Below are 62,735 nucleotides of genomic sequence, written 5' to 3'. Positions count from 1 at the left end.
GCACAGACACGGCACCTGGCCCACGGCGGGTACTTCATACAGCACAGGAATAATGGCTGTTGTTACACAGAGCCAAGAATAGGGAAGAATTCGTTTAGCTCTAAGTGCACCCTTCATGCCAAGCGTATTTAACTTCGATGAATAAGCAGCAAAAACAAACTTTGGGTTTTGTTCCTACAGCAAAAGAAAGGAGTGGCTGACTTGGCAGAGAAGAGATGAGATCATATTTGCACTTGACCAAGATGGCCCCAGGAGATAATGGGAGGAAGGGGGTGACCCTGGAGGCTGATCTGGGATGGTGAGCTGGCCCCCTCCACTGTTGAATGTTTAAAAAACGTTAAAAATGAGTCAAAAGGAGAACAGAGGAATCCGCCCCTGGCTGGTGATGCTTCTTTTTGTTAAATACAAGTGAAGAGAGTATAGAGAGTCATTCATTCATTCATGCAGCTCATCTGGACTGAGCATCCACTGTGTTAGACAGACCACGTATAAATACCCTTTTCAATGTTTATTCAGCCACGAAGATATTCCTGCCTCTGACTTCTCTATCCAGGTCTCGGAATCACCACCTCTCACACACACACCCAGGAATCATCTCTATACCAGCCTCCTTTTCTCTAACCTCGATCCCATCCCATCCGACCAATCAGAAACCAAATCCCACCAGCCCTCTCTCTGTGATCGAACTGAAGCTTCTTTCTTCTTCTCCACTGGGTCCATCTGCTGGCTCTCTAGCCGGAAGCTTCTCCACACCATCCTGCACCCACCTGCTGGCCCAGCAGCCGGGACTTTGGAACAGACCTGGCTGTGGATTCCCCCTGGGGGGCTTCCAAGCTGTGTGACCTTGGACATGTTATCTCGCCTTCCTAATGCTCATCTTCCCCATCAATAAGACAGGCATGAAGCTGCCTCGCTCACCAGGCTGTGGGAAGGATGGAAGGCCACAGCAGGAGGCGTGAAGCTCCTGCATGGTGCCCAACACAGGCTAGAGGGCAGGTAAGTTTTCCAGGGCCTACCTCATGCAAGTGTCGCCCAAGGCTACTTAGGAATAATTTCTGGCACTGGGGCTCCCCTATGTTCCCTCCACATACACATTTAATCACCTTCCATTCGCCATCCCCCAGACCTGTCCGCTAGATCCTCAGCCAGTGCTCTTTGCCACAGTTTCCCTTCCCTTGGGCTTCATCCTGCTGAAGACACTGCTGACCCGGCTGCCTGCAGTGACCTGCACGCCTGCACCTGCTGCTTCCTGAATTCTCCTTAGGTGCTGTCCAGAGACACCTCCTCTATCCTGTGGAATGTCATGGGGACCTGGATTGCTATTTCACATTTCATGTGTGTGCCTATCGCCCCGGCTGGACTCAGTTCCTTCAGGACTAGGACCAGGCCTTACGGTCCTTTGAATTCCTCCTCAAAAATCTGCAGGTTTTCCAGAAACATCTCTTGATTTCAATTAGAGGTTTGTAGCTCTAGCACCAAAGTTAAGTTGGATCTAGGGCTGCTGTTTGCAAGACGTACTTACTAATCCAGGTGTGCACAGGCCGTGCAGCAGCCAGACCCTCCAGTGCTGGGCTGGGGCTGCCCTGCTCCCTCCCCTCTCAGGGTCAGTCCTCATGTGGGGACCGGATGTCTTTCTGGGGTGCAGAAGCGACCACTCACTCCTTGGCTTTGAGGCTTCATGAGACCATAGGGAAGCGCTCAAGCCCCTCAGCCTGGAAAACAATGCCAGGCTTCCCTTCTCAGATAATCCCTCTGATCCCTGCAACCCTGACCCTCCACAGGCACATCCAGCCTCCTGCAGGGCTCCTCAGAACCCGACCTGCCCAGCTGTTGGCATCACCCCTACCATTTTCTGCCTGCAGATCCCCCTCCCCCCTCCCCTGAAAATCTCTCTCCTTCCTCCAAGAATCAGATCATGGTTACCCCTTAGCAGTGTGAGAAATAAACTCACCTGTCCAAGCCCAAAGAACAGACTCAGAGACCTAGAAAACAGCGAGAGTGAGACTTTTTATTTATTTATTTATTTATTTATTTATTTATTTATTTATTGAGACGGAGTCTTGCTCTGTCGCCCAGGCTGGAGTGCAATGGCGCGATCTCAGCTCACTGCAACCTCTGCCGCCCCAGTTCAAGTGATTCTCATGCCTCAGCCTCCCAAGAAGCTGGGATTACAGGCCTGCGCCACCACACCCTGCTAATTTTTTTGTATTTTTAGTAGAAACGGGTTTCAACATGTTGGCCAGGCTGGTCTCAAACTCCTGACCTCAGGTGATCTGCCCGCCTCAGCCTCCCAAAGTTCTGAGATTACAGGCATGAGCCACTGAGCCTGTGCCACTGGGCCTGAGAGTGAGACTCTTAATGATGATCTTGCAAAATCAAGTGTCTGATGGGCAGGTACACCCAGCACGGTTTTAACAAGTAATTTATCCCCTGGTGTGCAGATCCCTCCCCTGCTTCCTCATTGCTGCTAGTCACTAGCTTACCGGGGGTCACAATCTTCCCAGATGTTGCCTATCGGTTGTTGCGCAGGGACTTCAGGTTTTTTGTAGGACTGTCCTGCTGCGTTTTGTTGCAGCCCACAATGCATTGCAATCCTAGTTAGCTCAGGGGCTCTTCAAGTATTTATGACCAAAGTAGCCCGGCAGGCTGATAAGAACAGACAAAGTGAGCTATTTTGAAGGCTAGTAAACTTTCATCTCAGACTAAACTTTTTTGGTTCGGATGACAGCAACTGAGGGCAGAGGAAGCAGATAAGCAGGCGTTGATGATCCAAGCAGGGGCCTAGTGTATCCTGTTTCTTCTGTAGTTTGCTGACCTAAGCTGATTCAAGGCACTTTGTCTTGGAAACGGACACCGTAGACATGATCTCCTTCAGCAGGAAGTGTCACATATGGATTAACACCCCTGACTCCAGGTCTGACTGTTTGGGGTCAAATTCTAGCTGCTGTGATTTTAGGTAAATCATTTCACCTCGCTGCCCCTCAGTTTCCTCATCTGTAACATGGGAGGCATGAGACTGCCCACTTCTTACAGTCTCTGTGAGGACCAGATAACTAATAAGCACGTGTGCAAGCACAGGGCCTGGCACAAGGTCACTTCCGTCGGCTCCTGGTATACAGTAGATGGTCACCCCAAGATCAGGTCTGTCTCCTTCCCTCACTGTCTTGTTCCACTTTGTATCCCAGCATGGGATGGGGAACTGGTCAGATGGGGTAGCCTCAACAGATGGTTGTTAGGTAATTGAATGAATGGGTGAATGAATGAATGAGTGAGTGAATGAATGCAAGTGACAAAAACCAAGAAGCTGGTTTTCTTTTCTTTTTTTTTTTGAGATGGAGTCTTGCTGTGTCACCCAGGCTGGAGTGCAGTGGCACGATCTCAGCTCACTGCAAGCTCTGCCTCCCGGGCTCATGTCATTCTCCTGCCTCAGCCTCCTGAGTAGCTGGGACCACAGGCACGTGCCACTACACCTGGCTAATTTTTTTGTATTTTTAGTAGATACGGGGTTTCACCGTGTTAGCCAGGATGGTCTCAATCTCCTGACCTCGTGATTCTCCTGCCTCAGCCTCCCAAAGTGTTGGGATTACAGGTGTGAGCCACTGCACCTGGCCGGGTTTTCAAGTGCAATTTTGTTTGGAGTCCCAGAATTTAAGGTCATCCTGTTGGTGCAAAATATGAACTTCCTCTTGCATCTTACTCAGGGCGGGGAGTTAGTGGGACAAAAGCTGCTTTCAGTCTCCTGGCCAGTGCCTCTGAGTAACAGCCCTTTTGTGAAGGGCAGAAAGGAGAGTGTGCAGTTGTCAGGAATATTCAAGCAGAACCAAAGCTGTAAATATGCACGCCTGTAAATATGCATGCATGCCCACAGCTACCCTGGTATTGGCTGGCTCAGCCTGTGCAGTGATAACACACACACACGCGCACACACACACACACACACACACAGAGCTGGTTGTCCCTCACTGCTGCTAGTCACTAGCACACCGAGGGGGCCAGGGTCAACATCCTCATGACCGTTCCTCGTGGCTTCCACAGCGCGGGGACACAACAGCAAATCAGCGCTGGTGAGAGGTCTGCAGTGCAGAATTCCTCCTCCCCATGGAGCTGGGATGTTAGAATGTGTTCCCCAATTCAATATGCTTCTATTTAAAATAAATACAATCTTGGCTTCAAAATCATGGGTCATGGCACTGCTGTGTCTGGAGGTAGGAAGCCTCTTCATCAGAGCAGTTTCAGGCCGTTCATCTTGCTAGAGTGTGGATAACACACATCAAAGCAAAGTTCCACGTATTACATTTATTTTAAATCTATAAAGATGGAAAATGATTAGAATAAAGGTGCCAGCCTATAGTTGGCTGTTTCTAGATATTCTTTTGTCCTTGGCTTAGATGTACCACAGTAGGAATTGTTCTTTCTTCTTGCTCCCATTTCTTTTCTTGGAGTTAGGGGCTGTAGGTCTCCCACTCGTGACACCTGCTTCATGCCTTTTTGCACTGCACAGAGGTGGTGGTAGTAGCCTTGGAGGCTGCAGTCTCTTAGCTCTCATGACTGCTACCACATTTGTGTTCAGTTGCTCAGGCTGCTCACTGCACAAGGACACCTGGCAGAAGGAGCGGTGGGGCCAGTGTACCTCCTGGTGGAAGGCTGCATCTGCCTGGAGGAAGGGGTGTCTTTTTAATGCAGGCAGAGGCCTGTCCAGCCAGTGGCAGCCCTGGCTCCCTCGTCCTCCTGGGAGTACCATGGCACTGCACTCAGGGGCTTCTGAGGCTGCTGTGCTGGCTAGGAAGTCTGAGCCCCCCAGTGATGCACAAGAAACTGGGGCTGGGTGGTCTGTCAGCCGACTTCGGGGGAGCTGTGTTCAGGAGAGAAGGGCTTGGGAAAGCTGTGCTCTATTCCATGCTGGATAAAAGGAGCAGAGATAACCCGGTCAGGGTCACGGGTAGAGGCCATGGAGACAAACAAGACAGAGGAGATGAGCTGGAGCCGCCTCCAGCTGGAAACGCAGTGCAGAGGCGCCCAGGTCAAAGCAGCCTCTGTTCACAAAAAGTCTCCCCGAGGCCCTGCAAGGAGGAGCAGGAGCCAGTGCTCCCCTCTCCCCGCTGGGAGGAAGTGCCCGCCTGCTACCCAGGCAGGGGAGGGGCTTGCTGGCATTTTCCCAGGAGCAAATGCAGCACAGAACGGGGGTTCCTTAGGCCCTAGTCAATGAATTCCACCAGGAATGCGGTGAGACCTCAGGGGCAGAGGCCCACGGAAGACATCTGGCATCCAAGAGACGGACACACGGGGGACAAGGGAGTAGTCTCTGCACTTGCATGACGCTAGATGATGAGGAATAAAAACCCAAACCTTACTTCAGCACCGCATGGAAAGAATTTCCCTGAGCTGATATGAATGACATACCTTCTGCTTTTAATGAGGTCCAGTATAAAGACGATTTGTGTGAAGAATATTTTGGTCTTAAAAGACTTTGTTATTTTGGCCGGGCGCGGTGGCTCACGCCTGTAATCCCAGCACTTTGAAAGGCCGAGGCGGGCGGATCACGAGGTCAGGAGATCAAGACCATCCTGGTTAACACGATGAAACCCCGTCTCTACTAAAAATACAAAAAATTAGCCAGGGGTGGTGGCAGGTGCCTGTAGTCCCAGCTACTTGGGAGGCTGAGGTGGGAGAATGGCGTGAACCCGGGAGGCGGGGCTTGCACTGAGCCAAGATCGCGCCACTGCACTCTAGCCTGGGCAACAGAGTGAGACCCCGTCTCAAAAAAAAAAAAAAGACTCTGCTGTTTTACCAAGGCCCCTTTAAAGTGTATAATAAACTCTTCCTTTAATATTAGTTGGAGTTTGTCTCCCCAGTTTAACCTAAGAGGTTACTGTGACTGGGCGATCATGAGGCAGTTTCCCCAGATGCCTCTTGATCAACAGCTGTTCTGTTTCAAGGGCTTACTCCTGATTGGTTTTGATCAGCTCTTGATTTTTTATTTTTATTCATTTTTTTTGAAACAGGGTCTTGATCTGTTGCTTAGGCCGGAGTGCAATGGTGCCATCTTGGCTCACTGCAACCTCTGCCTCCTGAATTCAAGTGATTCTCCTGCCTCAGTCTCCTGAGTAGCTGGCATCACAGGCGTGTGCCACCATGCCCAGCTAATTTTTGTATTTTTAGTAGAGACAGGGTTTCACCATGTTGGACAGTGCGGTCTCGAACTCCTGGCCTCAAGTGATCCCCCGCCTCAGACTCCCAAACTGTTGGGATTACAGATGTGAGTCCCTGAGCCCAGCCAGTTCTTGGATTTTTAGTTGTTCTGGTTTATATTTGGTTGACTTTGATAAGGCTCCTTATAAAAGGACACGACCTATAAACCAAAGTGTCTAGATTATTACAGAAAATAAAATTCAGGTAAGAGCCAGACGTTGGCTGATAAAGGGAGTGCCAGGAACCCTCCGGCTCTATAGATTGTGCCAGGGCCTCAGGGATCACCGGCCAAGCTGGGGCTGCACCTTGCTGCTCAGTCTGTTCTTGTCGCCCTGGGAGAGGGAGATGGTGGGATTGGGCCGGGGGTTAGGAGACAGTGCCACAACAATGCTCTTCAAAATCAAACATGCGAGAAAGCAATGTTTAATTTTGTTTTTCATTTGGCATATTCACATTTCCATCTTTTGCTTTTGGTCCATGTTTGCTCTCCTTTCTGTGCTTGTCACGGGCATCTGGTCACTCCCGGCCTACTCATTCCTACTCTTTCTCCTCCCAGTTCAAGCGTGTTCCCCAGGCCAGCCTGCCCCTCGCATCTCTGCCAAGACATTGCTTCCCATGCACCTGGGAAGGTGTTTCACATGCCCGACCACGCTGAGGGGCAGATGGACTCCAGGGTCTCAGCCGGCCGACCCTAACTTCCCAGGCTGTGTGCAAAGCCATTGTGCAGAGTCTTTTCTGGAAGTACAGCCTCTTCTCCACTAAGTTATTTTTTCTTTTTAACTTAGGCCTTGCCCACGAGATACTTGATAGTCTTCCAGCTTTTATTTTATCTGCCACTTTGATCAACTTTGATCGGCATCAGCATGATTTCAAAGTCTTTGTCAAGAAACAGACGCTGGCATTGGATGAGGCATGGGAAAGATGAAGAGAGTTGGCTGAGAGGGACATGGTCCCCAGCCCTGTTCTTGAGGCTGGTTCTTTAGGGGGCCAGGGGGTGCGGAGCCGAACGCTTCCTGCATGAGGCTTCATCCGCCCGCCAGTGCATCAGGACTCCACTTGCAAAGCAATGAACATTCCCTGGGTTATCAGTCTGGAAGCTGCACCCACAAAGAACAGGAGGCTGTTTGTTTTTGCTCACGCGTTCATTCCTTCGTTCATTCGGCATTCCTTGGAGTACAACCAGCAGCCACGGGGCGCAGGTGCAGTCCGTTCTGGGCTACACCTGAGAAGAGCTGCAATCCTTGCCTCTTGTTGGAGGCGTTAGGCCCTACCTCGTGTCCTCCTGACCTATCTTTCTGCCTCAGCCCTGCTCTGGCACCTGGCAGTGCACAGGTGGGGCCTGGCAGCCCTGTGCCTACGCAGCCCCACGTATGTCCTGCTTCTTGCCTCGGGTTTCCCTACTGCCCCTGCGTGGGACTGGCATCACCATTCTGGGGGACAGGTAGATCTTGAAATGATGAAACATTAATTCCCTGGGGCCAACCTTGACCAGTGAGTGACAAGAGATGGAGGACGAAGGACAAACACTTGCCACTTGTATCTCCCTTCTCAGAGGCTTCTCTGTGGGTCTCCAGGGTCCCCAGCAGGAGGCAGCGAATCCCGGCTGCCCACAGCCTAGTAATCCAGTGTGGGTTCCCTTCTTCCCTGTTTTCCTCCTCCCAGCCTGGACCTGTTTCTGGAATCACTTCCCAGAACTCACCACTAGGCCACAAGCTCTTGTTATTTGAGGAAGGTAGCTAAGGCAGCCACAGGGAGCTCACAGTGTAGGGAGATGGAGGCAGGCACCCAGGAACCATCTCAACCCACGTGGTGAGGGCCATGAGGCATTTCCCAGAGCCTGTGGCACGGAAGAAAGCCAGCCCGGTCCCCTGGGGCAGGTCAGGGGAAGGCTGAACTGGATCTTGAAGAGGAAGCGGGGGAGGGAGGGACACTGTAGACCGCAGGAGCAGTGAGTTCAAAGGCCAGGAAATGCAAGGAGGCCGGGCTCCGTGGAGACTGGGCCCTGTGCTTCTGGTAGATCTGCCCGGATATCCAGCACGTTTGATTGGACCTGGTTGAGATGAGTTTGGAACTGAAGGCATTTCCTGGTCAAAGTGCAAAGTGACCTTGGAGAGAATTCAGTTTTACTCAGAGGGCATAAGGAACTCCCACCCTGGGATCAAGCGAGGAAGAACTGCCATCAAGTTTGTGTGTCCCCTACAGCCTCGCTAATTCCAGTGTGTGGGCCAGGACAGCAGCTTCCACACCACCTGGGAGCATGTTGGGAATGCAGAGTGTCAGGCCTCGCCCGGAACTGTGGAACCAAACCCTGCAGTTTCGTAAGAGCCTAGGGTTTTGAATGCATATTAAAATTTGGGAAGTCCCGTCCCAGGGCACTTTGCAGAGGATGCTTTTGACTGGGCTTGGGGCAGGGCAGCAGAGTTCTGTAAGGGAAAGGGTCTTTGGCGAGAGAGGAGAGGAAGGACTCACAGCACCTGCTGGGAACTGGGGAGGGTAAGGCAGAGGGAGGAGCCAGAAGATGCTGCCAGGTCTCATCCATGGGTGAGGGGTGACATGCTTCATGGAAATGCAGGGTGGGGGGAAAAGGGGAGGGGGCGATGGGCTCTGCCTGGGGCTGCCCCATCTAAGGTGTCCATGGAGATAGGAAACCAGAGACGTTCACCGGGAGTGATTTTAGTGAATCCTTGCTTCCCTTAAGTCTTCGCTATTTTCCAAATCTTTACAAACCATCTGCTTAATGATTAGGTCTAGAATGTTCTTAGAGATCACTGTCAACATTACCAGACTGAAATTCCTGGAGTCATCTTGTAGACAAGTGGGATATTTATGTTTTCCCTTTTCATTTGCAACTTATATTAAGGTCCCTGTATGGGGCCCCAGTAAATAGCACCCCTCTTCCTCACTTGGGTGCTGGAGACGTTAGATATTGGATAAGTTGAATAAGCTGAGTGAAGTAATGAGTACCCAGGGAGCAAACTGTCACCATTTGTCCTGTGAAGGTAAGTTGAGGATGCAGCCTGAGATCTCCTGGTCAAGTTGGATTGTGAATCGGGTAGATCTAGACACCCAAGCACTAGCAGGGCTGATGGGGCCGACGGGCTTTCTGCAGGCAGCAGATTCCTAACCATGCCCATCAAATATTCTTCCAGAACTCCCCCCAGGAGCAGGGTAGCCTGGAGTCACTGGAGGCCAGGAGATGGGCAATTAGAGCCCCTGTCCCGAGGAGATGTGGGGTTGGGGGATGCTTTTCCACTACTCACCTGACCCTAGGTGAAGGTCGGGTGTGTGGTGGGAAAGTTTGCCACACCTGCAAGCTCTGGCAGCATTTCCTGCAGGTCCACCTGGGCCCAAAGGCCTGGCCCTAGCAGCGTCTGAAGGCATCCTGGTTCTCTAGTCTCTGCCCCGCTCTGGTCCCTGCAGACTGATTTTACCTTGTGCGCCACTGTCTTTAGTGAGGAGATTACGAGCAAAGTCAGAATAGAGGATGGAAGCCCTGAGTTCCAAGGACGGCTGCCCCCAAGCTCCTGACCCTGAGGAGACACACGTGCTGTGTGCTGGGCACTGGATAGTCCTGGTCGTCTCTGGCTGGTCCTAGGATCTTGGACAAGTCTCCATCATCCTGGAGCCCTGTGGGGCCCTCCTGAGGCAATGAGGGCCCAGTTGCCCTTGGGACGCCTCCAGCCGCCGCTCTCCAGGGTCCTGTCCTCTGCTTCTCTCAGGCCAGCATGGGCAGCACCTACCAAGCCCTGCAGCTCTCGGCCACCTCCTAGCTAGGAACATGTGCTTGTTGATTTTTAAAAAATTAATTATTGATTTTAAAAATTTTTAAAAATTATTGATTTTAAAAAATTTTGCAAAAAATAATCAGGGACACCGAAGGGGAAGGACAGGGATGGTTGGTGGGGAGGACATTAGAGATTAACCAATCTAAAGACGATTAAGGGTCAGGAAACAAATGGAATAGAGAAAATAAAAACCCACATTGTCACATGTACCAAAACTAAATATGAAAAAAAAAATTATTGATTTTAAAAACTTTAAAAATTATTGATTTTAAACACCTTGATTTAAAAATTTTATTATTATTTTCTTTTTCTTTTTTTTTTTTTTTTTGTTTTGGAAACGATTTTTGTTCCACGATCTCAGCTCACTGCAACCTCTGCCTCCTGGGTTCACTCCATTCTCCTGCCTCAGCCTCCTGAGTAGCTGGGACTACAGGCGCCCGCCACCACACCTGGCTAATTTTTTGTATTTTTAGTAGAGACGGGGTTTCACCGTGTTAGCCAGGATGGTCTCGATCTCCTGACCTCGTGATCCACCCGCCTCGGCCTCCCAAAGTGCTGGGATTACAGGCATGAGCCACCGCCCCCAGCTGTAAAATTATTATTTTTTTAAAGCGGTTTGTGAAATCCCTGAAAAGTCAACTTTCTCACCTGAAGAAACACAGTGAATGTTATGGAACTCCTCAGCATCTGATGAGGCCATTTGGAACTTGATCAGTGTTTTTCAAATTTGCCTAACCAAGAATAACCAAGTCGTTGGTTAAAAAGGCAGTTCCCAGGCTCTCCTGGGGGAGGACAATGAATCGTTTAACACAGCTGCTCAGTGTGGGCCTGCTTCCAGCAGCCTGGGCTTGGCCTGGGCACTTGTTAGAAATGCAGACGCCAGGGCCCCGGCCAGGCCTGGGAGAGCCAAACTGCCCCGTAGCAAGCTCCCCGGGGGTTCCGGCCACTTGGAAGTTTAAGAACAGGCCTTGATTGATCAGCGGTTCTCAATCTTGGCTGCATATTAAAATTTATTGGAAACATCCAAAGAGTTAACAAAATTTTCTCATGTCTGGGGCTTACCCTGAGAAATTCTGGTTTGTCTGCAATGAGGCTGGGCACACAAACACCCTATATTTACTTTTAAGGTATTTTATTTAAGTATAATATATGTAAAGAAACGGGCACATATCATGTGTTCAGCTCAGTGAGTTTTCCCCAGTGGGTCAAACCTCTGTAGCCAGAACAGGAATGGGAAGGTGACCAGCACCCAGGACCCCTATACTGCCTCCAGTTGAGATCCCTGGCCCCCACCAAAGATAACCAGGTATTGACTCCTTATGGCATATGTGTTTCTGCCTGTTTTGTTCTTTACACAACAGAATCATGCAGTAAACACTCTTCTGTGTCTGTCTTTGGCTCACTAGGTGTGGGATACAGCATGTGGCTTATCCACACTCCCTGCCGAGCAGAAGTCATTGTGTGACACCCCTGTCTATCCCTCTGTACTGCTGTTGATGGGCACTGGATGGTTGGCACTGTGGGGCTATTATGCATATGGCAACTTGTGTCTCAACAGCTCCCCTAGGGACTTTATATAGAGCTAGGTTTGCCACGGGATGCCACCACACCTGCTGGACACAGCCTGTACTTTTGTGGTGACCTGGGGCCCTTTCCCGTCAGCTCCACCTTCAGAGACCACCGAGTTACTGTGGCAGCTACTGCTCTATCTTTGTGTCCTGCCACCCAAGAATGACAAATGGCCACATTCAGAAGCCCCTGCATTCTTCCAGGACAGCAGGAGCCATGGGGTATTTAAAGTTCTACCTCACTTTCTTTCAGTCACACTCAAGAGATTTGAAGAACACTGCCTTACGCACTGGCCCAAGAGTCGCCAGGCATCTGGCCAGGGAACGGGCTGCGGTGGGATACCCTGCCCAGGCTCCCTGCTCCCAGGAGGCTGACGCTTCCAAACAGAGATGGGTGAGGGGAGTGAGGTACCTGTCTGGGTGTAAAATGCAAGAGGATGCCAGAAACTCAGTCATCAAGATAAATATTTGAATGTAATATTAGAAAAAATCAAAATTAATGCAAAACATCCATTATGAACAAAAAACCCCATCATTTTAACTAAAGACCAGTGCTGAGCTGAGCCATGCTGGATCACAGGCAAAAGGAAAGATGTGCACCCCGATACGTATGTTTTATATTTTGAATGGTTTTGTTTTATTCTAGAACATGGAAGAAGTTGAAAAATCTTGAAAAATGGAAAAGTAGGTAACATTATCATAACATTGTTTCAAGTTTAAATATTTTACTAACACTGTAAACAAATTTATTATAATTTTGTTTTTCTGGCTTTAATGGAAACAAACTCATCAATGGCATTTTCAACATCTACTTCTTTGTGTATCTCATTTTCTTTTCTTTCTCTTTTTTTTTTTTTTTTTTTTTTTTGAGATGAGGCCTCATTCTGTCACCCGGGATGGAGTGCAATGGCCTGATCTCGACTCACTGCAACCTCTGCCTCCTGGGTTCAAGCGGTTCTCCTGCCTCAGCCTCCTGAGTAGCTGGGATTAAAGATGTGTGCCACCACACCAGACTAATTTTTGTATTTTTAGTAGAGACAGGGTTTCGCCTTATTGGCCAGGCTGGTCTCGAACTCCTGACTTCAGGTGATCTACCCACCTCAGCCTCCCAAAGTGCTGGGATTACAGGCGTGAGATAAACCCGGCCACGCTTACCTCATTTTCAATTCAGATAGCTGCTATATTTGATAATTTCTCTTGACCAAGTGATGATCTCAAATCATTTTAAGTTCATATATTATTTTCAATATTAATAACATTAAGTATGAAGTATTTTAATAGCATTAAAAATTAAAGTGTCACCTGATTAAGAGATATTACAAGTGGCAATCTCTCATTAACATTAAATATTATTATCAAATATTAATATTAAATAATACTAAATATTTACAGTTTTACTAACATTAAAATGATTTAACACTGGGAGGCTGAGGCAAGAGGGTCACTTGAACCCAAGAGTTCAAGGCTGAAATGCAGTAAGACTGCACCAGTGACTAGCCACTGCACTCCAGCTCAGGTGACATGGCGAGACCCTGTCTCTAAAAACAAACAAATAAATAAAATAATTTAAAAATGTCACTTTATTGCCTGGGGTCCTATTGCCTGGAGAACTATTGGTTTATATATTTTATCTGCTGTTTTAATTGTTTTAGGTATGAAGGCATATGCAGTCTTTGTTACTCTATCTTAGTCAGAGCAGAAATCCCCCATAACTCTGAATTTTTCCTTCATGTTTTCAATCCTGTCTCGGCTCATTCTGTGTAATTTTTTTCCTGATATATCTGCTTCTTCATTAGTTCTCTGCAGTCATATGCAATCTATTCTTTAACTCATTCATTGAGACTTTTTACTTAAAACCTCTTTTCTTTTTAGAAATTCCATTTGTTCCTTTCTCAAATCTGCCTGTTCAGTACTGATAATGTCCAATTACTTGTCATCTTATTGTTTCACGTTTCATTTATTTAAACATTTCATAAGTATCTGCTGTGTACCTGGCACATGACAGTGGTGATGTCAGCAGTCTCTGATGGTCTAGTTCTGTTGTGGGTTGTTTCTGCTGACTCTTACTCAAGGGGTTGCTTGCCTGCTCATGTGTTGAGTGTGAGCCCTTGGCTTGATCTGCTGGAATCATGAAAGTCTAAATTTGTGGTGCTTTCACAAATACAATTGTTGTTGGATTCACTGCAAGCCATGGGTGTCATGGACTTGAAACCATGAGTTGGGGAACCCCAAGACCAACCCTGCGTTCACTGATTGGCTAGGAGGACTCACAGGACTTGGTAGAGAGTTGCACTGATGGGTGTGACTGATGACAGTAAAAGGACACAAGGCAAAATCAGCAAAGGAAAAAAAGGGCATGAAATCTGGAAGAAACCAGGAGCAAGCTTCCAAGAGCCCTCTCATAGTGAAGTCATACAGGATGCATTTAATTCCTTCAGGAACTACTTGTGGCAACATGAATGAGACGTTGCCCCCAGGGAAGCCTGTCAGAGACTTGGTGCCAGGGTCATTACTGGGGGCTAGTCATGTAGGTGTCTTCTGCCCAGGACGCATCAACATTCCAGACTCTTGGAAGGACAGAGGCTGTTTAGCATGAAGTGTATGGTTTGTACACGTTTAGGTGCAGTAAGCCACTGGGTTTATCAGGGACAGTGAGAATCTCCCAAAACCCAAGTTCCTAGATGCCAGGCAAGACCTAACCTTGCCTCCTTTCCCAGGAGAGCTGTGGTTACTCTTCTCTGTACACCTTGTCAGCCTCCACCCACCCTGCAGGGTCCCAATTCAGTGTGGGTGTCACAGGCTCAACTCCTCTACTTTGTCAGTGTGCCCAGACAGTGACACTAGGAGTGTCCACCATCAGGCCACTGAGCTCTGCCTAGCTCAAGAGTTTTGTTGGCTTCTTGGAGGTAAGTTGAGGAAGGGCTTGGAAAACTCCTTACTCTTATAAGTCTGGCATTCATCAAAAAGTGTGTCTTGTCAAGAATCTGAGTGCTTCTCAGAGCACCTAATTCATCCTGTGTCAGCTATAAAAGCCTCTTATTTTTTAGAGGATAAAAAAATGTCAAAAAGAATTCATAGTCACAGTTACCCAGGCTAAAAAATACATATCAATGTTGGGAGGTTGTCATCCACTGGACAACTTTTCCAACAGAAACTTTAGAACCCCAAGTATCCATTTATCTGTATTGGAATCTGTTTCTCCCTGCTGGCTGCATGCCTGCTTCATTTCTTCCTTTAATCAGGGCCAACTTATTCATTAGGCACAGTAGACAAAGTGCTTAGAGCCCCTGGTACTTTTAGGGAGCCATAAATTTTTTTTAATGGACCACAACAATGTTTTAGTTTATTTTAAAATCAGAAGGAAAAAAATGAGTTGCTAGGGGTTGAAGAAAAGTTTATTTTTAATACAGCTTGGATTATATTTGCCCTCATATCAATGTAGTTGCAAAATATAATTTTGTATATATTTTGTGGAGGAAATGTGTCCCCAAAGTGTCTAGGGCCCACAAAAGTTATGATGCGACCCTGCCTTCAAGGTATTAAAAAAAAAAAAACTAAAACCACTTACTGGGGACATAATATGCTCCTAGACCTGTGTCCTAGCATTGGCAATGGAAATATGGTTATTCCAAATAACAGAAATAACAGAATTTCCAAATTGTATAAATTTTAATATTTTTCCTGAGCTCTGGTAACTCTTCAACTATAACTCTTTAGATCATCAAGTAAGTTTCCAGCGAAAGAGCTTTAGCTCTTCAATTATTGGTAGCCTTTTCTTAGTGACAGGCTAGAGAGTTTTCCAAACTATTCACTCTGACAAATCAGGAAAAGCTCCCACTCAATGTTTCTAAAATAATATGGCTGTGTAGGGGCTAGACATGAAGCCTAACACTTCTTAGAGGCCCAACAGCAGTTGATGTAAATCATTTTATTTAAAGGGCTAGTAGGTTACTTTGTACTTAATGCTTTCACCTAACAAAAAGACAGACGTTATTTTTATAACATCAAACTTATACATTATTCAGTAATCTATCTTTGGTCTTTGGTTTTGTGAACAGAAACTGGCTCTTTTGTTCCATGAACTCCACTTGGAAACCCAACTTTCATGCCCGTGAAAACCTACTTTTAAATAATAATGGGGACCCTCAGAACAAAATCTCTGCTTCCTTACACACCAATTTCTGTTTCAAGTGGTAGAAATCAAGTTTGCATCCTAACTTCCTGATGTCTTTATCACATGAAAGAAAAGATCTAGTGTTTCTGCCATTTTAACTACATATCATCTGTCACCAAAAACACTGAGAACCCAAAGCAACGGCTCTTCCTCCAGCCAGCAAGCTGGACACCAACCCAGCCTGGTTTTGTAGAGTCCATCCTTGCCACCCAGGTCATCTGAAGACCTGGCCGAGGGAAAGGGCTAATGGCAGATTGTGACCCATTATCAGCTTATAAAATCCACATACTGGATTGTGACCAAGGTTTTTCACTGTGAATGAATAAAATAGGCAGATTTACTGTGAAGCTGAAGTTCCAGGTGCCTCAGTTGTCAGGAAATTTCCAGGTCATAAATATCTCACTATCTTATAATTTGTAATATTTTATGGCTTTGTAAAACTGTGACCGTGCATATACCAAATGGGAGAGAGATGCCTGTCTCTTTCCATCCTGACCTTCTCTCCCATAATTTCTTTCATGATGGTTGCTGCTGAAGTGACCATAGGCTTTTTCAGACCTGACTAAAGGTGAGTTGAGGAGGAGATAAAGTTAGTCTGAATTCAGTGAGATGTGTGTAATTTTTTTTGTTAAGTTTGAGAAAACCTCTACTGAGTTCTTTCATAAATGAGCTGCTTAGAATTTGGGAGAATTTTCCACTGGCAAACTTCTGGCATAGCATCCCCAGACATACAGGGCTAGGTGCTTTAGACCATATTAGCTAACTTATCCATAACAAAATAACAAGTTCATTTCCACTTCTGGGCAAGATGAAACCATAGAGCCTTGGTTTTCCATCTTGCATGAAATGACTAAATTCCAGACAAAGCATATGAGTGATTTTCAAAACATTGAACATAAGGCAACAAAGAACAGTGATCACTGGGAGATGAGAAAGAGATGGGATAAACCAGCAGTGTTCCTGAGTTGAGGAGATGGAGCTGGAAGTCCAGGGAGGGAAAGGTGGCTAGGGTTCTAAGCATAGTGTGCTGGAGAAGAGAAAGCCTGAGAGAGAGCGAGCGAGCACGCAGATGAACAAGAAAGAACTCTGGAGGTCTGCAGAGAGGTCCCTTGACTCTTCAACCTGTAAGGAAACTTCTTGAAGATGGTTAAAAAAAAAAAAAGCAAACAAACAAAAAAACTCAACAAAACACATAAGCATTAGAAGGAACAATCCCTGGAGTTCATACAGTGCTTGAAGTAATTCAAGGGCATTGAGTACAGGGGGTATACTTGCCTCAGTAACGGAACAAAATTAGCCCTCATTTAAATTCTGCTCTGATCCCATTTAATACCATTTAAAAGCAAAACCTGGATAAAATGGTTTCCAAGTAAGTTAATTACATCCCCCCAATAAAGCTCCAGAATATTTATAGAAATACAAAAATAACCAGCACCCATGGGGTAAAGTTCATGACGTCTGCAATTCAACAAAACATTACCAGACATGCCAAGAGGAAACAAAAAGTTACCCAGAATGAGGAGAAAAATACATCAATTTAAAACAAACCCAGAATTTACGAGAAAAAAACAATCCCATCAAAAAGTGGGCAAAGGACATGAACAGACACTTCTCAAAAGAAGACATTTATGCAGCCAAAAAACATATGAAAAAATGCTCATCATCACTGGCCATCAGAGAAATGCAAATCAAAACCACAGTGAGATACCATCTCACACCAGTTAGAATGGCCATCATTAAAAAGTCAGGAAACAACAGGTGCTGGAGAGGATGTGGAGAAATAGGAACACTTTTACACTGTTGGTGGGACTGTAAACTAGTTCAACCATTGTGGAAGTCAGTGTGGCGATTCCTCAGGGATCTGGAACTAGAAATACCATTTGACCCAGCCATCCCATTACTGGGTATATACCCAAAGGACTATAAATCATGCTGCTATAAAGACACATGCACACATATGTTTATTGTGGCACTATTCACAATAGCAAAGCGTTGGAACCAACCCAAATGTCCAACAACGATAGACTGGATTAAGAAAATGTGGTACATATACACCATGGAATACTATGCAGCCATAAAAAATGATGAGTTCATGTCCTTTGTAGGGACATGGATGAAGCTGGAAACCATCATTCTCAGTAAACTATCACAAGGACAAAAAACCAAACACTGCATGTTCTCACTCATAGGTGGGAACTGAACAATGAGAACTCATGGACACAGGAAGGGGAACATCACACTCCGGGGACTGTTGTGGGGTGGGGGGAGAGGGGAGGGACAGCATTAGGAGATATACCTAATGCTAAATGACGAGTTAATGGGTGCAGCAAACCAATATGGCACATGGATACATATGTAACAAACCTGCACATTGTGCACATGTACCCTAAAACCTAAAGTATAATAAAAAAATAAATAAAAATAAAACAAACCCAGAAATGGAGTAGATGATAGAATTAGTAGTCAAGGACATTATAAAGGTGTTCTAACTGTATCCCATATGGTAAAGAAGCCAGAGAAAAGATGGAATGTGTTAAGTAGAGACATAGAATACATACCTAAGATTCAAATCAAACTTCTAGAGATGAAAACTACATGTCTGAAATGAAAAATACACCAGATGGGGTTAGTGGCAGATTAGACATTGCAGAAGGTTAGTGAACTAGAAGACATAACAATAGAAACTAACCAAAATGAAACACAGAGAGAAAAAAGAGAACAATGCAACAGAACAATAGTGATTTCTGAGACAATTTCAAATGGCCTAATATAAGGTCATGCATCATAATCAAATTGCATAAAACTGGTAATAAAGAGAACTTTAAAAAAGCAGCCAGAGCAAAGAAGACATACTGTATACAGAGGAACAAAGGTAAGGACAGTAGGATTTCTCACTGGAAATAAAGCTAGAGACAGTGAGCAACGTATTTTAAGGACCACAAGAAAAAAAAGCTGTCTAGAATTCCATGCCCATCAAAAATAGCTTTCAAGGTGGGCAAAATAAATATTTTTTAGATATACACAAGCTGAAAGAATTCAGCATCAGTAGACCTACACTAAAAGAAATGTTAATGTCTTTTGAGCAGAAGTAAAATGATATCACAGGAAACTTGAATCTGCAGGCAAAATAATGAGTACCAGAAATGGAAACTTAAATAGGTAACTATAAAACTTTGTTTTTTTAATTAAATATCTTTAAAAGACAATTGACTATTTAAAGCAAAAATAATAACAATGTATTTTGGAGCTTATTACATATACAAAAATAAAATGGCTGGTTTCAGGGCTCTGGCAGGGAAAGAGGGAGATGAGTCTGGAACATCTTGTTGTGCCAGAAATTAAGAAAAAAAACCTCAAGCTCTTTGAGCATTTTTCTTACTTTGTCGAGAGGACATGTCAAAGCTTGCAGCAGCCTGGTTTGAAACTCCTACTATTAAATTTAGGATAATTTGAACATCAAAAAAATAAAAAAGGTGGCAACTGATTAGAAACCATTGAACAGAATAGGAATCTATGAATCCACAACACATACACATGTAAATGAGTAAGTTAATGGGAATTACAGAACATTTTTCTTGCAGTAGAAAGCCCACAAATAAATGAAGAGGGAACGATGGCATGAGAAAACCTCCATTTGGCAACAACTGTAAAAATAAATTAATTCAGGCAAGGAACATCAAGAGATGCTGAAGTTAGTGGGTAGAATTGAGATGAGGAGTAGAATTTTACATAGTCTCAAAATATCTCCCCACAAAATACTTATTAACTACAAATGGGGGCAAACATAGTGGAGACGTTGGCAGAAGTCCACCTTAGTCAAAGGATTAAAATGAATGCCATCAGCAACAGAGCAAACAGGCATCAGATGCCATCCATAGGTTGAAATGAAGAGAATACAGCTTCCGTATATTTTGACCCCAAAATGCATAGTGATGGTCCAGTCATGAGAAGCATGGGACAAACTCCAATTAAGAAACACTCTACAAAATGACTGGTTCACAGTCTTCCAAATGATCAAGGCCATAAAAGCCAGAGAGAGAATAAGGAATATTCCAGACTGCAGGAGACTGGGATACCTGAGAATGGGGAATGGGAGTAAAAAGTTAAGAAAAACAAGTCTGTTAATCGTTTACAAATACCACCACACACCTGTACAGTGCTTCACACACAATAAGCACTCAGAATTAGTTACTATTCCTTTTCTTAGGTTTACTGATGAGTTTATTAGGCAACTGTCCATACTTGGGTGTCCTAAGGGGGACCTTGGCAGTGCCAATGATGCACACGTATTGTCACACATCCAAAACAATCATGGCAGCACGGAGTGCCTGGGATTCATAAACTTCCAGGAACTTGTCAATCTAACACCAGCCATTCAAACATTTCCATTCTCCCTTGAGCTTACTGAGAATCATATGAAAATTAAAATACACTATGGGTCTCTTACTGTGTAGGTGAATCAAAATCTGGAGACTATTTGCAGAGATCTTCACTAACTTTCCTATATTAGCTAAAAATAAATTGGTTGACTGTTGCCTCAGACAAAATTTCTTTGCTGTATTTATCAAATACTTAATAGGCACCTTCCCTTTGCCAGGTCCTGGAAACACAAGAATAGCCCCTATCCTTGGGTCCCTCCTAGTCTAGCAGGATAAACCACACGCAGATGAAATAGAAAGTAGTAAGTCAAATGACAGGCCAATATCAGAGTGTTATGGGGAACACTTGCGAGGGGCAACTGCTGTGGGCTGGGGTGAAGAGCACCTGGAAAGGGGCCAGGAAGTATTTTCTGGAGGAAATGATGCCAACCACAAGTGGGATATAAGACACTGCACAAAAGGCAGACTTGCATTACCATGAGGTGGATGAGCTGACCAAGGGCTCTCCTGTGGAGGACGGGGGCTGATGGCCAATAGCATGATACCCAAATTCATGTTGCAGCATGGTTTCCCCATGCTGCATTTGTAAAGTGCCTCTATGACAATATGGCAAATCTCACACATACACCATGTATGAGGAACACCTGCCACTCAACTTTCCAAGTTCATAGAGCTCACGCTCATAAGAACTGAGCCAAGATTTTGCCTCTGGCTGGGGAAAATATTAAACATTGGGGACATGGTTTTGCCACACTATTTACTGTCTTGAGTATGTGCCAAAGATTGAGAGGATGCAAAGGAGTGCAGCAATCCCAAACCTCACAAAGCCTGTTATTGAAAAAAAAAAAAAAAGGCAAACCTAAAAACAATAAAAACAAAACCACCACCAATAATTGGTGTGAATAACACGGTTAAAGCAGGTTAAAATATATATATATCATATATAAATATATATCATATATAAATATATATCATATATAAAATATATAATATATATAATATATATATTAATATATATATAATATATATTTATATAAATGTGTGTTCCAGACACTTTGGGCAGAGGCTCCCGAGAAAGGCTAGTTTAGGATATCAGCAAAGGAAAACAGAATCGTCAGAAGCCAAGAAGTGCGAGTCCAAGCAGGTGAGAATCAGCACTGATCAACCCACTGTGGGTCCCTGTACCTTCTAATTCTTCATTTTCCAGTCAGCTTGGTAGCATTAACTTGATTATCTACAGTTCAGCTGTTCACGTTACAGGGCGAGCTAATAAAATTTAAAAAAATGATATACCCCGGTTTTACAGAAAAGCCTCGTTAGAATGAAAAAAAAGCTATGACATTAAATTCTTTAGATTATCAAATAAAACTCGTTTATCAATTGCTATGCAGAAATATCAATGCAGGGTACTTAAAAATGTTCTTTTTCTGCATTTACCCCCCTGCCCCATCAACTTAAAAACTACCAGTTCGAACAGTAAAGGAAAGGGCAGATGAGCAAAGATGGTTGCCTATCTGGTTTTAATCATCGTGTATTTGCGGTGCCCAAATAACTAAAGCTTTAATACAACCTTAATTCTATAAGCAACCTGGAACGGGGGAAAATTAAATCTCTCACAGCTATTCACATTACCCAAATAGGAAGATTTTAACTTTACTTTCATAAATGTAAATGCTACACACGGTTACTATCAAAGTACAGAGCATACCATTGAGACTGACTCAAAGCAAAATACAGTACAAATTTATTGACTCCAATCATTCTTAGTCAACATTTAAGCAAACTGTAGACAATAGAATTGAATACAAATAAGCAATGGATTAACATTAGATAGAAATCCTATTTTACCATGAATTTTCAGTTCGAAAAAGCTTATTCCTAAGTAAAATGGAAAAATGACTTACTCTAAGGCATATGACAAAATATACAGAATTATAAAACCATTCGTTTTTCTTTTAACCATAAGCATATATTCAATGGAAAACTTGAAATAGCCTTGGACTAATGTTCTGAAAATTAGTATTAACCGAGTATAACTGTGTGAAAAATCTGGACAGCATTAACAAATGAAACAGCACTGAATTCTGTTATTTTAAAGATTTACAGTAAAATACTTTGGTTCCCAAAAGACTGTCTCCAAAAGGAATTTTTAAAAACACCTGACATCGTAACTCATTTTTTCTCCTCCAGAATCTAAACACCAATTTTGTCTTCTCCCCAGTCACATGGGAATGCCATAAGCTGGAGTACCCGCTGAGATGCACTGAAAGAGCATATTAAAAATTACAAAAAATTAAACTTCTTAAAGTGCTAAAACCACAAAAAGCCATAAATGAAAATCTATTTTTTAAAACTTAAAGTTTAGTAGTCAGTGTTAAAGAACACTTTTAAAGAGTATGTGTTAGCATTATTTAAATCAATAATGCATTTCACAATTATTGCAGAAACATCACTGAGACATCATCATAAATTTGTCAAACTGACTTGTAATCCAGTTAGATACAATTTATACAGAAATCTATTTGGAATTATACCTAATTACTTTTTACTAATAAACTTCAAATAATTTTACTTCCTGAAGTTCCAGATTACAGTTGTATACACACATGCATGCATGTGTGTACAAACCCAATTTGAGACAACAAAGGCCAACTTTAGATCTGTTAATTCTTCCATCTCTCCCTCACCCTGATCAGACAGTTGGCCTTGTAGATGCAGCCACACTGCACCTCCGTGAATAGACACATTTTATTCCTGTTTCACAGCAGCTACTCTCATTAGCACCAGTGGGACTACCTATGGATTCAAACGGTCACTAATTAAGTGCTGGGGCACATTTTTACAGGCAAGGCTATAAACGTTCCATTCCAAACCAGAAAACCAAGAACATCACACATCTCCCCACAAATGCAAAGAACACCACTGTTGAATTGTTAGTTGTATATTCTGGTAAAATTATAAATGCATTCTAACTAGTTTTAAAGGTGAATATTCTACAAATCTTCAAATATTACTGTTAAAATGAACAATATTTGTTACCTCCATTGCTTACTTTGAGTGATAAAAACATGTTTTAGGTTACTCCTTCCTTCTCCCACATAAAGAAAACAATTCAATATCAAGTTCTCAGATTAACAAAGAATATATTAAAACATTTTACATTCTTTCCACAACTGCATAAAAAAGCAGGCATCCTGCATACTTACATGGAATAAAGAGCTTTCTACATTTTCAAAATTAATTACAATCCTAAAAGATATTTACATGAATATCTTCACTAGCTAATGAGTTGCAACAATTTAAGACCAACTTGTTTTACACCAAGTATTTGCCTACTGGCTGAGATAAACATTCTTAAAAAACTTTACTGAATAAAGTAATTAACGTATCTTTCATTATTTTACTTCTTAACATTCAAAATAGTTACATGAGTGGAAGCATATTTTTTTGACCACCAAAATAAACTCTTTCAGCCTAATGCTTTTAAAGTACAGTATAAAAAGTAATAGAAAAACCAGAACGGCATTATAAATGTTTTTGGTTCAAAATTTTATTTGAAATCTTATATTCCTTGCTTAGACAAAAATGTGAAGACAAAACACCAGTCATTTTTAAAATCTAACAGATATGCAGAACCTATGTTTAGATCAAAAATATTTTTTTTTTTTACTGATTAACAATATTATTTTTAAAAAATCTTCGAAAATGTAGCATAAAGGTTCAAGTCCTGGGATACTGAATTTACAATGCCAAGATACTCTGTATCGTGGAATTATCACCGACAGATACTCTAACGGCCATGTAGGTGATGATTACTCAGGGAAACTGTCTTCTTTTGAAGTGACAGCTACCAAGATGGTCAGAGTAAGAAATACCACATTATACACGGAATGAATTCAATGTACAATAATCCATCTTGATGTTTCATGTAAAGCCATATGCTTTAGTTTTATCCTTAAAATGCATAGATTTCTTTAAGAAAACAAAGACGGCAAGAATCAATAACTGCAATTTATCTTCCCTTCTCCATCAAATTTAAGAAAGAATAGGAAGTAACTACTAAAATATTGTGGAATTTTGGAGTTTTTTCAAGTGAAGGAATACAAGGCAAAATTTCATATATAATATCCATAATGTACAAAGTCAATCAGTATTTTATAAAAATGTCTGGTTCAATAAAAAAAAATGAGAATATCTTTCCTAACACTGGTATGGAATGTTGGCAATAAGATTGATGGGTACAGAGTTATTTTCTGCTAGAGCACAAATTTAAAATTATTTGTTAATGACAGTAGTTGGCTTTTAAAAAAATATGAAAGAACACCTTGTAACACAAACTAGAGTCTAAATTGATATTACTTTCTTAAAAGGATTTTGTAGTTTCATTTTTTTAATACATCTAACTCCCACCCCCAAAAGTAAAAATTTTCCCTTTTGAAACACATTGAACTTTGGATATCCTACTGAAAGGCTTTTAATTACAAATTATACATAGTATTCTTTGAAAAGCCCAAAACCCATGGACCAAAATAAGTAGCTAAAACTAATTTTGGACCACTGATAGTGCTCCAATACCTATTTTTGAAATATTAAGCAATGATGTAGAGAATGGCCTTGCCCATGATTTTAACCACCAGACCCTCAACAAATTCTAACAGAAATTGTCACAAGAGAGACGCAGGAAAATGTGTATGTCGTATTTATTGTTCTTAGAAAGCATGTTGAAACTGCAGTGAGGTGTTTCTCCTCTGCTCTATCTGGAAGTAAATGGTAATTTAGAATTTTAGATCAGCTGTGCTAACTCTTGAGTGTCTGGGATCTATTTAAATACATGTCCCAACCTTATTTGTTATACTAATGTTAAAATCAAAATTAGTGCCATATGGTTAGCTTTTTGTCCTAACTACACTCAGATTTTCAATTTGTGACAGCATAAATCAGAGGAAATGAAATTTGTGCAGTCCTTCAAATGCTGGTCTGAATTTAGACTCTGGTGCAGTGTACATGTAACATGATACAGGTTTTTATAACAATGTCTATCACTACTGAAGCCCTTATAAACTGACCGTAGGGGACTTCCATAAATTGTTTTCATTTCCCAGGTCTTCCTTAGAGTTTAACTATCATTTATTATATTGACTGACAGCAAGTTTTTGTTAGTTTATAAAAATCTAAGTGTTACTATTGCTGATTTAAATTTCTCACAATTTTCATACAAAAAGAAGTTTTACATGACCACAAAATACCAAATATTTATTTTTCTCAAGTGTCAGGATAACTTATTAAAGTTGAGATTTATCTTTTATTGCTAAAGTAGTCTAAGATATAAATCAATACTGCAAACTACTCCACTTCTTCCTGATATATTTTGGACTTAACAACATGGTTAAGATTTAACTAGAACTCAAGTGTCTAAAATAATCAAAAGAAGGAATACTTCGATAGTATTCCACTAATTAATAAAAAACCAAAAACCTCAATTAAATGATTATACTGACACCATGGAATGAGGAACCATGCACACAATCAAGACGAATCCAATTTCAACATTAACGAAATCGAACCATCTTGTTCTTGTAAGGTCCAGAACCACAGTATTTTAAAAGGTGTATTTCTAAAGTTGATTAAGGACATTACTAAGTAATTATCAATTTGTCTCAAACTTAATTTCAAGCGTAACGATCTCCAACCTTTATTATTCTTGTTTAAAAAATATTTTGTTTCTTATGACACATTTCACAATTCAGGTTGAAATCTGGGGACTGCCTCCCATAGGTAAAAAGTGTTGGTCTTTCAATTGTGTGTTTGTTCGTGACTCCAAAGACTAAATGCAGTCTTGAATGTCCTGTGGCAAAGTTTACACATAAACTGTCTTTTAAATGTGATTGCTGAAAGGGGTGGGGCATGGTAAAAAAGGGTGTCTGATTCTTGGGGCACGAACAGTTTTTCTGTGGCTGGAGTTGGGTTTTCAGACAGGCCTGTGGGGCTGTCAGGCTCCAGAGGCTGGATCTTGGGCAGTGGTGGTGGCGGTGGCAGAGGTGGTGGAGAGGGAGAGTTTGTGGGAACAGGGCACACCTCAGATTCCTTATGCGCCGACTCCTCTGAAGCCTGAGACATGTGCGATTGGAAGTGACTCCAGAGTCGAAAATTAGTGCGAAAAGCTTTGTTGCACACGTGACAAATAAATGGTTTCACAGAGCACAGAAGCTCCTGGTGACGCTCCAGCTGCTTGTGCACCGTGAACATCTTCCCACACTTCTCGCAGGGCCACAGGCTGGCTTCTTTGCTAGGACCCGCTTCTTTGGGGGCTGTGCTGGCCTCGGGTGCCTCTTCTTCAGCCTCCTCCACAGGCTCCTCTTTGACTTGGATTTTCAGTTGCTTGGAAAGACTAAGGTCTTCAGGGAGACAAGAGGAATCTTCCGAGTCAAAGTTAACTTGTTCTGAAGAATCACTGAACACGTTGTCGTCTTTTGTGGTGACAATGTGGTTTACTTTATTGGGCTCAGGCTGGGATTGGGGCCTTGAAGAACCAGTCACATCACCATTGTGGTCCAAAACGGGCAAAGAAAAGTGTTCGGTGGGTGCCATGTTGTTCTGATTATGGACTTCAACCTGGTGCCGCCAGATGCTGAAAGAGGACTTGAAGGTGCGCATGCACTCGAGGCAGGTCAGCTTCTTATACTCACACTTGCTCTCATGTTCTTGCTTCAGCTCGGGCGAGAAAAACCTGAGGCTGCAGTAAGGGCAGACGGCCGCGTTCCGGCACAGCCGCTCGTGGCTTCCTTGCTCTAGGAGAGAAGAGAGCTTAGCATTACAGAGGCGGCACTGGTAAACCTCCTTGTTTTCTACTGGACTTGCAAGAGGAGCATGCTCTTTTGGTTTAGCAACTTTATTTACTCCAAGGGGTTTTTCTCCTGGATGCATTTTTATGTGCTGCTTAAATTGAGAGAGAAAGCGGTACGCTTTTCCACAGTAAGTACAAATGTAAGCTCCTTTGGCTCGAGATCTCAAGTTCCTCTTGATGACTTGCTGCGCTTGGGAGCTACTCTGTCCCTGAAAACCAGGCTTGCCGCGCCTTAACTTAATGATCAGGGCCTTCTTAATTTCTCTCTCTCTCACTATGTCAATCAGCTTTCTTTGGAATTTTTCATCCAAAACAGCATGTGAACTAGAGGCTGGTGATGGGTTCTTCACTATGCCGTGTTGGGTCTGACAGTGTGTCCACACTTTGAAGTTGGTGTGAAACCTCTTGTGACAGATGTCACAAGCGTAGGGCTTTTCTGGGTTATGGTACATGTTAACATGACGGTGAAGACCTGCTGTTGATCTAAAGATCTTAAGGCAATGTTTGCATTTAAATTTTTTGTTTGGTCTTGTCCCCTCCAACTCACCAAATTCGTCTTTATTCAAATCAGAATCTGGAAAATCTGCATCAAGGAGAGTAGGGCTTGAGCCTTCGTCAAAATTATCTTCTGACACAGGAGACCCATGCTCATTCACCTTTAACTTCTTAAATGGCAATCTTTGGTCCGCTTGGAACCTCCTTTTTGCTGGGAGTCTGCTCATGTCTTTTCGGTCATCTTCTGTTTTCAGAGACAGATCTCTCGTGACCGACGAAGATGAGGCAGCTGTTGTTGCTGCCGCATCTCCCACAGTGACACGGATGATGTCCGTGGGGTCCGACAGCGGGCTGCTGGGCTCAGTCTTTATGCGCACCTCAGTCACAGGGGAGGCTCCCTCCCTGTCTGTTGACTGAGAAGCACTAAAGGACCTGAGGCGATGCGGTTGTAGCACTTGAGGCCTGTCATCTAGGGCTGTTTTTTCACTACAATCTTTTAAAGATGACTTCTGAGATAAAGCACACAACACATTCCCTGGTGCATCATTGGACACCGAAGATGATCCCTGGGAAGATTTCAAATCTATGGAAGGTGAATAGACAGGAACCTGGCTATCCATCGACAATGACCGTCTGAGGAGACTCTTAACAAGTGGGCCACTCCTGTCAATGCTTTGGTTTCCAGAACCAGATCCACTGGATGGGATCACTAAGCCTAACTTTGAATAGTACAACAAGTTTCTATCTTCACCTTGACCATTTCCTTTGTTAGTTTCTTTTAATAGATAGGGAGTCTCTGATGAGCTACAAAGAGACAAAACAGGTGGCCGTGGTCTCTTCAAAGCCAGCTCTAGAGCTTTTCCTTTCGGAAGCTGACCACTCACACCTGGTTTATCATCCATAGCTTCTCTGTCTTGCAGAGGCTTTGAAGGCAACACTGCATTTCTTTTCACCAAACTGATTCTATTAGGATCATCCAAAGATCCAGAATGCTCAAGAGACTTTGCATATACCACAGAACTATCTTTCGGCCAACTCTTTTCAGTTAATGACAAATTGTGAAGTGGTTCAATTGGTTTTGGGACATGTGGCTTATTGGTATTGGCCTTGACTGCAATGCTAGGAGAGGGCCGGGAAGTATGGCTTACATCGGGTTGATTTTGACTAACAGTTTTTCCTTGTGCTTCGTTTCTACTTTGACAAACAATGACACTTCTCTTTTGAGAACTGTTTTCATCATCTTCTACAAACACTTTTTTTCTATTAGGACACGTTGGAAAGGGGGCTTGAGGTGTTTTAGAAACGATGTTGGTCAGAAAGGAAATCCCAAGACTATAGCCAAGTTCTTGCACAGCAGCAAGGCTGCTCTTCTCAACAAATAGAGAGGAAGAATAAATGTAGTTTAAAACATTATCAAAAGCATCTGGCTCACAGAAGTCAAGCTGAAATACAGTTTGTGACTCATTTTCCTTATTTGTGAATAAACTCTGAAAGTATTCGCTGCTGGCAGCCAAGACGTTTTTATGAGCTCGGAATTTTTGGTCTCCAACAATCAGCAGCACATCACACAGCTGTCCCTTGAGACGCTCCTCATTCAGGGCACTTAGGAGAGAAATGGCGTGTGCGGGGTTGATGTAATGCAGTAATCCCTCCATGGCTTGAGTTTATCTAAAAGACAAAATGTAAAATTACCACAGATATTGCAGTGAAAAGTTCCCCTGGCTCCTCAAGAGCAGGGAACATCAGCTGTCTTTGCATAGGTACCAATATTCAGCAGATCGTAGGCTGACAGAAGCTCTGTGAATGAACAATCTTATTTAAATAATGGTGAAAATGTAAAATAAGTCTCGTGGTTTAAGTAGGTCCTCATTAAAATAGAAGAATTGCAGGAACTATAACATAGGCATTTGTATACCATCAAAAAGGCTGCCAGAACTTGGCAGGTGGATATGGAAGCAATATTTGAAAATAAAGGTTTATTATTTAGGGTCCTTATCCATTTGATGCTTGGCACTATTCCTTATCAATTCACAAAACAAGTACGAATTATCAAAACCCCTGAAGTCTATAATTCTGAAAGAAAATCAGCTTTATTACTACATATACTTAAACATAATGTGAACTGTTAACAATTGGTTGCAAAGCAGGTCTTGTGAGACCCTTTTTTTTTTTTTTATTTTGAGACAGGGTATCTCTCTGTCACCCAGGCTGGAGTGCAGTGGCACCATGATGGCTCACTGCAGCCTCAACCTCCTGGGCTCAAGTAATCCTCCCACTCAGCCTCCTGAGTAGCTGGGACCACAAGCACATGCCACCTTGCCAGGTGATACAGTTTGGTGGTGTCCCCACCCAAATCTCCTCTTGAATTGTAACTCCCACAATTCCCACATGTTGTGGGAGAGACCCAGTGGGAGGTAACTGAATCACAGGGGTGGGTCTTTCTCGTGCTTTTCTCATGAGAGTAAGCCTCATGAAATCTGATGATTTTATAAACAGGAGTTCCCCTACACAAGTTCTCTCCTCTCTGCTGCCATGTGAGATGTGATTTGCTCCTCCTTGCCTTCCACCATGATTATAAGGCCTCCCCAACCACATGGAACTGTGAGTCCATTGAACCACTTTTTCTTGTAAGTTACCCAGTCTTGGGTATGTCTTTATTAGAAGTGTGAAAATGGACTAATACAGTAAATTGATACCAGTAGAGTGGGGCACTGCTGAAAAGATACCCGAAAATGTGGAAGTGACTTTGGAACTGGGTAATAGGCAGAGGCTGGAACAGTTTTGAGTGGGAAACTTTGGAACTCCCTAGAGACTTGCTGAATGGCTTTGACCATAATGCTGACAATGAAATCCAGGCTGAGGTGGTCTCAGATGGAGATGAGGAACTTGTTGGGAACTGAAGCAAAGGTGACTCTTGTTATGTTTTAGCAAAGAGACTGGTGGCATTTTGCCCCTGCTCTAGAGATCTATGGAACTTTTAACTTGAGAGAGATGATTTAGGATATCTGGCAGAAGGAATTTATAAGCAGCAAAGCATTCAACAGGTGACTCAGGTGCTGTTAGAGGCATTAAGTTTTATAAGGGAAGTAGAGAATAAAAGCTTGGAAAAGTTGCCGCCTGACAGTATGATAGAAAAAATCCCATTTTCTGAGGAGAAATTCAAACTGGCTGCAGGAATTTGCCTAAGTAAGGAGGAGCCGAATGTTAATCACCAAGACAATGGGGGAAAATGTCTCCAGGACATGTCAGAGACCTTTGCAGCAGCCCCTCCCATCACAGGCCCAGAGGTCTAGGAGGAAAAAATGGTTTCGTGGGCCAGGCCCAGGGACCCCTTTCTGCGTGCAGCCTAGGAACTTGGTGCCCTGTGTCCCATATGCTCTAGCTATGGCTGAAAGGGGCCAAAGTACAGCTTGGGCCATGGCTTCAGATGGTGCAAGCTCCAAGCCGTGGCAGCTTCCATGTGGTGTTAAGCCTGCAGGTGTGCAGAAGTAAAGAACTGAGGTTTGGGAATCTCCGCCTAGATTTCAGAGGATGTATGAGAACACCTGTATGTCCAGGAAGAAGTCTGCTGCAGGGCTGCGTCCCCTCCATGAGGGGCAGGGCCCTCATGGAGAAACTTCTGCTAGGGCAATGCAGAAGGGAAATGTGGGGTTGAAGCTCCCACACAGAGTCCCCAATGGGGCACTGCCTAGTGGAGCTGTGAGAAGAGGGCCACCATCCTCCAGACTCCAGAATGGTAGGTACACCGACAGCTGGGACTGTGGGCCTGCAAAACCCACACTCAATGCCAGCCCATAAAAGCTGCCAGGAGTGGGGGCTATACCCCGCAAAGCCACGGGAGCGGAGCTGCCTAAGACCATGGGAGCCCACCTCTTATATCAGCTTGACCTGGATGTGAGACATGGAGTCAAGGGAGATCATTTTGGAGCTTTGAGATTTGACTGCCCTGCTGAATTCTGGACTTGCATGGGGCCTGTAGGCCTCTTTGTTTTGGCCAATTTCTCCCATTTGGAATGCCTGTAGTTACCCAATGCCTGTACCCCCACTGTATCTGGGAAGTAACTAACTTGTTTTTGACTTTGCAGGCTCATAGGCGGAAGGGACTTGCTTTGTCTCAGACGAGACTTTGGTCTGTGGACTTCTGAGTTAATGCCGAAATTAGTTAAGACTTTGGGGGACACTTGGGAATGCATGACTGGTTTTGAAATGTGAAGACATGAGATTTGCAAGGGGCCCGGGGTGGAATGATACAGTTTGGCTGTGTCCCCAGCAAAATCTCATTTTGAATTGTAGCTCCCACAATTCCCCACATCTGGGAGGGACCCAGTGGGAAGTAACTGAATCATGGGGGCAGGTCTTTCTTATGCTGTTCTTGTGATAGTGAATAAATCTCAGGAGAGCTGATGGTTTTATAAAGAGGAGTTCCCCTGCACAAGTTCTCTCTTCCCTGCCACCATGTGAGATGTGCCCTGCACTCCTTGCCTTCTGCCATGATTACACAGCCTCCCCAGTCAGGTGGAACTGTGAGTCCACTGAACCTCTTTTTCTTTGTTAGTTACCCAGTCTCAGGTATGTCTTTATTAGCATTGTGAAAATGGACTAATTACACCTGGGTAATTTTTTTTATTTTTATTTTTAGAAATGGGGCCTCACTATGTTGCTCAGGCTGGTCTCCAACTCGTAGGCTCAAGAGATCCTCCTGCTTCAGCTTCCCCACGTGTTGGGATTACAGGCATGAACCACTGAGCTTGGCCAAGAGACCTTTAAAAATAGAAAGAATTTGGAAAGAGAAAAATTATTTGCTAATTACTAATGAAAGTGTTTGCGCCAGGCACAGTGGCTCACGCTTGTAATCCCAGCACTTTGGGAGGCCAAAAGGGGCAGGTCACTTGAGGTCAGGAGTTTGAGACAAGCCTGGCCAACATGGTGAAATTCCATCTCTACTAAAAGTACAAAAATTAGCCGAGGGTGGTGGCATGCACCTGTAATCCCAGCTACTCAGGAGGCTGAAGCATGACAATCACTTAAGCCTGGGAAGCGGAGGTTGTAGTGAGCCAAGATTGCACCACTGCACTCCAGCCTGGGTGACAGAGCAAGACATCGTCTCAAAAAAAAAAAAAAAAAAAAGATCAAGTGTTGAAGAATAAAAGAAGTTTGTTTTCTTTCTTATGCTATTTGCCTTGCAATCTCATGAATACTATTTTCTTACCAAATCACATTTTCAACAACAGCACAAAGGAAACTTTAGCCTAGTTCTAAATTTAATTAAAGAGTTTAAACTGAGATTTCACTGAAATGCTCTTCAAATCTAAACATGAGAAGAGGAGGCCTAGTGGTAGAGTGCAAGCTCTGGTGCCAGACACTTGGGTTGAGATGCCAGCTCCTTGCAGGCTGGCTGATTGTCCTTGGGTATTTCTGTTAGCCTCTCGGTGTGGCAGGTCCCTCACCTGAGACGGGAATGACAACTGTGCCCTCCTCTTGCAGGGTTGTTGCAAAGAATTCATCTAAAGAAAACTCAACAAATGTGCACTTAACTTTCAGAAACTGCAGGATTAATAGGCATCTAATTCAGCATCAAAGAAACAGGGCAGATTAACCCCACCATATTCTCGATGCAGACAAAGCCATTTCATGCAGAGACAATGCCTGACTCTGTGTATTTGACCCCTTATTTAGGCTTCTGTTCCTCTAACACCTCATCCTTTTCATTTTTTTTTTTTTTCTAGACAGGATCTCGCTCTGTTGCCCAGGCTGGAGTGCAATGGCTCAATCTTGGCTCACTGCAACCTCTGCCTCCTGGGTTCAAGCGATTCTCCTGCCTTAGCCTCCTGAGTAGCTGGGATTACAGGTATGCACCACCACACCCAGCTAATTTTTATATTTTCAGTACAGATGGGGTTTCACCATATTAGCCAGACTGGTCCCGAACTCCTGACCTCACATGATCCGCCTGCCTCAGCCTCCCAAAGTGCTGGGATTACAGGCGTGAGCCCCCGCACCTGGCTCATCCCTTTCATTTTATAATGCCGTATTTTCTTTCAAATATTGTTAAGATGTTTATTTTTAAGATTACATGTATCCCAAGTAACTAAGAATATTTGTGACGGTTTTATCTTTCTCTAGCAGGCAAACTGTAGATGAACCAAACTTGACCCTAGCACATTTGTAGGTTCTCTTCTGGCCTTTGCTGGTTACCCCAGCTGCCAGGCTCTTCAGGAAGAGCCCAGAGTCTCCTAGGCTGTCAACCTGGGAGTGGCCACACGCGGTATACAATTCCTTCTGACTCCCTGATAAGATGCGACTCAATTTAACTGACTGAGACACAGGACTTTTCTTCTAGAGATGATGCCTTTAGCCTGTCCACAAACAACTGCTTTGGTCAGACTGTACCAAGTTTCTGTCCATTCCCAACTACCATCCTTTCAAAGTAAATGGTAAATTTTAATTCTTCTTTTTAAAAAATTATTCTATTTGTGACTACTTGATAATTTCCCTTCCTTTTTCTTCTGTTAGTCATTTAAATTTTCCTTAATCCTACTATACTTTCTTTACATCTATTTGTATGAAGAAACCCTTACCATCTTTTACAGAGGTCAGCAGAAAAGGACATAAGCTTATAATGTTACACATATTGACTCAGCTGGGTACTGAGGAGTTTTTAGCACTAATAATTTTTGACAAAGCTAGTTCAGATGTTGCCACAGGGAAAAGCTGTAACACAGAATTAAAGATACAGAATTAAAGGCTTGGATAGTCTTTGTCAAAAGGGGTTTTTAAACTCAACTTGGTGGTTTAAAACTAGCAATTAAAAAATAAATGACTAGGACAGAGTAGAAAATATCAGAATGCATCAAATGTCATAAGGCTAATTATGAGCTTGAGAAACTTTTGTTTCTATTATATATATATGTACATATCCACATACGCAAGCATGGACTGGATTGAGATGTAAAATGTATTCCTTCCTGTGGGTCAGTCAAAATATTTTGAGAGCCACTGTTCTAGGCTAACCAACCTCTTTGAGCCTCAGTTTACCTCACCATAAAATAAGGATAATACTAGCAGCTACCACATAATGCTATTGTGGGAACTAAATAAGATAATAATAGTGGCTACCATTTATATAGCACCTAACTGTACAGCAACCTACACTACAAACTGTACCAGAAACTTCTCCTATCATTCATTCATCAAAATGGGATCACAGAAGGTGTGAAGGAGGCAAGGGATGAGCCATGGAAATAAATGGAGGAAGAACATCACAACAAAGGGAGAAGCTAAGGCAACAGGAGGGCTGGAGCAGTGTGTGCTGGGAGCCATGCAAGATGACATCTGAGAGGCAATAAGAAGTAAGACTGTCTAGGGCTGGGAGACCTCCAGAAGAACTTTATTTTTTACTATGGATGAAATGGACAGCCATTGAAGATTCTGAGCAGAGGAATGACAAAGACCTGAATTACATTTCCAAAGGATTGCTCTGGCTCTGTTGTTGAGATTAGACAACAGAGGGTAGGTTAGGGGGGAAGCTGCGGGCCAGCCTGCAGTCCACTGTAATGACCCGGATGAGAGAGGATGGTGGCTGGGACCAGGGTGGTAGCAACGGAGGTAAAGGCAGAGTCATTAGGATTTCTAGTGGACAGACTACAGGAGAAAACAGAAGGTGTGGAGTTAAGTATTCTGCCAAAATAACTGGAAGGGCATCCTTAGGAGAGATGGGGTTTGACAGAAAAACCAGGAGTTCAGATTTTTTAAAGAATTCAGTTTTGATATCCTACATGTGAGCAGAAACCTGTTCATCAATGCACCCTTTATGACCCTCCATCTCTGCCTTACTGTCCCTACTTCCTTTCTTGTGCTTCCTGGGATCAGTTCCCAAATAAACATCTACCTCTGAATCCTTGTCTTGGGGTCTACTTTTGGGGGAATCCAAACTAAGACACAAACAGAACTTGAAGCACAGGTAAAGGCTAACCACTTCACATTAAAACCTCCCTTCCAACGGCTTGTCCTGGCCCTTTAGTGTGAAGACTAAACCAAGGGGAGTTTTCTACATCCCTGGACCTGAAGCAAATGGTATTCCACAGACCGTATGCATCCTGTTGCCAAAAAAGCAACATTTGTGTCCCTTTTGTTTAGAAAGGTTTCCTTCTTTATGCATTATTCAAAGTATCATGATCCCTATTTCTGTTCTAAGTCATGCTTCAAATTTCTTGGATCACAGACTTCTATCTTCTTTGGATGAAAACATCTATGAACTAGGGGACAAAAATAAAGTCACTCAAAGTTAAGTTGTAAGAGAAATACTCACTGTCCCTGAAAATTATTGGGGATTTAAAACTTAACTTTCCTATAACCTCCATTTAGAGCCATCACACCTGCCTGAAAAGTGCCTCGAGATGTCCAAATTCCTGATACACAAGTGCAGAATAACTTTAGAGTATTTATTTTCCATTCCATTCAGTAGAACAGTAACTAGGTACTTAACAGCTAAAATTTGGGTGTTTATTCTGTCACATACACAAAAGCAAACACTTTTTATGTATTAACTCAATATTTACATCAACCATAGGAGGTAGGTACTATTATCATCCCCATTTTACAGATGAGAAAACTGAGGCACAGAAGGTCAAGTAACATGCTCAACATCATAGAGATAAGTAGCAGAGCAGGATTCACATCAGCTGGCTTGGATCCAGAGGCTAAGCTCTTAACCCCTACACGACACTGCCTCTAGTTTCCTCTTCCAATTCTTGTATCATCTTCTGAACTAGACAGTGTCATCAATCCTTTTTACAAATGAGACAACTGAGGCATTGAGCGGTCAAGTCATTTGCCTAAGGTCACCCAGACAGTTATAGACTTATGGCTAGCATCTGTCTAGTGTGTGCTAGAACCCTTCCAGACATGGAAGATATCAATTTAACAAGTATGGCCCTGCCTCACGGAGCTTAAGGTCTTGCGCAGGAAGAGGACAGGTCAATTCATCAGCCTAGTCCAGTATGCTGAGCAGCAGATAGGATGTTTGCAGAGGTAGAGACGCAGTATGGATGACAGGCATCAGAGCCAGGTGAGATGGAGGCCAGGAAGGGCGTTCTACGAAGAAAGTTTTATAGGGAATGCCGGGAAAGGATAGGAAGGATGAAGGACATTTCAACGGACGAGTATTTATTTTCCATTCCATTCAGTAGAACAGTAACTAGGTACTCAATAACAGCTATAATTCGGGTGCTTATTCTGCCACATACACAAAAGTAAACACTTTTAATGTATTAACTCGATATTGACATCAACCCTAGGAGTTAGGTATTATTATTATCTCCATTCTACAGATGAGAAAACTGAGGCACAGAGGGTTAAGTAACATTCTGAGTGTCAGACAGATAATAAGTAGCAAGGCAGGATTCACATCAGCTGGCTGGGCTGCAGTACATGCAACACTACAGAGACAAGACAGAGCAGGAGGAATCCAAGGGAACCACAGGTAGCTTTGTCTGGTGAAAGGTAAAGGTACACATAGGGGAGGAAATGCCCATGAGGCTGGAGGAAGAGGGAGGCATGAGCGTCTTGGGGGCTAAAATATGTCATCTGAGGATCTTGCACAGGAAAGCAACATTGTCCATTCTCCCCAATACCCCAGGATCTAGAGACTCTAGATGTCTAGATAGGAGAGAGGGGTAGCTGGGAGATGCAGATCCCTCACCTTCACATTAAGGCCCTTGCTTTTTTTACATTTTAATCCAATTATTAAGCTTTGAAAACAATGTACGCTTTCCTAGTCTGGCTGCAAACAGACAATTAACTATTGAATTTTTGTGTTTTAATGACAGTATATTTGAGCTTAACAATTACCTAAAAATATAAAACGCTCCATCCATTAAGAATGTAAGTAAAAAGGGGTAAAATCACAACTGCTGACGAGCACGAGATAATCCAGCAAGACTGTTTGTGGCTGGTGGCTGTGTAGACCGAATCCTCAAAAACTTTTTATTTCTCTGCACTTCTGCTGTCAGATAAGGCGAGCTTCGTTGCCAGGTGTACTTTCTCCTCAGTGTATTTTTCAGATCTAGATCGGTAAGTTTGCCGGCACATCACTCCAAATTTCCATGCAGGTTTTCATTATGAGTAATCAGGGCCTCCGACTTACAGAAGCAGTGCATCTTACACATAAACACACACTGCTGCCACCACCGTCTACGCCCCTCCTTTCCACGGCTCATCTCCACCTGACTCATCACAGCAGAAGTTCTGCCACTTCAGTCATGGCGGAAAAACCTTGGAGCTCTTAAAAGACAAGTGGGTGAAATTTGGAGAAAAGGTCTATTTATGAGCAACAGAAAAAACTAAGAGGAAAACCCCCCAGGAAAACCAGTTTCTGAAATAGGGCCGGCTTGCTTGCCACTTTGATCCTTGCACGCAAATAGCTTCCCAAAGCCTGCCTCATTGTTTCTACTTCATGTCTTCTGAAATTTCAAAATGAGAGAATCTTTATGGTTAACAATTCACAGAGGACCTTACAGTTCCATGGAAAAGCCTTTCAAATCAGTCTACTTCTCTCAAATCCTGGCTCTGCCACCTATTAGGCATGTAACCTTCTAAAGATGACTCAACCTTTCTGACTAGTTTCCTTACCTGTTAAGCATGGCTAACACTACCCACCACATAGGATTTTTATGAAGGACAGAAGAGGCAACAGGTTTGAAAGCCCCAGTACGTTCAGCACTTCCCATGTGGCACATGCACATCTTCCTTCCTTCTCCTCTTCCCCTCACAGATGCTTGTGTGGGCCTGCTACCCACCACGCATACAAGAGGTGCTGGTGATGGGGAGATGAGTAACTGGCCTGCTTCTTGTTCTCCTGTAGCTCACATTTCCGTGGTAGGACAGATAATAATTAATAAAGGATGTGAAAAATGCTATGGGGATACTGATTCCAGGAAGCAATTAATTTGGCCAGGGCGTAGGAGGGTGGATGAGTGAATAGTGGGAACTATTCACTATTAACTATGAGTGAACAGTCCTAAGGAAGGCTTGGGACTCATCACTCCTTTGACAATTATAATACAAGCTGAGTATCTCTAGTCCAAAAACCCAAAACTACTTTCTGAGCAACGACATGATGCACAAAGGAAAGGCTCATTAGAGCATTTTGGACTTTTGAATTAGGGATGCTGAACCACTGGGTATAATGCGAATATTTCAAAATCCCAAACAACCTGAAATCTGAAACGCTTCTGGTCCCAAGCATTTCAGATAAGGGATAGTCAACCTGTGATACTAAAGGTTCCATTCTTTACATTTCTACTATAGACACTTTTCAGAAATGCTCATCTGGCCTTGCTGGGGCTTAAAACCTTCCAAGGGCTTGCCCTGGCCTCAACTTTCAATTCCCTGGAATGGCTACAAAACCCTTCAGAACTGGATTCCAGAAGATTATTTCATACCATCACTTCAAATTCCTCAGGTAATAAATGCTAAGGGGGTGGGGGACTCATATCTCACATCTTTTTTTTTTTTTTTTTTTTTTTGAGGAGTCTCACTCTGTCACCCAGGCTGGAGTGCAGTGGCACGATCTTGGCTCACTGCAACCTCCGCCTCCTGGGTTCAAGCAATTCTCCTGTCTCAGCCTCCCAAGTAGCTGGGACTACAGGCGCCAGCCACCAGGACTGGCTAATTTTTGTATTTTTAGTAGAAACGGGGTTTCACCATATTGGTCAGGCTGGTCTCGAACTCCTGACCTCAGGCGATCTGCCCACCTTGATCTCCCAAAGTGCTGGGATTACAGGCCAGCCACCTGTAAGATATGAGCCACTGCGCCCAGCCTCGTATCTTAACATAAATTAATTAAATGCAAATACTTTCCTCTTTATAGAGTGTTAAATCAGTTGTATGGAATTAAGATTTCTGAGGGAGAGGGAAGGTAGGCAGTTTCGAATATAGAGCATCTAGTGATAGAAGCAGAAGAAAGCAAAGCACGAGTTGGCACTCAGAAGGGTACCAGGGGGCGAGTGAGGGGTTGAGAAAGAGAGATGGAAAGGGATCAAAATAATCTCACCTACTTGGACTAGTGTCATAGCTAAGGTACATTATAAATTAAGTTGGCTCCCAGACTAGCCACAGAACTGCTACTACCAGTTCTACAGGAAAATGGCTCTTTACATTCAGCATCAACCTAGATTTCAACTCTGGGAACATGGGTCCTTTGGAATGTTGGGGATTGCTTCTATAGTCCTAACAATCATGATACTAGAAAAAAGAGGGAATGCATGTAACACAAGGCAAACACCTAGTTAAAACAACAAAGCATCTACATTTGACTTTGGAACATACACACACACACACAGACTGCTTATCCCCAAACCCTCATCTCAGGATTTAGCCATAACACCTACCATTGGATTTTACTATTCGATGGTGATAGGAAGTTGCCTCTGAGTTTCGGTCTTATCATCACTCACTTGGTGACAATGCAAATATCCTCAGATTTCAAACCTAGACTAGCTTATCCAATCCTTCAAGAGGAGTCATGTTACCATCTTGTATTCCATTTCACCACACTTTCAGTCTCTACCAAGGGGGTTTGATTTTGGTTTGATGGTTTGTTCTCGGCCACATTCAGGAGAATGATCCTACTCTAACATAGTTCAAGCTCCTCTGCACCTTAGCAGAGCAGACTCTGGTCACAGCCTTTGCTGTTTTCTTCCAGCCACTACACAGCCATTCCACCTCCTGTTAACAGCCCCATGATTTTGCTATAGAAGAACTGCTCTTGTCCCACTGTGTGCTACAGCCTGATGTGCTCCTCTCCCCTACCTGTGGGCTAACCATACAACCAAAGCCAAACCAGTCAGAAACTTTGTCCTTGGAATATGAATCCTGAGAAGAATGACAAAGGCAATAAATAAATGAAGCTGACTTATCTCAGCGGAGGCCTGAAAATGCAACCTTGCTAGTGCCTACTACATAGATTCCTGGAGTTAGCTTGGTTTTTGTCCTTCTTCCTGGCCCAGTTTTTTAGCTTTCCTTTTAAGTCCAAGAGCAACCCTGTATCTTTACAATAAACTACTTTTTCCATTCAAGCCAGACAGTTTCTGTTCTTGTTATTAAAGAACCCTAATATATTTCCACGTGGTATTCACTGTTCCTGTCATGCCTTCTAAACCCATCCTAATACAACTTCTAGACTGAGCTTCTTAGAACAAAGCTTTGATCGTTCACCCAACATACACATTAAATATTCCTATTATTAATTCAACTTATTTACTGAATTCCAATCTTGTACAAGGCATGGTTAGATTTATCTGAAATACAGGGGTGCACCAAACAGACAAGACCCCCACTTTCTAGTGAGACTGAAATCAGATGCTAAGGAAACAAATACAAAAGATAACCTCAGATTCTGCTAAGTGTTATGGTGGAAATAAATAAGGTGCTATCGCTGGATGCAGTGCCTAAAGAGGATGGTCAGAAAATACCTTGATGGAATATTTCAGCTGAGACCTAAGATCTGAATGAAGAGAACCACTTTGATCCTGTTTAAAAATAAAATAATAAAAACAGTTGTTCTCCATTAGGCTAAAATTTTTAAAACAATGACTAAAGGGCTCTGTAAAATCTGGTTTCAAATGACTTTTAAAATTTTCTTAGCCGGGCATGGTGGCTCATGCCTGTAATCCCAGCACTTTGGGAAGCCAAGGCGGGTGGATCACCTGAGGTCAGGAGTTCGAAACCAGCCTGGCCAACATGGTAAAACCCTGTCTCTACTAAAAATATGAAAATTAGCCGGGTGTGGTGACGGGTGCCTGAATCCCAGCTTCGAGAGGCTGAGGCAGGAGAATCACTTGAACCTGGGAGGTGAAGGATACAGTGAGCTAAGATCGTGCCACTGCACTCCAGTCACCACTGGGTGACGGCTGAGCCAGAGCGAAACTCCGTCTCAAAAAAAAAAAAATTTTTTTTTCTTTCCCTTAGTTATTCCCTGTGATACCTTCCTGCTCCAGATACTCTATCTCTGAGACCTAACTTGCACATCTGACTTCTTCCACTCCCCAATCTGGAAAGTCCTAGAACTTACCTAAACCCCTCCTCAGCACACTACTCAGAACACTAATCACCTTTCAAAGCTCAGGTCAAGTTCCAGCTCCTCCATAAAATCTTCCATTATGGGTTGAATTGTGTCCCCACTCTTCCCTCCCAGATTTATATGATAAAGACTTAGCCTCCAGTACCTGGAGAACGTAATCATACTTGGAAACATGGTCTCTAAGAGGTAATTAAGTTAAAATGAGGGCTTTAGGGTGACCCCTAAACTGATGTAACTGGTGTTCTTACAGGACAGGAAGATTAGCAAAAAGACACGAACAGAGGAAGCACCAAGTAGGGACAAGAAGATGCCATCTATAAGCCAAAGAGAAGCCTCAGAAGAAGCCAACTCTGCTGACACCTTCATCTTGGGACTTCCAGCTTCCAGAACTGTGGGAAAAGAAATCTGTTAAGTCATCCAGTCTGCAGAACTTTGTTACAGCAGTCCAAGCAAATGAACATATCTTCCTTGACTACTTCTGCTTATAATGTGCAAATACCTCAACTTCAGCACCATTTACATGTTTATTCACTGCCTTTATTGTCAGTCATTTGTGTCTCCCCGAGGACTGAAAGCTATTTAAAGACTGATCATCTATTTAATATCTTTTGGCATTCTTATCAACGCTCAACATGTTATCTTCCACAACAATAAAGATTTGATTTTTCTGTACTCTTCACTCCAATTAAATGCAGGAGTGAAAATTATGGCTGTTAGTTGTTTTGCTGAAGTAAAGCATATTACATCACTGCCCCGCTTTAGAGTACTGTACTGATTTTTCTATTCCTAAAGAAAATCCAAACTATAGACTGGCATACAAGACTTTTCATACTTTGGTTACAATTCATCTCTCCACCCTTATTGGACACTCCTTACCATCTACTCTACAAACCTGCATATACAGCTTCTGCCACCCAAAATCTCTCTCTCTTCCCTCTCCTTTACTTGCCTAATTCTATCGAAAGATCCAGTTGAAATGTCACTGACTCTAAAAGCTTTTGTAATTTGCCCCTAGCCAGCAGCTGAGTCATCTAAACTACAATACTTCATTTCTCTGTAATAACACCACAACTTCTTCAATTGATCTGCTTTTACATGTGTCTCCCTCCAGGGACTCCCTAAAGAAAGAACCCTTGTTTGCATGCACGTATCCCTGATGCCCAGCACAAGGCCTGGCAAGCTAGGTACTGGGCAAAGAGAGAAATCATCAAACTTGAGGCTCAAGACCTGGACTGGCTCACCTTTATTTCTCCAGCATCCGTTACACAGCCCCAACACGTGGCAGTATTCTTTGCTTTTTCTATTAGACCTTGTGACTTTAATCACTGCTGACGATGATTCCCAAATCTGTATCTCTGCTTAGACTCTTGAGGCTCCAGCCTCTCAGGTACCTACTGAACGGTTCCATCACAGTATATCCTCAGGTCCAGCATGGTACTTAAACTCCACACCTCTCGTCCCTGCTCCCACATCTGCTTGTCCTCACATATTCCCGATTTACTTTGGTGTGTTGCCAGCCCCTAAAATCTCTTCTCTTTCCCTTATAGCCTATCACTGTGACCTGGTCAAACCAAGCTCTTAAATAGCTTATAATCTGCTCTCTCTACTTCCATTGGCTTTGGGGACAACTAAAATTGTCCCTTCGGCTGGGCACAGTGGCTCATGCCTGCAATCAAAGCACTTTGGGAGGCCAAGTGGGGTGGATCATGAGGTCAGGAGATCTCAAGACCAACCTGGCCAACAGGGTGAAACCCCGTCTCTACTTACAAAAAAAAAAATTAGCTGGGCGATGTGGCGGATGCCTGTAGTCCCGGCTACTCAGGAGGCTGAGGCAGGAGAATCGCTTGAACCCGGGAGGCGGAGGTTGCAGTGAGCCGAGATCACGCCATTGTACTCCAGCCTGGGGCAACAAGAGTGAAACTCCGTCAAAAAAAAAAAAAAAAAAGAGAAAAGAAAAAATTGTCCCTTTAATTATCTCATTTCCATCGAGAGACCTTCTTAATAACTTAACCCCAGTTTTGTTATTTACAATTTTTCCTTACCAGTGTACACATCTAATATTCAACAGTGTAAGTTAAATTTTTAATGTAACCAATTTTTTTTCAGCAAGGAATGAAGACCATAATGTTAGTTTTGAAGAAAAGGATCTTTTAGGTAAACCTTTGATTTGTAACACACGCGTGCCCTCGGAGGCTCGGTGCCAGGGCTGTGAGCGCTTGCACGAAAGGAAAAACCCCAGGCCGTGTGAAGTCTAACTTTCCCCGTCCTCTCGGTCAGGCAATCCCACCGGGACACCTGTCTAAAAACATCCCGCCTCCGAACACGCGCTCTTGCAGAATTCTCCTGAACCGCAGAGTCCTCGTGGCTGGGACCGCATAGCAACCGGGGGCAGAGTGCGAGCCCCCAGGGGTGTGCTAGGATGGAAAAGCAAGAGCCGCTGAGGATGGACTACGGGGCGTGTTCCCGAAAAGCCGGGAAGAGATGTGGCGGGGCTGCCGCGGGCGTCTCTAAGGCCGGCACGGGCGGCGTCTTGACTCCCTGCCCCTCCAGCCGCAGACCTCGGACGGGGGCAAGGGGGCTCCTCCAGCGGGGAGACGGTCGCCGGCCGAGCAGCAGAGCTCCTGGCCAGCGGAGGGTGCTGTGCTCTGCGGGACCGCCGGGAAATCCCAGACAAGGTCTGCAGGGGCTCTGGAGGGAAAGAAACGCGCTGCGAGGTCCAGGCGTCCGTGGGAGGGGCCGGGGGCGGGGAGGGAGCGTCCGGCGGGCAACGAGCGGTCACGCTCCGGCCACCGGGCCGAGGACGGGGCGGCGGGGCTGGGTCCCGGACCGTGAAGGGAGCGGCGGGTCGCGGCAGGTGCGGGGTCCCCAAGGCCGCCGGGCAGCTTCCGCGCGCACACCGCGGCCCGGGCCGCCGGCCCCCAACCCCTGCCCGGAACGGGAGAACGCGCCCTTCTCCACGAGGCGTTTCAACCGCTACGCGCGCGGGGCACGCGCCTGGGCCAGGCGTGTCCCCTACCCCGGGGGCAGCTCGGCCAGGGTGAGGAGTGAAGCCCGTGAGGGAATGGAGCATGCGCATTCGCGAGGGCGAGGCCAAGTGTGGGCAGGGAGCGTGCGCAGTGTGAAGGTACAATCGGCTACGTGGGAACCCGGGGCATGCTCGGTGAGCGCCCAGGCCCCGCGCACGCGCAGAAGCGCTCGGAGCCCGTAACCCGCTGGTGGAGAAAAAAGAGGAGAGAAATCACCTCAGAGTTACGTCAGGAAAGGCCGCGTTTTGCGGGGAGGCTGTAGCCTCCCAGGGGGCCCCGCAGTTCTCCTAGAGCGAGGGGCGTGACAGTTACTCACCGGTCTTCAGTCTCGAGGCAGACGCCGGGCCCCTTTCCGCTCACACTCGGCTCGCGCGCGCCGCAGCCGCCGCTGCCGCTGTGATTCCATCCATCTTGAATTTGACGTCATCCCACACCAGGGATGAGGTCATCGCAGGCATCGCTCGTCACGTGCGCGGCACTCTGATTGGGCGCCGGGCGCCGGAGGGCGGGGCGAGGGGGGCTCGCGGCGCAGGGGGACGGGGGAAGGGCGGGCCTGCCAGGAGCCGCGCGCCGAACGGACGCCGCCGCGCTGCAAGCCCGCGCCCTGGGTCCCCGAGGGGAGCCTGCGGCGGCCCTTAGTGGAGGCGGCCGGGCTGGGGGCCACGGCGAGGAGGCCGAGCGCCCCGGCCAGGTGGAGTCCGTCGCGGCGAGGAGGGCGCCGATTCTCAGGGGACTTTGCCGCCTGCCGGAGGCGCCCTTGCCGCGGGGTCGCCCCGGGTCATTCGGCCGCGGTCCTGCCCAGCTGGGCCGCCAGTAGTCCCCGCTTCCGGCGCGGCGGGATGCGTGGCGCGGCCGCTTAGTCCCTCGGAGGGGAGGACGCGCTCCCGTGCACCGGTGGACGGCGGGCGACTCCCCGAGCCGACGACCCCGACAGCGACGGGAGCGACGCCCGGCTTTCTGACGGGCGCGGGCGGCGACTGGGGCCCTGCGGTCCTCGGGTCGGCGGCAGACGCTCCTGGCCCGCGAGGGAAGCCCGCGGGGGGCGGCTCCGGCCGATAGTCGCTCAGAGCGCTTCCATTTCCTCCTCCCGCCGCAACCTGGCCACCTGGCCCCTGGGCGGGGACCCGGCGGCCGCGGCCAGGGCGTCCGGGCTCGTTCGCCGCGCAGATGGGGGTCGGTCCGAGGGTGACTCCTGTGGGCCGGCGCTGACCCCCGCCGGGGCGTCCACAGCGGCCCGCAGGCAGCCGGAGACTTTGCATAGTGCCCCGCTCATCGGAGGGCTGTGATCTTTTTTTTGCAGAGATATTACAACTTTCACAAAATTCACTTCGCTTTCAGTCAAAACCAGAAATTAGATAACAGAAATGCCACACTGCCAACACCGACCGGGAGGAAAGCCTCGCTGGTGGAGACCGCTCAACAGAGGCCTCCACGTGTTCTCCCAGCCCGGGTCGCAGGTGAAGGGGGAGTGCCTCCTGCAGGGACCGGTCTCCCGCAGACACTCAACCTCCGGAATGTAAAACACCTGTTAATAATTGTCAAGGGTCTGTTAATTTCCAAATACAGTTTTTGAAAGTTGTATGCACTAGATAAAATAATTTAATGTTTGGAAGTATGTGAAAGACATTAGATTGAGACAAATTAAAAACTTGTTCCCAAGTTAACAGCTCTGTTGACGATTGTTATTAGTTTGACTAATTTTAAGAGGACTCTTAGTCTTACGTAAAGAATCTTGCACCTAAAAATTTTCTCCTACAACTTTAAAAAACTTTAAAAAGTTTTTTTTTTTTTTTCTTCCGAGATGGAGTCTCTGTCACCCCCAGGCTGGCGTGCAGTGGCATGATCTCAGCTCACTGCAGCCTCCACTCCCTGGCTCAAGCCATCCTCCCATTTCAGCCTCTGCAATAGCTGGGACTATAGGTGCATCCATCACACCTAGCTAATTTTTGTATTTTTGGTAGAGATGGGGTTTCACCATGTTGCTCAGGCTGGTTTCAAACTCCTGGTCTCAAGCAATCCACCCACCTCAGCCTCCCAATGTGCTTGGATTGCAGGCGTGAGCCATCATGCCCAGCCTAAAGAGTGTCTGTATTTTGAACTGTATGGTGGAAAAGCACAAAGTGACTCTGTTCTGAAGGTAGAAGGCAACAGTGATTATAAGTCTTCAAAGAACCTTGAGTTTTAGGGTCCCCCTTGATTAGGCTGGGGGAGCGTGTGCTGCTATCCTAGTTTTATAGGAGAGAAAACTAGGACTCGCTTTACCACATGCTGGAAGCAGCCTCCCTTGAGCGATCCGTTTCTAGCCACCTGCTTAGCTGTTTGTTTTGTTTTGTTTTTTGTTTTTTTCAACCTTCCTCAGGACTATACACATTGGTGTCTCTGCTTTGAGCTATATGATCAGGCTCTTGGCCTCACCATTTCACTGGAATTGACCTAACTTCCAAATCTGGCAGAAACCGTTGCATCTTTCAGTTGCTCTCTTTGATTTGTGACACGCTTCCGATTGCTTCAGCACTGATTACTTCAGTTACACCTCATTCCCTGGATTTCCCACCTCTTGGCTGACTGCTCCTCCTGGGCCGGCTGTGTTGGCCCTTCTGCCCCTGCCCATGCTCGCACTGGGTTTCTTGGCACACACACCCTTTGCAGTCTCATCCATGCCTAGAACATGTGCCCAGTTGCTGGAGCCAGGAATGTGGGCACCATGGTGGGCTCCTCCCTCACTTCCAGTATTGGATCTATCCCCAGGTCCTGTCCGTCCGACCTCCTGAATGTTTCTCTGGTAACATAACCACTTAGCTGCTCTCCCAGCCTCCAGGTTTCCTCCTTTAATCCACCCTCACATTACAGCCAAAGCGATTTTTCTAAACAGCAAAAGGGATCATGCCACTCCCTTGCTTAGGGTTTAATGGCTCTCCATTGCCTAGGTGAGAGTTCAAACCACAACGCACAAGTGCCTGAGGACTTGGCCCAGCTTCCCCCATCTCTCCCTCACCTCCACTCTGACACGCAGGCCTCTAAACTAGTCTTGCTCTGTCTCTTGCCTCTGGGCTTCTGGGCTTCAAGTGTGTTGTCCCCTCTGCCTGAGCTATTGCCCCCACCACTACCACCCTGTTTTAACAGGATTATTTCATCTTGATTGGTGTTTCTTCCTCTAGGATTCCACCACCTCCCCACCCCACCTGACTGGCACCTTCTCAGCTGTATGGTTGGTGCTCCCTCCTCTGTGCTCCCATAACACCTGGTGCAGGTTTTGTTGACACCATTCGTGTAGGTGATATTGGCTTTGCCAGCCAGCACCCTCTCATCCCCCCTACAGGTTTCTTGTTTGCCTCTGCCTGCCCAATGCCTGACTTTCAGTCTAAATTCCGTACCTGTTTCAGCTTCTGGTGGCTGCCAGCATTTCTGAGCTTGTGGCTGTATCACTCCAATCTCTGCCTGTGTGTTCACAGGGCTTTCTGTCTGTCAAATCTCCCTCTGCTTCTTGGTGTTAGCTGTACACTGAAGCATCCCAAACAGGATCTCTCACACCATAGACACATATGTTCTTTTATACAAAATGCACCTTGTTTATGCAGCCACCTCATTAGACACCCTGCGGACAACCCACAGCTGTGCACACAGCAAGCTCACAGCTGGACTTCCTATCGACATTCTATCTGCCCTTGAACCATTTTTTCCATCCTTGACTGTGTCCTACTTAATTAAAGATGCTGCTGTCTGCTTTGCTACCCAAGCCAGAAACTTGATGGTTATTTCTCAATGTCTGCGTTCAACTGTCACTAACTCCTATCAATCTACCTCTTAAATGCCACTTAAACCTGTCCTTACCAGCCTTACTTCAGCTGTTTCTGGCCTGCAGCATCTCTGTCCAATCTGTAGCCATTGCAACCAAGTTCCTGCCTCAGTTTTGCTTCCTTCCCTTCCCAGTCTAGTCTTTTTTCAGTCAAATTTATCTTTCCAAATGCAACTCGGGTTAACTTGCACTGGTGCTGTATACCCACCCACCGTCCCATGTGGCTTGCAGATGCCTGCGGCCTCAGTACTGGGCATGGCCTGTCCAGTGCTGCCAAGGTGGCTTTGCTTTCTGCTTGCCTCGCCTTTGCCAACCCCTCTAGCCATGTAGCCTGGCACAGGCACTTCTGGGATGGCCTTTTCCTATTCAATCTGCAGGCAAATCCAATTTCAAGTGTCAGACCGAGGCTGCCTCCCTCTGTGCTTCAGTGACTCCACTATACCATCTATTTCACCTATTCCCGTCTGCTCAAAGGCCGATTTCTCCACTAGTTTGTATGCCTCTTGGCACAGAGACCATGTCTGTTAACTTGTGTATGCCCGGAGCTTTGGGCCTGTTGCTAGGGCTGTGTCCTGGGCCATCTGTTCCCGATGGCTAGAGTTTTCTCTCTGAAACTGTTACAGTGGTAGCCGATTCTCCAGTGTTAGTGCTATGAGGTTGGTTTGCATTTCTCATAACAAACAAACACAGCCCTTTCATAATTTGGGGGAGGGAAGTCTATATGGGGTTTAACATATCTGCTTCTGCATATTTGGAAGTGGGAAGTTTTAATCAGCTTTGATTCTCTTAACCATCACGTCATTGGAATGGGTCCCTGGCTGTCCAGATTTGCTCAATCTATGGGTTGGGTAGTTATCTCTTTAAAAAATTCGTTAGTTTCCTGTGGCTGCTGTAATAGCTTTCTACGAACTTGGTGGGTTAAAACAATAGAAACTTACTCTTTTACAGTTCTGGAGGCCAGAAGTCTGAAATTGGTCTTAGGGGATGGAAATCCAGGTGTGAGCAAGGCCACACTTCCCCTGGAGGATATAGAGAAAGTGCCTTGCTTTCAGCCTCTGGTGGCTGCCAGCATTACTGGGCTTGTGGCTGCATCACTCTGATCTCTGCCTCTGTGTTCACATGACCTCTTTTCTATCTGTCAAATCTCCCTCTACCTGTTTATTTGGTGTTTTGTTTTGTTTTGTTTTTGTTTTAGACACCTGATCTTGCTCTGTTGCCTAGGCTGGAGTATAGTGGTGCACTCATAGCTCATGTAACCTTGAACTTCTGGGCTCAAGTGATCCTCCAGCCTCAGCCTCCCAAGTAGCTAGGCCTATGGGTGTGCACCACCACACCTGGCCTTCTCTGCCTCTTTCATAAAGGGACACTTGGGAGAGCATTTAGGGCCTACCAGGAGAATCCAGGATGATCTCCCCATCTCAAGATCTTTTAATTTAATTACATCTGCAAGACCCTTTTTTCATATAAGTTAACATTGGAGGTTTTAGAGATCAGGACTTGATACCTTTAAGGGTCATTAGTCAGCCTACTGCAGATAAGAACAGTATTCCTGTGTAGCGGCATGGGAAGGCCTTTGAAAGGTATGTGAAACAGAAAAAGAGAAAAGAGAAGAGAATGGGAAGTGGGGAAAGTGAGGAAGGTAGGAACACTTTGGGTTGCTGTGTAAATGGTTTCCAACAACCACCTTCACAGTGAATATCACTCCACATGCTCAGAACTGGAGTGCCCCGGGCCATAGTGCCTCTTCAGCATGGTTGAAGTTAGGTGGGATTAAGTGTTGATCACACTGGGATCTCATAATTGAGAAGCCCTGTCTGTAAACATTATCATAAACGAAAAGTGGTACTAAGCTTAAGGACCTCCCAGCCAGAAGCATTAGTGCTGATTTTCTCCAAAGGGCCTAATTACCTCTTCCTCTCTCTTCTTGCCACCCCATCCTTGTTCTTGAAGAGCAGATGCCTGGAGGATATCCCTCCAGTTCAGCATACAAATGCCACCAATAATACTTGGATCGCATTAGATCCACACCAGTTTCTAAGAAACCCTTTTGTCTTAAGATTGGGAGAGGATGGTGTGTTGGTGTGTGTGTAATAACAATAGTAATTCTATTTGATTATAAACTTTGTATGAATTAAGAAAATTCTTATGTGCTATTCCTTAAGTTACTATCATGAAAGGTAAGGAAGACTGTTGCATTCAGATCTGCACCATGGGCATTCTTTGGTTAAAAAAAAGATGGATTCCACATCCCCAAAGCTGTGAAGTGGGGTGAAGAGTGACTGCTTCTGTTGTTACAGTTATCTGCTACGTGTCCTCAACTGTGATCTCATCTGCACCGTGATCCTGCTTTTTAGGAATAATTCCCATTTTACACACCAGGAAAGGGGGCTACCCCTTTCTACCCTCAAGGACTGTAAAGGTGACTACCAGATGATCTCTAACCTCAAGGAAATGGCACCAGCTCTGTCTCCCGGAAATAGACACAAACTATTGATACAAGTGGTAAATGCTTGGAGACATGTATGCGCTCAAGGTTATGAGGCACAGAGGAGGGGAGACTGTTCTGCCTCTCCCAGGGATCCAGATCCAGCTGGCCTGAGCCTGGAGATGGTGGTGCCAGGCCTTGGTCCTCTCAGTGCATCGAGCTCCCTGGGCCGGGGCCTGACGAGGACGAGTGCTGGAGTCCATCAGTTACCCCCTTCCATGCAGTGGCCACAAGAAAAGCAGAGGCAGCTTTGCCCCAGACAAAGGCTTTGCTGATTCCTGGACAGGCCTGAGGGGGCTGACAGTGGCTGTTCTGGATTCACAGGCTGGGACATCAGACTGTGGGCGAGAATGGTGAAGTCACCAGAAGGCATTAGTCTATGTGGCCTTTTCCAAACGGCAGCACGGATGGTGCATCTGCAAGGCAAATGGCGGTGTTTCTTTCCCACAATGTTCTGAGAGCCAAGGCCGTTTGTTCAATTTGGATATCAAGCTTCATGAGCCCCTGCACACATAATGCATCAGTGGTGAAAAGTACTCACTAAATCATCTGATCCGAAAGCTATTTAAAAAAACAACAACAAATGGCTGGTTTTTGTTTGTTTTTGTTTGTAAATCTTGGAGATTTTAGAGCTTTACTCCTTTTGTTAAGAGTCAGCCTTGTTGACTCATGAATCACCTGATTGAGAAAGACATGACTGTGCGTTTAAATTTGATTTAAAAACCGTTTACTGTACTTTTTTATTTCCAAAATCTATTTTTTTATATTTGGCATGCTTATATTGTAACTTTGATACATTTAAATATCTTAAAAAATATATACCCTCAAATTTCAATTAAAACATCCACTTTAGGACTAGATTTAATAAAACATTATAGAACTTATACTTGAAGTTTGCTTATAAAGCACTCTCACAAAAACTGGGTCAAATGATTTAATCTGTTTTCTTCACTATAGAGCAGGCTTTCTCCCCGTCCCCCAACCACTCCTTTTAAATGTGACTCAACTGATTTGGTACACTGTCTGCTTCTCTGATATCTGTGAAATTACTATGTCTAAAAATAGAAACTCAGTTCTCTTTATGCTTTCTTTCTGAGGTAGGCCGATTGTTAATGTTGCAGCACTTTAAAAATTGTTAACTGGTGAAGACCAATGATCAAGAACCACAGTGATGTCATCTGAGGTTTTACGAAGTTTGCATATTTAATTTGTTTTACATATTGTTGACTATAATAACTCTAGAATTTTCTTTCTTCTTTTTTTTTTTTTTTTTTCCCAGACAGGGTCTTACTCTGTCACCCAGGCTGGAGGGCAGTGGTGCGAACATGGCTCACTGCAGCCTCCAACTCCTGGGTCAAGCAATCCTCCTGCCTCAGTCCCCGAAGTAGCTGGGACCACAGGCATGCACCACCATGCCTGGCTAATTTTTGTATTTTTTGTAGAGACAGGGTTTTGTCATGTTGCCCAAGCTGTTCTTGAATTCCTGAGCTCAAGTGATCCTCCTGCCTCGGCCTCCCAAAGTGCTGAGATTACAGGCATCAGCAACTGCGCTCAGCCTAAGTCTGGAATTTTAAATGATTCTTGGAAATATTCCCCCAAATCGTGCTTTACAAAAATCAACTAAATTTGAAAAATGAGATGACTAGGGCATGTGATAAGGGCAGTAAGGGAGAACAATGTCTGAACATCCCTATGAAATCTGACTTCCTTTTTAACTTTAGTTCTGTCCTTGCAATCGTTGGACTGGAGTGATTATTTGATTTCATTATGGTGGCATGGTTATCAAGGTAGTATTGTTACTAGATTATAGTATCAGCAATGTAATACTTATTCTAAAATTAAGCCCTGTGTTCTTTCTCCCGGGCTTGAAGTTAGTTCATCAGAATTCACTGTTAAAACTGAAATCCCCATTTCTGCATTCACTGTCTTTTACTGCCCAGTACAGTGACTGGCCTATCCTTGATTCAGGTACCAAAAACAACAACAACCAAAGAAACAGCTAGGTAGGTGGCCACCATGACAATAAAGCTACAGTAAAAAAGCACCAATTGTTTTATCAGGTGTAAGCTACCCTTCAGAGTAACATTGCTCAGAGGGTTTGAATAGGACCAAATATGTGCAAAAATGTCAAAAGACCATAAACACACAAAAATTACGTCAAATATAAAAGACAAAATATCACAGAGCAAAGTCGAACTACTGCAAAGAACTTTGAAACTGAAATGCCTTCAGGCCCAACAATCGATATTAATTGTATTGGAAGTGAAGAAGCTTCACTTGACGCACATCACAGGATCTGAACGGAAGGATTCCAGTGTTGTCCCCACCGTGGAACTGCGCTGTGTTGTCGCTGTAGCCCCTTGGAACACAGGCCCAGCAGCACGTGACTGAAGGCAATCAGCAATACTGAGACGAATCGCTACTCTGAGGCTTCACTGAGTTAACCCCGATGATACTCGCTCAGTTAACAATCTCAAAATCATTTTTGGTCATGGAAATCATTACTGAATTATAGTGAGGATCCAAAACTTGACCATAGGGTTATAATAATGGAGGGGGGATGTAGATTCTTTGATAATCAGGAAATTCTAAATTATCTTTCAGCGTTTTCTAATATGTGAATGACTCAGAAGATTTTACATGCAAAAACTAGAACTCTGTGGAAGGATTTTACAGTGCAGAAGACAGACCTTACCGTTGCCCTTCTCTGATCCTCCAGTTGGGCAAGGCAGTTACCACTAGGCAATACTAGAAGGCAGTAACACCCTAGGAGTGTAGCATTGTCCTATCTCCAGGGCTGGTGGGCTGGAGAATTGCAGCCCATCCTTCTAGGCCACGGGCAAGTGTTACTGCCTTGTAGTTCCCTCTCTGATCCCCTCAACTGGAGCAGCACCCACCAACACCTGGCCCCCCGGGACACACCTCTCTTAAAGCGCTGGGCTGTAATGTTGGCTTATGAGCTGTCTCTACTTCTAGACCGTGAGCTCCTAGGCAGGTGTGCACCTGGCCCCAGGTGAGGGCTCCTGTGGTATTTACGGGTGGAATGGGATTTGCTTTTGGGGAGAGCAGCAGAGACTTTCTGTGCTTCTCTCTGGGTCATCTCCCTCCCCGCCAGGGCAGTCATGATAGTGACATGGCCAGCCTCCTGCCCTTAGGTAGGTTGTGTGACCAGTGGTGGCTGGTGGATTCTGAGAAGTGACATTGGTCAGCTACTGATTGTTCATCAACATGATACCTGTGTTTGATGAACATTCACTGAGCATGTGCCAAGTGGCGGCTGCACGCTATGCTGGCTGGCAGGGTGCAGACAGGCATGGGGCTCAGGCCCCAACCCGAGGGAGCACACCAGCCCAGGGGCGTGCAAACCCTTTAAACACAGTGTGCTGAGTCCCCTTCGAGGCCTATGTGTCCCTGTCTCCGTCTCACCTCCCGAGTGCCAGTCAGTCTTTTGGAGTCTCCACCCTGTCTCCGTCTCACCTCCCGAGTGCCAGTCAGTCTTCTGGAGTCTCCACGACTTGTCAGGGTCACCAGTAGCCTCTGTGTGACCAAATCCCGGAGTCATGTATTTGTGTTCATTCATTCCATCATTCATGGTGCTGCACCCGCTGCACACACTGTGTGCATGGTTCCATCCCTTAGGATACTTCAGTAAGCAGAACAGAGATTCCTGCCCTCATGGAGTCTCCGTGCTTGTGGACATCCACAGGTGTTGAGCCCCAGAGCAATCCCTCATTTACCTCCTGCAGGAAGCGTCTGCTCCAGGGGCACCTAGCTCCGGACCATCTCTGCTGTCCCTTTCACCACCTCTAGCTGCATTGTTCTCTGCCTTCCCTCCTGCTCAGGGGCCTTGTGTGGGCTCTTTTCTCCACCTGAGACATCCTTCCTCTTCGTTCTTCTTGTGTCTCCTTCTTTCGTTCAGTTCTTCGCATCCTGATCCTGAATTTGACTCATTGTAGCTCTTCCCAATATCTGCTGCATTCTTGTGTCTTTGTTTACTGTCAATTACCCCACCCAAATTTCAGTTCCATGGTGCATTCCTGGCACCTAGGATAGGGCCTGGACATGGCAGGTGCTCAGTGAATACTTGAAAGAATGGGCATCAGGAAGGGAGTTCTAGATGGAAGGCCTGGCATGGGGCTTAGAGGACACTCTGGACCTGAGGGTTTGGGGCCCAGCTGGAGCCCTGGTGTGAGGGCTGAGGATGGACAGGTGGGGGCCTCTGTGCACATGTGTCCAGGTCTGGACTCCCCTTGGGTAGCAAGAACACAGGGTGGGGTTTCACGATCAGGAGTGACATGTTCAGGTTTTGAGCCTTCCACAAGCCTTCTCCTTGTGGAAGGTCAAAGGAGAGGAAGAGATTAGAAGTGGAGTTGGAGGTGGGGGTCTTCTGCAGTGCTGGCAAGGAGGAATTAAACAGCCTGAACAAGACAGTGGTGATGGTATGGACACCAGCATCCAGAGCAGGCCTGTGGCTCATCAGACTTGGGAGGAGCCTGCGACAATGCCGGTTTGAGGCTGGGGGACCAGGTGTAACCAGAGCCCTACCCTCAGAGAGACGCTTCCTCACCCCCCACTTTCCTTCTTCATGTCCTGTGCCTGCCCCAGAGCTCTACGCAGAATCTTGCCCCCAGCCCCAACACGCCTGCTCATTGAACCCCTGCCACAGCTGCATTAATCAATGCTGGGCGTTTATCCAAAAGAATTGGAATCAGGCTCTCCAGGAGATGTCTGCGCTCCCACGTTCATTCACAACAGCTAAGATGTGGAGTCAGCCCCAACGTCCATCGACATGTGAACGAATAGAAAGCATGGTGCGTACAGCCAGTGAAATACTATTCAGCCTTAACAAAGACAATTCTGCAATACACAACAACACGGATGAGTGACACAGGCCAGTCACAGTGGGACAAATCCTGCAGGATTCCACTTATATGAGGTGGCTAAAGTAGTGAAACTCATAGAACCAAAGAGTGGGAAGGTGGCTGCCAGGGGCTCAGGGAGGGGAAATGAGGGGTTGCTGCTCAACAGGCATTAAATTTTAATTAAGCCAAATGAATGAGCTCTAGAGATCTGCTGCGCAACATCACACCCATAGCCACGATGCTGCAGTGGACACTTAGCATTTTAAGAGGATAGATCTCATGTGTTCTTACCACAATACAAATAAAATAAAATAAAATCCTGGAATTAACATCATCAAACAGGCACGATGGGATTTGATTATATTGCAACGTATGCTAAGAAGGGGTTATTCATCTGGTGACAGTGGCATACATCCTGCCATGGTCTCCTCTGGCAGCTGCCCAGAGCACACAGCAGTCCAGGAGATGTGCTTTGAATGCTGTACCCAGCGCTTCATGGGAAATGCGACTTTTTAAAATGGAGGGTGAATACGCGAAGTCACAAGTGTCCCTGGAAATCAGGGATGTGTAGCTGTTCACATGTCACTACTGGGGAGTGTACTGTGTCTGGGGAGGGCCTTTGTTTGAGACAAGACGTGGACTGAGGACAAGAGAGCCAAGCCAAGTCCTGCAAAAGAGGAACAACGGGGCAGGGACCGGGTGACCAGGTGGCGATGGAACATAGAGCCTGGACTTTGCTGGGCAGTGGGTAACGGGCAGTTGTCAGGCTCTGGAAGCCTGGGATTCCGAGCTCCTCCAGGGTCTTTAGCCCCTGGGGTGAAGGTGACAGGGCACAGAGCTGTGCGAAGCCCCACACTGGCATTCACCTCAGGCTGATGACAGTGGCAGTGTGCAGGGGCACTGCAGGAGGCCGGGGAAGGCGAGGTCACAATAGGCACAATAGGGAGTCGTTGCCAGGCAACCTCTCTAGGCTTCTGTTGTGATTCTGCTTTAGTTGGGTCTTGGGGATCTCTCTGGAGAGTGGCTATAAATGCTAGCCTTTGTGCTGGGCAGCAAAGCACATCATCGGGAATAACCCAGGCGCCTGGCAGGGAAACCGCTGCACTATGGAGTGGACGCTTCCAGATACAGAGGACAAATCAAGTGAAGGGACCAAACAGGTCACACCCAAAGCGGCACAGAGGTGTGTGAGCTGTTCCCATGGTAGCCAGAGCCTCTGTTCCAACTGTCCTCCCTCTGGGCTCTCCCGGGTCCCCAGTGCATGGGCTGGAGTGTGGCCCCTGGCGGAGCCCTGGAGGCCGGCTCTGCTTCCTGCCCCCTTCCAGCCTGGAGCAGCCCGAGGGCACAGCATTCCTGGGGCAGGCCTGAGCCGTGTGGTGGGCTGAGTTGAGTCCCCAGAAAGGTAGATGGAAGCCCGAACTCTCTGTATGTGTGAACGTGACCTTATTTGGAAAAAGAGTCTTTGCACATGTATTCAGGTTCAGATGAGTTCACCCTGGATTAGGGTGGGTCCTAAATCCAATGCTGTGACCTTATAAATGGGGGATGCACAGGGAGAGGCCACATGAAGATGCAGGCCAAGACTGGGGCGATGCTGCTCCAAGCCAAGGAGCACCAAGCACTGAAGACTCCCGCGAGGCGCTGGGCAAGGCACAGAGGGATTCTTCCTGGGGGCTTCAGAGGAGGGTAGTCCTGCCCGCACCTCACTTTTGGACTTCTACTCTCTGGAACTTTGAAAGAACACATTTCTGTGGTTTTCAGCCACCTGGTTTGTGGGAATTTGTTACGGCAGCCCCAGAAAATGAATACAGGCAACATCACTTAGTGCTTAAGAAAGAGCTTGTGCCCGGGTGCGGAGGCTCACGCCTAGAGTCCCAGCACCTTGGGAGGCCGAGGCAGGAGGATTGCTTGAGCCCAGGAAGTCAAGGCTGCAGTGAACCATGTTGACACCACTGCACTCCAGCTTGGGTGACAGAGTGAGACCCTGAAAAAAAAAAAGCTTGTGGGCCCACATCTCACATCCTGACCCCGCCAGCGATCAACTGTGTGACCTTGAGTGAGTTACTTAAACTCTCTGTGCCTCGGTCTCCCCATGGGTTGTGGAAGGGTTGAGTTGATGAGTGTAAAGTATGCAGACAACAGCCAGGTGCCCAGCATGATGTAAGCACCGCAAGAGCACTGGGTGTTGTGAAAGGTACCGTGTTTAAGAGTTTCCCAATGGGTTCAGTATTAGTACCTGTTCTTTAAGGCACAGACTTGTTCTGTGACATTTTACCAGTATCCATTTCAACCAGACTTAACATCTTTTCGAAGGAAGGCCTGAGAAAATCTCAGTTCTCAACTGGAGTGATGATTCAACCCCTTGTTTCCCTTCCTTTTCTTTGGGGTCTCTGTTAGTTTCCTGTGGCCAATGTAATTAATTACCACAAGCAGGGAGCTTAAACATCAGAATGCATTCTTTCACAATCTGGAGACCAGAAATCCAGGTGCAGGATTTTACAGGGCCATACTGCCTCTGAAGGCACCAGGGTAGGGGCCCTCCTCCCCTCTCCCAGTTTGCTGGCATGCCGGCAAGGCTTGGCACTCATTGGCAGGCACCAGCCGTGCTCCAATCACTGCCTGTCTTTGCGTGGTCATCTTCTTGTGTTTCTCTGTATCTCTCCTCGTATAAGGTCCTTGGTCATTGGATTCAGGACCCACCTTACTCCAGCATGACCTCATCGTCACTTAATTACATCTGCAAGAACCCTATTTCCAAATAAGGTGACATTCTTAGGTACTGGGGGTGAGGATGTATCTTTTCTTCAACATATCTTTTTGGTGGAATGCAATTGAACCCACAATACCACCTCTCACGAAAACGGCTAAAAATGGTTGGGGGGGCATTTTCAAGAACTTTCACTAACAAATGTTAGAGAATGGATTTCACTGCAAGCCTTGGGCAGCCACTGAAGAATGTGTTGGAATAGCTGCTGAGTGTCGGCCACTACTGGGTGACGTTTCCTTAACGGCTGGAAGGGTGAAGGAATTAGGGCCGAGCGTGTATGCACAAAAACTTCTGTTTTGACTGTGTGGGCTTCTTCCATTCATTTGTTCATTGAGCAAACATGTATTGCCTTCTTTTGTCTTCCATGATCTATGAAAGATAAGACGTGATGTGAGGACATGGCCCAGCCCCACCATCGTCTTCCAGCCGCACCATCGTCTTCCTGGACTCCCTGGGTGGCACCACGCTGTGGGTGCTGCTTTCCTCTGTGTCCCAAATGACTTTGTGCCTCACTTTGTCAGGTTTTGGCTGTGACTTGAAGCCTCACCAAGCTCCCTTTTCCTCTGTCTCCCATTCTCCTCTCCAGGCCAGGGTGGCTTCCCCAGGCCTCCTCCCCAGGTCCTGCCTGTGCGGAGCCTTCCTCCCAAGAGCGAGGTGATATTGACTTGAGATCATATGGGTGTTTTGTTTGTGGCTGGGCCTGGCCGACCCTCTCTCCACGGCCTTAGATTGCACTCTGGGTGGACAGGACAGTCGTCCTCAACACTGAGCCTCTTTGGAACATACCCACTGATGGTGGTTCACAAGCTACCCATGCCCACAGGCTGACCCAGATCTCCGTGAAATTAAAAAATACTGTGAAAGGAAAAAGAGCCAATGTCATGTGGATAATGAAGTGTCAGCCACTGAAAAATCTCAAAATAATAAACATGGCATGTTTGTCAGGGTTCTCTAGAGAAACAGCAGCAACTGTGTGTGTGTGTGTGTGTGTGTGTGTGTGTGTGTGTGTGTGCAGAGAGAGAGAAGGAGGGAGGAAGACTTATTCTAAGGAATCAGCTCATGCAATTGTGCAGCCTGGCATGTCCACAGACTGTAGGATGGGCCGGCACGCTGGAGACCCAGGAAAGAGCTGCAGTTTGAATAGGAAGGCCATGGGCGGGAGAGTTCCTTCCTGTTCGGGGGACCTCAGTCTTTCTCTAGAAGACCTTTGGCTGACTGGATGAGGCTCATCCACACTATGGACACAAATCAGCTTTACTCAAAGTCTACTGATTTAAACGTTAATCTCATCTACAAAAAGTACCTTCACAAAAACATCTAGAACAACGTTTGACCAAATATCTGGGTACTGTGGCTTAGCCAGGTTGATACATCAAATTAACCATCACCTTATGCTTAATCTACTTTTTAATTTGCTTTTACTTTTAAAATAAGTTTTTGTAATCCTCCAAATTGAGATTAATGATGTGAGAATGAGAATCCATAAACTTTCCTGTTGAAAAAATAGCAGATGGATTTTTTCAGGAGGTGGGGACCACACAGGTCTGGCCTGCTCTGATGTGGCAGCCACAGAGGGGTGGCGTCAGCAGCAGACAGTCTCATGTCCTCAGCCCTGCCGACGTCCAGATCACTGTGGAGTGTAGTTATTACTCATGCCTTTTTCTTTGATCTTTGCCTTTTTCCTTATTATTTTTTTCCTTGCTGAAGATAAAAATAAAATGGAAGTAATGATAAAACCACAGTTCATAACCTAAAGTGCCACAAGGATTAATGACAAATTGGTGCCCTGGACATGTTCGTCACACAGCGAATGTCCCCACTCCTCCTGCTCACCCCTAAGTCCCTGCTGTGGGTGACACTCGGTTCTGCAGCTCCCTGTCCACCCACACCCCCACGGGCTTAGTGCCATGCGTCCCCTGAGGAAAGACAGGCCCCCCATGGAGGACGTCAGTCAGGAAGCGCCTAGGGCAAGGATCCCAACCTCAGCACTCTTCACAGCCGATCAACACCAGAGATGGATATGCCCTGGTTGTGGGGGGGCCAGTCCTGTGCACTGTAGGGCGTTGAGCAGCATCCCTGGCCTTGACCAACAAGATGCTAGCTAGTATCATCTGCTTCAAGACACAACAACCCAAGATATCTCCAGGCATCAGGGAGGAGGAGAAGCTGGCCCCAGCTGGGAAGCACTGGCCTGGCCCATCTGACTGTGCAGCAGCAGCCAGGGTGCAAGGAGGTGGGGAGGAGCCGGGGTCATGCTGAGCTCACGTTAGGAGGCTGCACGAACTGCACGGGAAAATACCGTGAACCTGGCAGAGGGCAGCAGTGGGCGCCTGTGGACAGGAGCCCCGGAGTGGTGTCGCATGCAGCTGTCATGGAAGGGCCCTGGTGAGAGGCTCCAAGGCTGCTGTGGTCCACGTGGGGTCCATCTCTGCTCTTCCCATCCAGTACCCATGGGTGGACTTGCTGACAAGGTCCCCGTTGCCTTCACAGTCATGAGAACTTGGTTAAGACCCATCAAATCTGGCCACCTCTCTGGGCCCAGCATCAGGTAGGCTGTAGGCTCTGCATGGTTCTAAATGTGCTGGCTGTGTGGTCATCATGCTGTCCCTCCTGCTCAGAAAAGCATGCAAGGATACAATGTGAGAGTCACTGGACTAAGTCCTCCCCATAACCTCAAAGAGAAGGCATCTATGAACCTCACAGCCAATCAACACAGAGTGCTGGGAGCTTTCACCCTGAGGGGACTTCACAGGATGGCTGTGGTCAAACATTGTCCTCCAGGGCATAATTAGAGGTGACAGGAAGGAAAGCCACGGTAACAGACACGTTGAGGTGCCTCCCACATGGGCCCCACCGCCACCACTCATCAGCACTGGGTATGAGAATACATTTAAGGATTGGGCTCAACAGATACTTCACCAAAGAAGAGATCAGACAGCACAGAAGCACATGAAAAGGTACTCAGCACCATTGGTCATTAGGGAAATGCAAATTCAAATGATAATGAGATACCACGATTAGAGTGGCTAAATTAAAAATACAAGATCAAATGTCAGCAAAAATGGAGCGCAACTGGAACTCTCATATTGTTGGTGGGAATGTAAAATGATACAGCCACTTTGGACCACAGTTAAACATACTGCATAGGAAACTGCCATGACCCAACACTTTCATTCCCGGATATTTACCCAAGAGAAAAGAAAACAGCAGCTTCATCACCCACATTGGAAGCAACCCAAAGGCCCCTCCACTGGTGCTTGGATAATAGTGTGATATCCAGCCAATAGAACACTACTCAGCAATAAACAATTGAGTACTACCCAGCCATAAACAATTGCTGATACAAGAACACGGATGATCTCAAACACATTACGCTAAGTGAAAGAAGCCAGACGCTGAAGTCTACATTTGGTACAACTGTATTTGTATGCCCTTCTGGAAAAGGCAAAACTATAGGGACATAAATCAAGGTTGCTGAGGATGGGGGGAGGTGATTGATGGCCAGGGGAAGAGGAACTTAGGGGGTGATGGGAATGGTCTATATCTTGATTGTGGTGGTGGTCACATGACTGGCTACATTTGTCAACACTTACGGCATGTACACTCGAAAAGAATGAATTAAACCATATGTGCATCTCACCTCAGTAAATCTGTCTGAGAGACAAAAATAGGATGCAAAACCTCCAAAAGGTTTGAAAGCTCAATCTCACATGGCCCTGCAGCCCTCTGCAATTTTACCATGCTCCCCGGAGAAGCTCAGAGACAACAAGCTCAGAGCCATCCCTCCCGAATCTTTGTTTCCGGGTTTTCAGTTTTGGGCATAACCCACACCATCTCTCTAGAAATAAGAAGGAATAAAGCTTGCGGTGACTCTGTGGCTGCTTCCTCCATGCAAGCATCAGCCCCTCTGCTCTTTGCTGAGCCTTTGGTCCAGACGCTTCATTTTTCTATAAACAAGGATATTAGGAAACAATATTTCTGGCAAGCATTGCTTTCAGAGTCTTGTTTTCTTAGGAATATTTCTACAAGCAGAAATGTGAAATCAGTCCCTAGTCCGGTACTTTTGAAGTGAAAAGTCAAAACTTTGATCATGATATTTATGTGCCCTGCAATAAAAAGCTGGTTTGAACACTATATCCACTGAGAACTCATGGTGAACATGGAGACCTCAGAACAGGGAAAAGGCGAGGTGATTGTGGTTGTGCGGGGCTGGGCGGGTGGCAGGCCCTCAGCCTCCTGAGCCTTCCCCTTGGTCTTTGTCTTGTGCCACGGTCTCCCTGTCTCT

General features: G+C 45.5%; 1 protein-coding gene and 1 long non-coding RNA gene across 3 annotated transcripts; one reads left to right on the top strand and one right to left on the bottom strand.

Annotated features, from left to right (window-relative positions):
* Positions 1-21,816: 21,816 nt before the first annotated feature.
* On the bottom strand, positions 21,817-44,965 carry ZBTB21 (zinc finger and BTB domain containing 21). Of its 2 annotated transcripts, XM_032175036.2 has the most exons (3): positions 44,857-44,965; positions 27,487-29,102; positions 21,817-26,883 (listed from the first exon to the last, which is right to left on the bottom strand). In XM_032175036.2, exons 2-3 carry the CDS (start codon positions 29,087-29,089, stop codon positions 25,889-25,891), a joined length of 2,598 nt encoding a protein of 865 aa, XP_032030927.1. In that variant the 5' UTR covers positions 29,090-29,102; positions 44,857-44,965; the 3' UTR covers positions 21,817-25,888. The 2 variants fall into 2 exon arrangements, with proteins under 2 accessions (XP_032030927.1, XP_032030926.1); XM_032175035.2 differs by having other exon boundaries at positions 21,817-29,102.
* Positions 44,966-45,117: 152 nt separating this feature from the next.
* LOC131381208 (uncharacterized) lies at positions 45,118-46,204 on the top strand. The gene is made up of 2 exons (XR_009209782.1): positions 45,118-45,231; positions 45,841-46,204. It is a non-coding gene; the product is annotated as an uncharacterized LOC131381208 (long non-coding RNA).
* The last annotated feature ends 16,531 nt before the right edge of the window (positions 46,205-62,735 follow it).

Source organism: Hylobates moloch, unplaced genomic scaffold (genome assembly GCF_009828535.3).
Source record: "Hylobates moloch isolate HMO894 unplaced genomic scaffold, HMol_V3 SCAFFOLD_14, whole genome shotgun sequence".
NCBI classification, from domain to species: Eukaryota; Metazoa; Chordata; class Mammalia; order Primates; family Hylobatidae; genus Hylobates; species Hylobates moloch.
This window is presented reverse-complemented; position numbering and strand designations above follow the sequence as displayed.

What these genes read in the sequence shown, in the direction of transcription:
- ZBTB21 (XM_032175035.2), bottom strand. Translation starts at nt 29,089, where the DNA reads ATGGAGGGATTACTGCATTACATCAACCCCGCACACGCCATTTCTCTC.